This window comes from Ammospiza nelsoni, chromosome 2 (genome assembly GCF_027579445.1).
Source record: "Ammospiza nelsoni isolate bAmmNel1 chromosome 2, bAmmNel1.pri, whole genome shotgun sequence".
NCBI lineage: Eukaryota > Metazoa > Chordata > Aves > Passeriformes > Passerellidae > Ammospiza > Ammospiza nelsoni.
In genome coordinates, this window is record NC_080634.1 from 89,311,852 (window position 1) to 89,382,619 (window position 70,768).

General features: G+C 42.0%; 4 protein-coding genes across 5 annotated transcripts; 2 read left to right on the forward strand and 2 right to left on the reverse strand.

Moving 5' to 3' along the window:
- Positions 1-1,442: 1,442 nt before the first annotated feature.
- Positions 1,443-19,785, reverse strand: CHST10 (carbohydrate sulfotransferase 10). The gene is made up of 6 exons (XM_059493530.1): positions 19,569-19,785; positions 14,694-14,833; positions 11,778-11,875; positions 8,863-9,097; positions 6,522-6,627; positions 1,443-4,671 (listed from the first exon to the last, which is right to left on the reverse strand). Exons 2-6 carry the CDS (start codon positions 14,815-14,817, stop codon positions 4,134-4,136), a joined length of 1,101 nt encoding a protein of 366 aa, XP_059349513.1. The 5' UTR covers positions 14,818-14,833; positions 19,569-19,785; the 3' UTR covers positions 1,443-4,133.
- A 15,821-nt stretch (positions 19,786-35,606) lies between these two features.
- Positions 35,607-42,161, forward strand: NMS (neuromedin S). Of its 2 annotated transcripts, XM_059466765.1 has the most exons (8): positions 35,607-35,694; positions 35,801-35,856; positions 36,213-36,263; positions 37,361-37,420; positions 40,048-40,083; positions 40,474-40,515; positions 41,497-41,527; positions 42,010-42,161. In XM_059466765.1, exons 1-8 carry the CDS (start codon positions 35,625-35,627, stop codon positions 42,024-42,026), a joined length of 363 nt encoding a protein of 120 aa, XP_059322748.1. In that variant the 5' UTR covers positions 35,607-35,624; the 3' UTR covers positions 42,027-42,161. The 2 variants fall into 2 exon arrangements, with proteins under 2 accessions (XP_059322748.1, XP_059322749.1); XM_059466766.1 differs by lacking the exon at positions 40,048-40,083.
- A 7,118-nt stretch (positions 42,162-49,279) lies between these two features.
- On the reverse strand, positions 49,280-51,063 carry LOC132069899 (histone H2A-beta, sperm-like). The gene is made up of 2 exons (XM_059466385.1): positions 50,941-51,063; positions 49,280-49,898 (listed from the first exon to the last, which is right to left on the reverse strand). The coding sequence occupies exon 2, from the start codon at positions 49,839-49,841 to the stop codon at positions 49,425-49,427; it is 417 nt and encodes a 138-aa protein (XP_059322368.1). The 5' UTR covers positions 49,842-49,898; positions 50,941-51,063; the 3' UTR covers positions 49,280-49,424.
- A 1,841-nt stretch (positions 51,064-52,904) lies between these two features.
- Positions 52,905-59,938, forward strand: PDCL3 (phosducin like 3). The gene is made up of 6 exons (XM_059493961.1): positions 52,905-53,204; positions 54,512-54,641; positions 56,220-56,310; positions 56,967-57,110; positions 57,971-58,179; positions 59,536-59,938. Exons 1-6 carry the CDS (start codon positions 52,905-52,907, stop codon positions 59,676-59,678), a joined length of 1,017 nt encoding a protein of 338 aa, XP_059349944.1. The 3' UTR covers positions 59,679-59,938.
- Positions 59,939-70,768: the final 10,830 nt, after the last annotated feature.

The window sequence follows — 70,768 nt, forward strand, 5'->3', positions numbered from 1 at the left end:
CAGTGGGAGCAAAGTCACTCCTCCTCCAGGAGGGAGGCACTCCGTTCACCAGCCCAAGCACTGCAGGCTTTGCTGCTAATAGGATCATTTCCTTCTAAGACCTCCCCACGGCAGCAGCCCAGGAACACGCACAGCTAACTCAGGCTGAAAGGGAATTTTCTACCACCCACAAGCCTCTTTCTACCTTGCATAAATCTTCTCAAGCACCGGCCACAAAGAATCCACACCAGATCTGCAGATGACATGTAACAAGTAATTGGACACAATAAATCTCCAGCAACCAACTCCCATGTCAAGTTTCCTCTGCACCCTCACATTTCCAATAAACACATGTTGACTTCACACCTCCTTCCAGGTCCCTTCATGTTCCTATAACAAAAACTAGGATGGGGGCTTAGCATACATCACTACAAGGCCATTAAGCTGAAAGATCATTCCCACTCTCTCTGTCAATTAAGAGATATCAGATACACTGACAAGACATCCTTTTTCATCTGAGAGAATAAGCCTAAGCAATCCCTATATAATCACTCTTTTTCTCAGCAAACTTTCTGGAGCACAGATAAGATCAAAGGCTGCTTTCCCAGCCAACAAAGTTATTAACACCTCAAGGAAAAAGTGATGTTGCACAAAAGCCAGAGCTGTCTGATGGCCTCCCTAATCTGAGGATGGAGGCACAACAGAGCAGCAGGGAGCCTTACCCCCAGTACAAACAGGGCAGCTTTTGCGCATGAATCAGAAAACAACATGCTTTTTTGGGAAGAATACATATTTTCAAGACATCTTCTTTGACAGAACAGTTCCCAAAATAAGAAAAAAAAGCACATGTATTTTTAACTACAGAAAAACATCTTCATGGCACGCAATCAGACAGCACAGCAGTGACAATGCACTGCGTGCTGAAGTTAAAAGGGGATAGGCATTACCCTATAAAAGTTGTTTCGCAAGCAAGTGAATACTGAATCCATTTTCACAAGACAAACCTTCTTACTCCCAAGATCTCAAAAAACCCAGTTAGCTCAATTTTATTAGGAACATGAAGATAATAGACCCATGCAACACAACTGAATTTAATTTTTGTCTTAGCAGAGATAAGAGGCCAGACTGTAGGGAGCACTAGGGAAGGGAGTCCATTAGAAATCAGGAGCTCCATATGAGCAGATACAGTAAAACTGTTTCCTGTCTGCACTTTTGCTAAAGTCAACATACAGTATGGATTCTCTGATGTACAAAGAGTGTTTTTCCTCCTATTTTCAGCAAAATTACTTCAACTCACTACCCCTTGAGTTTCCTTTGCAAAATGTCGTTAAAATGGCCCAAAGGATTCAAAGCTGCTGAGGAGAGACAACAAAGAGACACAGATGCACAAAGTAAGGGTGTGAATTTGTTTTCTGAAGCTGTAGCAGTAATAAGAAAGGAGAAAGAATAATCTGGGCCAGCAGTTCCAAAAATATGACATAACTATCATCTGCAGTTTGAAAGTGGTATGCAAATAACATCTGAACAGCCAAATGATATTTGTGCGTGCCACTGAGACTACATTTGTAAAAGCCTTGTGCAGAGTACAGTCAAGCTGAAACAAACCACAAGCATTTAATTTATTATAAGTGGCGTGGCAAAAGCCTCCTCCCTAACAGAACACACTCTGTCCTGCCTGCACTGCACCAATTTTAGGAGAGTCCTACTACATCTGTCAAGGACCATCATGGTATACAAGTTTCCTCAAAAGATGTGCCAAAATTGCACCGTTGTTACTTCAGCCATGTAAGGAAAAAAACAAACCCATGCTTCTAGAAAGAAAATATAGTTCAGGAACATATAACTGAATGGAGAAACTTCACATTTGAATTGAAGAAATGATAACCTGCATTCCAGTTCCAGCCTGAAAAGATGGGAACGCAGAGATGGGAGAGGATTATACACCTCTGCCTAGGTCAGTCCATAGTCCTGTTCAGAGCTCAGAACTCAATGCAGAGAAAGCTATCAGAAAAAAAATATTATTACTTAATATTTATGTAGCACTTTTCATCTGGCAATTTTTAAGCAAGCAATACATTAAGTAATTTACCAAGAAAAACATACATTGGCTCTCTGTGGGATCAGCAGCTTATACTTTCAGAGGAAAACAATTCTACTTTATTAAACTTTAAGGCCTGAATTTACTATACATTATTCACTGTTACATTTCAAATTGGCAGCAAGGTAATCCATCAGGTTATTAGCTCCAAAATGCATGTATCAGTGCATTTTGCTAAGTTTCCATATGAAGAAAACTACAGAAAAACTTGGAGCTGTTAACATCTTTTTATCATTGGTTAAGAACTAACAAGTTAGGGCACCGTAATTGTTAAAAAAACCAACAAACCAGCCTGAAAAAATATTCTACCTTCCAACTTTGCCACCCTGGATTATTCTCTTGCTAACAATGCCCAGTGAACGATTATTCTTCTTTATTTCAGGTCATCTGTTGAGATCTTTCTGAAATAATTTTCACCTACAACAGGGCTTCCTGTTTGTGGGTAACAGCACATGTCAGCTTGGCACAGCTTTTCTTTTACACAAGTGCAAGATGCTTCCTTGTGTTAATACAGAAAGCTATCAAAAACATACAGTGGCTGGATTTAAAAAGAGATTCCATAGCACTGGCCATCATTAACATTCCTAGCCAGCAACATTATGCTGATCTGAAAATAAATATTTTGGGACAATGATTTAAAAAATACAGTTCACATGCTCACTGTGACAGAGCAATTCCTGTATTTCAGATATTTGGTCTATCTCTCTTCTGGCAGCACACTGATTTTTATTGCTGGTGAACTCAGACAAAAGACTGCTCTTTATAAGACAAAATACAAGCACGAGCAAATATGATGGCTGCATTCACTCAATTCAGTTCTTTTTTTTAATGCATAAAATGGGTACACAAATTTAGGCAAGATTTAAACTTTTGGCAAATAGCTAAATTTACCACATCAGTAACATAAATGTAAGTAGTTTCTGACTTGGGACACCGTGGCAGTGAATCACTGGAAAAATCAGGGATTCATCTTGTCTCCTTCTCTCCTTTAGCAGAAGGGAGATGAATTTTCAGAAGGGATAAACTTTCTGTTCTCTGAGATACTGAACTGAGCAAGGCTGGATATAAGAAAAAGGTGGAACTTTAATCCAAGTAAGCAGCTCTTTAATATGACATCTTGCTTTTGTAACTTCTTTATTAATCTTGACTGTTAGAAGAAAAGACAAGTTAAATTGTGTGAGAGCATCTTGTGATTATTGTATGTGCTCCCACAAATACAACTGATAGTTAAATTAATTTTCCTTAACAGTTTCCTTAAGAGGTTCATATTTCTTCTATGCTCCACTTGCAGCTGGTGTTCTCACATAACTTACATAGCCAGGAGTTAAATAATCTCTTGAAAATCAAAAGTAGAATTATGAGGCTCAATACACCAGTAGTAAATACAGTAAACACTTGACAAAAATACAGAGACAATTGGGATGTGGAACCAGTTCATTTTTGTACATCCCTAAAAGCTTCTGTCTAATTAGGTTCATTTTTTGACAAACAAGAATGGGATTAGATCAGCAGATCTAATTGTATTATTGTAGCAGCCACATGACAGAACCTAGATGGTTATATTTGTCAAGCATTTAATTAATTTCTAGTCTTGTACTGGCCTCTCATTTACAAAGCTCATGGGAGACTACATGACTTTCTCATGAGCAGGAATCATTATGTTTACCCTCATGTCAGGGTTAACCTCAGTGAAATTGTCACCTTTACAAATACTTAACATTTCAAAAATGGCATTCTGTCTGGGAGGAGAGGAAGATCATAGCCCATTTGTTCTTCCTCCTTTTTCCTGGAGGGTAGAAGGGAGAAGACAAATTCTGTATTTTAGATAACAGAGACATAATTCCTAACAGATTGCAATAATGTACTGAAAACGTGGTCAGGAAACAACAACTGTAAGCCCCTAGTTGTTCATATGACAAATATTTCACTGAAAAATGGAGCAACATCAAAAAGCTAGAAAACAAATGGTCATTCTCAGCTCTGCCAGTGTTGCAGCTGGTATTCACATAGGATTAGATTAATCCATGAGACACTTTTTCAGATCTTATCCCAGGTGTCAGTTAAGCAAGAAATCAGGCTCACGATAACCGAAGAGTTTAAAATCACCTTCAAATCGTGCATAGAGGCGTCTTATGTCTCTCTTGCTAATTCCTGAAAAATACCTCTCTACTTTTGTTCTGTTGTACACTGTTATGCCTGGGGGGATTGTGGGGTACGATACCAAGTGGTCTATGCCAGCTGCTTTCAAGATATACGGAGCATCGTCCTCCAGGGTCTCGTGGTGTCCAATCACACTGTATGTGATTTCACAGGGAGCACAAAGTTCCACATATGTCACCCAGTGAATGATGTGGTCACCAAACTGAAGATCCAGCCATCGGTGATTGGGGTCCCCCAGGTAGCGCACAAAATCCTCAAACTGCAGCCCTTTGGTCTCTGTGCGGTTCTTCCTGTACTTACGGATGATGCCGGGAGCTATTTCATGCCGGTACCAAGGTTCAAACCGAGGATTGTGCACAAACTTGTCCTTAAACGCAGAAATAAGTCTTTCAAATGGATCTCTAACAATAAAAAACTTGAAGTATAAATTCAGTCTAAACAGAGGAAGAAAAAAATTAAATAATTAAGGAAAATGTTTAGCATAGCACTTACAAAATGTACATGAACTCTGACCATAGACACAGCAACATGAATCTTAGAGCACTTGTATCGATATTATAATCAATGGGACTAAATACAATTTCTGTCTTCTTACTAGCAGTTTTTACATACAGGACAAAGAAGAAATGGTTAATCCTAGTTTTCACATTGTATTCAAACTGGAGGAGTTTAGCTTATCTCAATCCATAATAAACAGGAGACAAAAGACACTGAGAGCTCCAAGTTAAAGATATTTGTAATGTCATGTGATCAAGCTCAAAAAAACCAAAATACATAAGGACATGGAGAAAAGGGCATTGGTGCAGCTAAATGCATATAGAAGGCTGCATTTTTCACTGGCAGGCAGTTAGATAAATTGCTGCTTAAGTACCAAGAAGTTAAGAATAGTATTTTATTTTGATGTTTTGTCATGCTTTCAATAATGGCTGAGAGCACCACTGAAACATGAGACCACAGTTTTCAACAGAATTTAACGTACTACTGTGATAGAGTAATATGTGATTTTCTGTAGTCAGATTATTTGTAGGAGGAATAAATTGAAAACAAAGTTTATTTCAACCAATACCTAAATAAAGAGATTGAGAGCCCAGTCCTCACTGAAATAAGGATGGATGGACGGGACATGGATACACTCTTCGGCCTATATACCACTTGCATCATACTTCAGATCCTCCAGACTTACTCCTAGCCAGGCAGGGCTAAATAGAGGTCAGCAAACTGGGTATACAGATCCACACCATCCTGCTTTCCATACCTAAAACTCTGGTAATTTCAGATCCAAACCAAAACCATGTTACACACCTCCAGCACAGCTTCCATGCTGAGCACAACACAGCAACCCAAACAACAATGGACTCAACTTTATATATCCTAACTAGGGCTTACCCCCAGGTGAACAGTTCCTTTCTGCAGGGCTGCTCACAGGGAGGGAAACAGATCTATGTTCTCAAGAATGCAGTGACCATATTTTCCTTTGCACAATATCAACACAATCAAGTGACCCCAATTCTCCAGGCACAGCTGTGATAAATGTCCTTGTGCCACTGCATGCAACAAAACCCCTTGGGCTGAGCTCTACTAACATGTGACACATGTATAAAGGACTGACTCGTCAGAATGGTGCAATGCACACAAACCCATGCAAGAACAGGCTTACAAGTGTCCACTGTCATCCTATGTCCTGTCCTCTCCATGTTGCCACCCCTTACAGGGATTATACATGGCATAGGCTCTCATAGACATGAGAGCAGGCACAGTTAAAAATCTAGCCAAAGTATTTTTTGGCTCTGAAAATAACCAGAAGCACTTAAACAGGAAAACAAAGTGGTTCAGCTGAATGGAAAATATTCTGGGGCTAAGAAGCACTAACAATTTAAATCTAACCAGCTCAGTCACAGTAAGTCAGTCTGCTGCAACAACAATCTTACCTGTAGGCAGTAAGGTTTACCATATGAGACATCAGGATGGGCTGTCCAACTAAACCTGTTCTGAAGATTAGCTATGTAACAACTAGGCAGGCATTGAATTACAGAAACCTTATGTGCCAGGGAGTTGGTTGGCTCACCTAACTGTATCACAAATTACACTGGCGCTCTCCTTCAAAGCCAGTAGGAAGGCAGATACAGCAACATCTGTGAGGATAACAGAATAGTGCCACACTACTAGTGGTGGCACAGAAACCCTGCTGCCCTGAGTTTCAGACACAGCCTTCAGCTGTACCCTTGATTGCTCATAACACCACTAACCTCCAACACCTCCCACACTCACTGGCAGGGCCACTTACCGTTTTTTAATTTCAGAGTCACTGAAAGAGGACAAGCGTGGAAGGCCATTCTTCTCATGATCATGTACAATGTTTTCTGGGATCTCTTCTATGGAAGAAAATGCTCCTGGAAAAATCAAAATGAGAGAGCAAGTGATTCATTCAAGGGGAAAAAACCAGTGAGTATGAGCAAGTATGTATGGCTGACAGTTTTATGTCTTTCTCTTTTCTTTATTTTTACCATTTAAAGTTACTATGTTTAAAACTGTTAAATTATGAGAGATTTTGACTGCAAAGCTGAAAACTGTTAAAATTCTTCAGGGTATGTGACATCAAGGTCCAAGACCAAATGGCCACAAAATTCTCAGAAAAGCATATTATGCAAATTTAATCAGCAATTATGTCTAAGCCTGTAACTCCTCACATGTCAGTGTCCCCATTCTCTTTCCCTCTGCAGGCACATACAAATGGAGGAAGACTTTCAGGATTAACTCAGAAGGAACCAGTTTTTTTGGCTGAGCTTCAACCACCAACAAAAATAAATGCTATGAGCTGCTTTTGGAACTGCTTCAATGCAAAAGTACTTTGCTTTCAGGATCCATAAAGATTTTTTTAACAAGTATGCTGTGTGGAAACAAAAATTCCAATCAGAGAATACTCCACAGATTAAAAGGCACTAAAATTAACAACATAAGTCTCCAGATACTCATTTCTGAAAGCACACGAGCTGACAAGAAAAAAATAACGTCACTTAACTCTGCTGCATTCATTTTAGTATCCTGATCCTGGAAGGTTTTATGACCTTGAGAAACATCTCATGTGGACCCTTGGGCTTTAGGCGTAAGCCTACACACAACAGCATCGTTTCAGAATATCAACCTGCAACAAGCACAGGGTGCTACAAAACAAGCCTGTTAAGTGAAAGCCCCTACAGCCTTCTCATGTCCAGAACTCAAGTGAATAATACACACCACTCAGCTGCTCAGTTTTCCAATTTCTATTTTTTTTTCCTGGAGGGAGCAGGGTGAGGGGTGGGGACTAGAGTTGTATTGTACCAGTTTCAGGTTTTCAATTGTATTTTTTGGTACCATAGGTGAATCACATGTGGACAACAGATGTCAGATGAGACAGCCTCACAGAAACCGATACCTTGCACTCATTCAGAGAACACAGTCAGTACAAGCAGTAGCAGAGTTAGCTCCCCCACAGTGCCACAGCTGCATTTCCCCCTCCTGAACCTCCAAATACCACTTAGGTATTTGGGCATAAATTATTCCTCCTCAAGTATCAGCCCTGCCTTTTGAGAATACCCAAAGAGGAGAAAGTTAGGTCAACCACAGCAGTAGCCTTCATCAGCAGACACCATTGCACTGGTGGCTTAAGGCAAAAGAGACCATGTTTATGTGGAAGCAATTTTCTATCATTATTCAACATGATAGAACTAGGAAACTCAAGGTGAAAAGTTCCCTGCTGTTAAGATGTGAGTTATCCTCCACTCTGCATAGCCAATACATGGCTGCCAATTCTGAGGCATTCTTTGCATGTTATCTCTCAATGCTGCTAAGAGCAGGTACTTCCAATGCCCTCATACAATTCCATATTTAGTACTTTGAGTGTTGCTTTCATAGGTATTAAGAAATATGCATACACATAGGTATGTGTGTACCTCTGCTAGATTTTTAGCTCACATCCACAGATCAAGGATGAAATGAAAATTAAAGTTTTTAATGTTAGTAGTGCTTGCTAGAAAAGCTTTGCTGACGGACACAGCTCACTTGCTATTTCTTCAAACGCACTTGTCGCTTTAGTCCTTCTTTCACCATCTTTTACAACATATCTTTGGTGTCCCAACTATTATGTTAAGCACCTCAGAATCTTTGTAACTCTTAAGATGGTTCACTGACAGAACACACACAAGACTTCAGCAAGACAGACCAAGAGGAGCTGCCAAGTTTTAACCAGCTTTCTTCATGGCTAAAATCTCTAGTTAAAAGTCACTGGCCTTTAGCCAGATATAGTATTATTACTTAGCAATTATAATACCTTGTCACACACTTTCAAATTCTATAATTTAGTGCACCCCTTCAAAGATAAGAAACCTACCTACCACATGCATATGGATACTCTGTCATGACTCAACTTTAGAGTCAAGTAATAACAATACTTATTTTTACAAAAGAACAGATCTCATTTTAAGGGGATGTTTTGAAAGGACAAGAAACAACTGTGATAAATGAAAAGCTGAAATTAAGTATCAGTGTACAGAAATGCAGAAAGAATCCATTTCAGTTGCCCCAGTTAGAACAATTCCATTTCCTCCTCCTCCTCAAAGAAAGCCTCACACCCACAGAAAAGCAGATACCATTTAAAACAATCAAGACTTTTTTCCACTGAGTGTTGCCCACTTTTGGCGTCTGACAAAACAGGATCTTGTGCTTGTCACACACAAATATTCGGTCCAAGACGAATTTGGAAACTGCAGTATGAGAGAGATCTCTCAATGCAGTGTCTCTGCAGACATTCCTGAGAAGCTCAAGTCTTTCCATATGAACCAGAGGTTGGCGGATCAGATTTCCTGAAAATGCTTTTCCAGTTGGCTTTATGAAATGCAGAGGAGAAAGAAAAAACAAAAGTTAAAGACTTTAGTTTTCAGATCAAATTATGAAGTAGAAAAATCCCCAAACTATGCACCCTAATGACTCCCAGATTAAAACATTGCTATGTATTAACTAAAGGAGTAGCCAACAGTTTGCTTCCTGTGCTAATGCTGTACTTTGGTTCAGCTCTTAAGACATTACATGGTAGTATATACAGTAGTAAGAGCTTTTCCACACAACAGAGCCTTATCTGTGTGGATTAAGCATGCCCTGATCAAATACTGGAACTCCCACAGAATTTCAACAACCTGTGATGAAAGCTTCTGAGAGGTTAGGACAGGAATTCCAACATAAATTATGCTTTAAGCTCTGAGAAGATGGGGCTGACCCATGGTGTGATTCCTGGGGATGTCCTGTGCAGGCTAAGAGTTGGACTCTATCATCCTTGTTGGTCCTTTCCAACTCAGAATATTTTGTGACCCATCTGGCTGGGAAAAAAATTAGGATAAAAATTCTGTGTTGTGTTGTTCTCTAGCACCTGTAGGCGTCCAGTGTTTCCATTTATCCAAGTTGAAATAAAATCAGGTAAATAAAAATGTGATCATTGAGCATCAGCGTGACAAACAAAAGAAGTATCAGGATGCCTCTCCCCAAAAATGGATGAGCTGTTTCACATGGCTCATTTTTCTGAGACTAAGAAAGGAACCACAACCACCTTTTCCCTCACAACTAGTGGAGTGTGAGGAAAAAGAATCTTCTCTAGTTAAGGGGTGATAGGAAAGTTTAAATTTCTACTGACAATTTTTCACCTTTCCACCAACTGAATGGCAGTCCCTAATATCAATACAGACTAGGGGATGAACTGATTGAGACCAACCCTGCTACAGACTTGGGGATACTATGAGTGAAAAATTGGACATGTGCTGGCAGTGTGTACTTGCAGCCCAGAAAGCCAACTGCATCCTGGACTGCATTAAAAAAGCACAGTGGCCAGCAGGTCAAAGGAGGTGATTCTCCCCCTGTACTCTGCTCTGCTGCCACCTAGAGTGCTGCACACAGCCCTGGGGCCCCAGCACAGGAAAGCAGGGACCTGTTAAGGGAAGGTCCAGAGGAGGCCATGAAGATGGTCCAAGATGGAGCACCTCTCCTATGAAGACAGGCTGAGACAGCTGTGGCTGTTCAGCCTGGAGAAGAAAAGGCTCCAGGAAAACCTCACTGCAGCCTTTCAATACTCATAAGGGGTTTGTAAAAAAAGTCAGATTTTTTTACCAGGGCCTGCAGTGACAAGACAGGGGTAATGGTTTTCAACTGAAAAAAAACAGGTTTAGACATTAGGAAGGAATTTTTTCCTATGAGTGTGGTCAGGCATTGGAACATGTTACCCAGAGAAGCTGTGGATGGTGCACCCCAGAACTGTTCAAGGCCAGGCTGGACGGAGCTCTGAGCAACCTGGGCTAATCAAAGGTGTCCCTGTCCATGGCAGAGGGCTTGGAACTAGACGATCTTCAACAGTACCTTCCAACTCAAACCATTCTGTGATTCTATGATTTTAGGTACAGTGTCCAAGCCAGAGATGAAAAAGGAATTATTTTACTTTTTGTCCCAACCTTTCTTAAGGGGGGGAAAAAAAATCTGCTTTTTCTGTTTGTTACTCTTCTCCAATACCCCCTGCTCAAAATGTAATCTGAACAGTCTGTCAGATTATTTTATCTGTCCAAACAATTCTTTCTGCATGTAACCAAAATTAAGGTTGTTACTCTACATTTCATGCTGTCAGGAAGTCAAGAGAGAATTGGTTTATATCCAGAAACCTTATTATCCTCTTCCACACTAGCAAAGAAAGCTAATAAAACTCTCTATATATAACTACCTTCCACTGAACAAACTGTTTTTCCCAAGTATTTTGAAGATAACTTAAATTTTGTGCTTTTGAAAAATGAAACCAAAAAGAGTCACGCTTATACAACTAACCTACCTTCCAGGATGCATCATAAAAATACTTTAAACACAAGATGACTTATGTACTAATGCAAAAAAAAAGAAAAAAAATTCTATTTATCGCACTCTGCAACTGGTCTAAAAATTTACATTTGGATAAAGGATTTTCAGAGTTTCATTGTCAATTTGCTGAAAGCACAGAACTATGCATCTAAAAGATCAACTGGTATTGACTACTATTGTGTTCATGTTCTACTCTGGAAAAATGCTGAAATGTGAAACACAAAAGAGCACAAAATATGAAGAAGAAATTGACAGTGATAAAAAGAAGCAGAGAGATTGGGCAGAAATCTAAGAGAATAGAGCAGACACAGGCTTGCCCTCAACAAGCACAAACCTGATCGCTATGGCAAGACAGAACACAAGTAATCCAAACTGGGCCATTACATTAAAAAGGCTAACAAAAACGACTGTCCTGACTTGATAAAGGAGTGCTGTAACAATTTTCTCCGAGAAATGGAAACACATTTAGTTGAATCATTCAGATGAAACAAGACAGCAGATTACCGTAACAAACCAGCTTTGTGAAGTTAAAATGAATTCTGTCGCCTCTATCTAAATAGAACAGCCTGAATAAATAATTCCTGTCTAGCAATTCATCTTAACAACAGGAAGCCCTTCCTTAATCTCTTCTTTTCTTCTACTCCTTAATACACATAACCTTTATCTCAAGAGTATGCACCTGGAATTCTTCAGGCCAATGTTTTTCCTCTGGCACATGTACCTCCTCCACTTTTGTCACAGCTGTCAGAATCAATGGCTCTTGCTTGGCACCATAGCCTGAAGAAGGGAGAGAGATAACAGCATTACAGAAGGTGAGGGGAAAGCAACTATTTCTGCTTTACAACTAAAACACATCAACTTTACTTTCTGTATTAACCTTACAAAACACTAGGATTTGTTTCCACATGGAAAGGTACTAGACAAGACAGACACATACGATGAATATTTTAAAGCATGTACTCTGGGAATTTTGGGCACAACTTCATTTGAGTTTTATCAAAGAAACATACCCATTATATTTTACTTGGGTTTTTTGGTTGTTGTCTTTGCTTTTTTCTAAAAAGTGTGTAGAGATATCAAAGTCTTGACTCCAAATACCTCAACTGATAGATAATTTGGTATAACTATATGGACTTGTGCATTGGAGATTTTTATTTTTCAATGAACTGGACAAAGCACATCCAAACAAAAAACTTAAATCTATCAGGTTCCTCTCTCCCCTTATACTAGTAAAAATGTTTCTTCTTTTGTAGACTATTAAACTTACAAGAAGGAAAGTGTCATTATGGACACCCTTTTATTTTTGTGGTACTCTAAAGTACCACAAAAGTAAGCACCTAAAATCAAAAATAAAGATCCCCTCTTCCTTTTTTACTGGACCAATGGCCTTCTTTAGAGATTCTCCCAACAGCAAACTCAGCTGATACTCTTTTTCCTTTTTTAGTGATTTTAGGACAGCTAATAGTTGGAGACCAAATTAAAGCAAGAAAAGGAAGAACCCTTTTCATCTTTTGCATTTAGTATGGTACAAAAAAAAACAAAAAATAGCACAGGGTTTTAGCTTTAGCCTATACAGTGCAGAAAAATCAAAAATAATTTGAAGCAACTTTCCCTAACTACAAAGCAAAAAGAACATGTTTTCTCCCTTAAAATTTATTTCCATCCATACTGGATTACTTTTCCCTTCATATAGATTCTTCTATGAATAATGTTTCCTCATCTGCATCCACAGGGGCTTACTGTTTCATGGTTGAGAAAATGTGAGCACTGCCTATGCCCTTTTCTTCAGGGAGTACTCTACTCTGCCTACACTGGATTTTAACAAAGTGCACGCATGGAAAAGCAAGTTAAAACTGAAAGCAATGGAAGCATTCAAGCATTCAGAAACTGTAACTGTTGCTGTGCACAGACTTGCTTCATGGTGTTCTGTAAAATACAAGTAATCTGATTCAGTGAAAGAGCAGCTAAACTATTTTTCCACTCTCATTGTGGAAAAGCATGCCTGTATATGCTACTGGAATGATGGACAGAAATTTGCTCCTTAAGAAGTTCCTATTGCTCATGCACCCAAGACATCAGTAAAAGGCTTAAACAAAAGAACATCGATTCATTGAGCATTTGCTGGTGTTATTCCATCTGCTAGAAAGACACATCCAAATAAGAAAAATTTCTGACAAGTTATATTTTATTAAGTCTAGAAGAGCTTCTCCAGGACTTGCCATCCTGTTTGGACTTCCTTCAAAATTCCGTTGGTACAGTCAAATCATTTCCCTTAATCAGTTTTATTGCAAACACTCCAACACACATATACACTTAACTGTAGTCATGCCTTTGCAGGACAAGCTTAAGAGTTTATGTATCATCTGCTCAGAGAACTATTCAAAAGGAGTGGAAGATTCAGCATAGAAAAAAAAAGAAAAAACTTGGCAAGCCAAGATAGTAAAAGCAAATAAATGCAGAGGCTATGCTCTAGCAATTATTATTTTTAACTACATTTTAATTTCCCTGACAAATTCTGATGAAAAGAAACACCTAAACAATACCTGAGCTGGGAAACAAGAGTTGGCATTGAGTGAAATACTGGAAGATGTAACTACTAACATAAGACTAGCTGATTTGCAGATGCACCAGGACAGAACAGCTGGGTCCAAGGAAAGTTAAGTTAGTCTACATTTCTCCTCTGTAAGGCTTGCTGAATAAATCTTCACATAGATGCATATTATTTATAAAGGTACACCTAATGTATTTATCCATTATCCATTATTATAATGTATTTATCCATTATCCAGTTATTGAAAAACACAGCACAAGTGTCAATGCTTCAAAATTACATATTTTTTGCATGTCTTAGGAAGATGCAGAAACAGATCCCTTAAGACTCCAAGTCATATCATCACCTTCACCAAAAGCTCTCTGTAGGGTGGCTTTGTAAGAGCAGCTCCCCACCAGACACAAAAGTAACACACTGTGTGGTGTCATCAAATGGCTTAAATTCCTCATCATCTTAATAACATCTTGCTACTTAAGCTGAGCGAAAGCCTATAAGCTGTTTACAAGTCAAATAGCAGGGGATAAAACTGAATGCAAGAAGCAGGCCAGAGGTGGCTAGGCAAAGTGCACTCAAATGAAATAAAACTTTCCACAAGTTTTACATAATGCCTCAGCCACAAGACAAGCAGTGACAAAAAGACAGAAACTAGTATCATGTGAAATTCTCTTCAGTGCCCTCTGAGCTTCTTCTGACTTTAAACAGGTAATAGTGCTCTGTTGTTTTTGCACTTAAGTTCTACCCCTAGTAGATCATGATACTGCAACTAAATGTAATTGAAAAAGCAGACCTGCCAAGACAGTACTGCCAAACACGATCCCTTCTGTTCTCAACCACCAAAAAAATCTCCTGTGATGTAGATTTGCAGACTTCTAGCAACAAATGGAACTGAATATCAGCACTGTCACTTCCAGACATTTAGTTGTTCTGTTCTCAGTCCTACTGAAGAAGCAATAACATGCCAAGAGCTACTTTCATAGAAAAGAATATTTTTGTGAAGCACTATTCAATTTTCTGTTTCACATCAAACATTAAAGCTAAACTTACCATCTGGGTCTTTAAAAGTCAATGTGATAAACTTGCTAGCAACCATGAACATGAATATCACCCAAAAGCATGCAGCTAGCAGCAGCCACTGGTGGTGCATGTTGTCAGCATGCATGTGAGCCATATAAAGTTGGCACTTCCTGTTTGAAAGAGAAAACATTGACACATTAGTTATTTTTGTTAGTTTAGAAAAAGTACTTTCCATAACCAAAAATAAAAACTTTAATATGTATATGTGTCATAAAACATAGCAGTAGATTCCACGTTTAACTTTTTGTCCGTTCAGCTGTATTTTTAAGCAACATTAAGGCTGAGACAATGTAACCACTGGCTGCTACCAAAGGGAGGCTTCACTCCTTCACCCTTGCTCACATTCCCCCCTTCTGCTTGTGCTGGGAATTGCACTGTGTCTGGCTACTTGGGGAGATAGATCAAAACACCCATTTTTTAAAAGAAGAGTTTATTTTTTGATTCAGCTTAGCAAGACAACCCATTGTAGGAGAGGAGGGGAGACTGAAGAAAGCTGTGCTCTCAGTGGTAGATGTACCATTAACACTATACTTGGTTATCCCAAGCCAGCTTATGACATATAACATGGACTCTTCCCCTGCCCAGCCCACAGAAATTACAGGCTGGAAGCTACCAAGCAGGAACACTAAGCTGAAGCTGACCAAATATTTTTCAGTTTCCTTGCAGCACTGCTACTACATGTAGCTGTATCCCTGCAGGTAAGCCTCAAGGACAGAACCTCCTCGGGAGTGCAGGAAGGGTTACCCAAACAACTGAGACAGCAGTTTTAATGTGCAAAGAAACCACCCACAGGAACTGACTGAATACACACAGTTCTATCCTGATTTTTGAAACTGCTATCCTAATAAATTTTTTTCTATGACTGTAAAATTAAATATAAGGAAACCAATGATAAAAGAGATTTAAGTGCCCAGCCACTAAGAGAAATGGAAAATTTTAGGCTGTATGTTTAGCTGAATTTCCAACTTCTGATGGGCAATACACATGGGGGTGGACACCAGGTATCTGTGAAAGCTCCACTGCAAATAAAAAAATAACCCACATCCAACACCTACAAAAGTATAGCACTATTGTCTCTACTGTTGCTGGAGAGATAATACACCTGAGGGGCTGAACTCAGTTGCTGAAAACAGTGAATGCTTCCTTTGGAGAATGGAACACAACATCCAAGCATTTAACCAAAGAGGATCTAATACAAAAATCTCATACAATGACATCCTCACAACAATCCTATAACTAGCAACAGGTCCAAACTCAGTCCAAAAGTAGCCACAGGCAACTTCAATGAGAGTCACGTCTGCATGGTTTGTGATCACAATTTCTATACTGGCATTTAAGTGAATTGCCAAGGAATACAAGAAATGCCCTCATTCCCAGTTATGATGCAAAAAAATGTTAGTTAACATTTCTAAGGAAGTGTTTATTAAGTTTCTCGGTCATAAACCAGTATTCCAGTTTCTTCATTCCCATAAAATTTCAATACCAGAAGTAAGCCTGGTTTTGATGTTGTTTCAGCATGTCCACCTGCAACATCACTACTACTGCTACAGGTGCCAATGCTTTTCCAACCAGCTTTTGCCTTCCAGCAATGCAAATGTTTCCAGGAAGAATTCTCTTTAAAGCTGACAGCAGTGAACGATCTTCAGGATATGCTGAAAACCTGTGCAGGCAGTCAAGCAGTTCAAAACAGACTTGGGACCCAAGTGATGTATGCAAAAATGGGTAAGAGGATGAAAAGAACTGAATATCTCCAGTTAAAGGGAAAAAAAATAGCTAGGATGGCAGTGTTGAGGCCTATTTTTATCTCCTCATTTTTCAGTTTGGTTTCTGAAAGTTTCTTTCTTTCCCCCCTCTTCTTTCATGAATCCATTTTTAAGTACTTTTAAAAACACCATACCTAGATATCAACTGTATTTTGGACAACGACAGGTGCTGTGACCTCCATCAAGACAATGTTTGTCATCTCCTGTTTTTTGCTGCAATTCCCTGGCAGACAATTGATCATGCAACATCCCAAACATGTTTATTCTTCATGATCTGGAAAGCTGTTGACCAGGAAATACAAATATCGTAGGAATTCCATCAGACTGGCCTCTTTTCAGCTAAGTAGTTCAAAAGTTATTCCCATCCTACCACTGCACTAGTGCAAGCCTGCCCTAAGATTCATGCTGAAAACCACCAGGTCTCAAAGGCCCTCATTTTTCAGTCTGCCATGAAATGCACTGTCTTCCATTTAAGCACTGAGATTTGTTACCTTTACTCTCAGACATTGCATTCATTTCCAGCTCTCACAGAAGACAAAAATTCAGATCTGATATCAAGACACAGAATTGTAGCAATGAAATTTGTTACTTTTTAGGTAGCTCTGCTAAAACCATAAGAACTGTTCAACATCCAAAACGCTGAATGCAGCAGACTGACAGAAGCTTGCAGAGAACACTCTGCAGGAGGAAAATCTCTAACAATCAGCTATGGGCTTTTCAGAGGTATAATGAAAAGTCTGGGCCAAACCTCTCTGCCCAGCTCAGTATATTTGTCCTACATAAAGCAGGGTAGAAAGGCCTCCAACATACATAGCCTCCCTGCTAGTCTGCCCACTTCCATAACAGTGATGGATGCACACCATTCAGTAAAGACTATTGATCTATATTCTCTTATGTAATTCATGTATTGGATTTCTAAGAAATTGTGTTAAATCACATGGGAAATGCAGTTGCTGTGTGCTCTGACCTGAATGCAGTTAGTGGAGAGAGGACCCTGCTGCCAGGTCCTGTGCTGGAGGGGCAGGAGAGCATTTCAGCCAGTCACCTACAAGCAGTACAATTCTCACTTAAGGACAGGCTTAGAGCAGGAAGGGGTCACATCTGCAGCCCCATCCATAAGAAGCACCACTTTTGCCCTTCAAGACGTGGAAGCTGAGAGGAAAACATTAAGCAGTTTTGTACACTCTTCTTTTTTTAATGTGCACATGAAATCTGCAACCATACTTATGAATGTAAGAGTCTTGTCAGAGGATCTGTCATAATGAAATTATGATATTACTACATTGTTACTTCCAGCATCCTAAAGTACATCTGCATCAGCAGCTCATCACTGATCTCCAGAAGAACGATTCACAATTACAGACAGGAGTACCTCAACCATTATGCTCAAATGCAATGATCAGTACTTTTAAAAAAATAATGTGTTTATGCTGTTTCTCTGTCTCTACCTTAATATTTTTATTGTTTTCACATAGGGCAATTGCATTTCCTGTTTTATCTCTAACCTTGCTGCATTTCTGTTGCCTCTCCTGCACTTATTTTCTGGTAAATACATGTAGCTTCTCGTTTTTCTCTTTAAAAGGCTCCTTCAGCTTCCAAAACAGTCTTCTATTTCTGGCTGTCTAAAACACAGTTTTACTTTACAAGCAGACAAAAGCAAGAAATATGTTGAAGGTTTAGTCCATTTTCTCACAATGAAATACACAGATCTCTGGTTAGTTTCTCCCTCACTGCAATTTACACTTTTTAGAAGCAGGAGATCTCAAAACTCCTGTCCCCTCCCATTCCACTGTCCTTCCCTCTCAGGGCTGCCACAAAAGCAAACTGTCACAGATTAGCCAGATGAAGGGTTTTGCATGAGAAAAAAGGGGATCACCAACACACACAGAGCCCAACACACAACACCAACATGAACCAAAGATCAAGACACAGCGTTGCAGGCTTCACCCGAGGCCCACAAGTAACCTGCTCCCTCGAATAAACACTCATTCTTTGCAGAAGACTGCTGTCTTCAAGTGAACGATGGGACAAAGGGTGAACGATGTAAGCAGCATTAAAACTCAGCGCACAGCCTCTGGCTCTGCAGTTTATGCTGCCTGCACAGGGGCTCCTTGGCAGGACAGTCCCTGCCCGCATCCCCGATGGCAGTGACACGCCAGGAGGCTCACGATCCCAAGTGCTTGCCCATCAGCACATGATGACTCACATCACTGGTAATGGAACTGGTAAGCAAGGCCAAACAACAGCTAACTGGGACAACTACTTCATTCATTTTCATCAATGCTTCCTTTGTGTTATTTTACAGGTAAGAAAACCTGGCCAATTTGTTCTACTTAAAAAAAAAAAATCAGACTAACATATATCACAGACGCTCCTTTGGCAGGTTGCGTGGTGCTACTTAATGTTCTAACATACATCGTAACAGGCTGGTTCTTTCCTAGAACTCGCCTCCTCCCGAGGGCACTAGCAGGCCTGCGTGTCGGCTCCTCCAGCTCCCGCTGGGGCCCGGGGGTCCGTGCGCACGCAGTTCACCTGCCAGCGGGATGTGCACCCGGAGCAGGGCAGCAGCAGCGCCGGCAGCGCTGCGTGACCCGCCCGGGCCCGCGGCAGGCCCGGCGTGCGCCCGTCCCGGGGCCCCGGGCTGGGCCGGACCCTGCCTGCCCTCCGTGCCCGGCCTGACAGACAGCAGTTCCGCTCCAGCGGGCAGCCCACGCCCGTTACTGCTGGGAACGGCAGCGTGCAGGCTTCAGGGGCGCTCCATTCATTCCGCGAGAACAGAGCGGTCCCCGCCAAGAACAGGGCAGAGGGCCGTGCTCTGACCGGCAGGGGACGAGCCGAGGCAGTGCCCAGCCCCAGTCCAAGCCCGGCTCCGGGCGCAGGGACCTGGGATGAACCGACATAAACTTTTCTCATTCTGGAGGGAAGCTGGGCGGGCTTCCCCTCACCCGGCAGAGACGGACAACACATGCCCGCAGCGCCCGCTGGCACCCCCGCCTGACCCGGGGTGCCGGAGGTGCCTCTGCCTTGGGCTGGCGGCCGACAGGCCTCCCCCCGCGGCCCTGCGCGGCCCCTCCCCGCTTACCGGCCCTCCAGCGCCGCTGCCCGCAGCCCCGGGCTCCCGCCTCACTCGGCGGCACGGTCGGCCCGCTCGGGCGGCCCCGGCTGCCGGCGCATCCCCCCCGGCCGGCTGCGGGCGGCGGCGGCGCCTCCCCGGCTCCGCTCAGCCCCTGCCGCCGCCGCCCGGCCCTGCCGCCGCCGCCTCCATCTCCTCCGGGGCCGCGGGCAGGCCCCAGCCCCGCCGCCGGGAAGGGGAGGAAGGTGAAGGCCGCCGCGGGGACGGCCCGGTTCGGCTGCGGGAAGACGCAGCGCCGCACCCGCCCGCCCGAAGGCGGGAGGGAGGGAGGGAGGGAGGAACAGAGGGCGGGCTGGGCAGCTCTGCCCTCCCCGCCCCGCCTCTTCCCTCCTTCCCCTCAAGCGGGGCTTTCCAGCCGGACTCGCGAGTATGTGCTTGTGTACGTGTCTTTGGGTTGTTACGTTTGGGTGTTTTAACTGTTAAAATATCTTCCTAGGTCACTAACGCTCGTGTTTGAGAAAAATATATGCATCTGGAAATTACAGAATCATTTATATGGGAAAAGAGCTCTAGGATCTTTGAGTCCAACCGCTCCCGCAGCGCTGCCAAGGGCACCACTAAGCCGTGTCCCCGGGGGTCACATCCGTGTGGTTTTTGAACGCTTCAGGAAGGTGATTCCACAGTTGCCCTTGGCAGCCTGTGCAAATGTTTGACAACCTTTCCATGAAAAAATTTTCCCAAAAACCTGATCTAGATCTCCTTTGGTGCAACTTGAGGCCGTTTCCTTTTGTCCCATCACTTGCTACTTGGGACGTGAAATCTGCCCTCGCCCGGCTACAACCTTCTGTTAGGGAGTTGAAGAGATCAATAGGACCCCTTTCCATGTGATTACTCCTCCCTCATGTTTCTCCAAACACCTCTTACTGTTTCATTTTCTGAAGCCCACCGTCGGGCAGGAAAGCTGTCCTTAGTCAGGCAAGAATTAAACAATTAATCTAAAAGCAGCTGGCAGAGCCGGGCATTCCCCAAGCCCTCACTCTGACGTGGCAGACACAGGCTGGGGGCAGGCTCCAGGAGAAGAAAGCTGCCCTAAAGCCCCAGGAGAAGAAAGCTGCCCTAAAGCCCTGTGAAGAGCAGCTGTGGTGTGATGGTAGGTGTTACCTGAACGCTGCTGCAGCCTAGCCCAGGCTCCTTTCCCCCAGAGGCACTGTGTAGTGCACACAGCTGTGCACAAAGCTGTGCACACAGTGCTCTGCCCACTGGACAAGCAAAACGCTCACCTACACGACCCTGATACCCACAAACCCCATCAAAGCCAGGTGCTGGTGATGTGTCTCTTTTTAATATCTATTTCAAACAGGTCCTCTTGAGGACATATTGCATTCTTACAGTGCACTTGTCCCTGTTTAGACCATGATTTAGACCATGACCTGATGCACGCATTTTCAGACTTGACTGCTGTGGTGCACTTTGCTGAAGCCTGACCAAGGAAATCCAAGGATTCTGTCATTGGTCCAGATACCATGGCCAGCCTATGGAGTAGAACAGACTAATGCAAATGTGTTGGCAGCCATGTGTTCAGTGCTACACTGATGGCTGCTGCTCTCAGTGAAGCAGCAGAAACAGAGATCTCACTCAGAACCAGTGGACAAAAACCAGCAATCAGAAACCCAATTCTCTGCCTGACTCTGTGTGTTTTTATCAGCACCTTGGGACACCATATGCTTGTGCATCCCTTCCTCTCTGCCTGTGAAGTAGAAATGACAATTGTGACAGTTACTTTTTAAGCAAAGCACATTGGCAATCTGTGGCTGTCACCAGTCTGAGTTTTGCACAGGCTAGAAAGCTGCTCCTTTCCCCAGGTTTCAGTGATGACTACAGTTGCAGCTACACATGGATTTATTAATAAGCAGTCTCCAGCTGTGGAACCAATTCCTGCCAGATTATCAGGCTCAACCTAGGAATTTTAACCTTTCAAGTACGTTGTTACTGACATGTATAATAATTAATCCAGCACAAAAGAGACCAATTTTCCAAATTAAGCCCAGTTAGTAAGCTTTGTTGTCAGTAATCGGGCCTGAAAGTGTCTGATGAAGTTGAAGAATGTGTTGCATAGGCAACTGTACTGTTGGATTATACAGTTGCTAGTTCAGGCCAACAGGATTCTTGCTACTAATAATGCTAAGCTGCAGTAGGTTTTAGTGCTTTAAATAGGCAGCAAAATCATTGTGTGAGTCTGGGTTCTTTTTAATACTAGGGAATTTTTACATCACCAGAGCAGAGCAATGTGAAGGATAATTAAGCTGGTGAAAAGTCACCCTGCTCTCTCTGGAATATTCTAGAGTGTCTTTCTCAGATAGATGATGCCAAAGCCAATGGAAGTGATGTACCCATTTTTTCTGTAACGACATGGGCCTAAACCTAAAAAAATCATCTTAATAACATTTTCAATCTTCAATGTTTATTCCACTAAAAAAGGGGGTGTATGCCCTAATAACTCTTGTGTATCTTTATTCCAGGTTTCACACTTCTCCAGGAAGGGTCTTACAGAAGATCCACATTTGCAGCTTGGCCAGTCAGGGAAGACCAGGTGTAGTTCAATCAAGCATTTTAAGAAGTTGTTATCTGTCAGTGGCAGGCTGTCTTGACTGCCCTTAGTATAATTTAATTCTAAATGGCATTTAAGCATACCAAAATTTTTAAATGAGCCCCTGTCTTGGACAAGATAAGTAATCATCCATACTGCAGTTTACATTTGAACACATCCAACCTAATCACACTGACAGAACTTTCATTTTCCTTGACCTTCCAAGTTCATCCTATTCAGCAGAAGCCTAGGCTTGCCCATATTGTTAAACTTTTGCTATTTATTTGTTGTTATTTCAGGATTTAATCCAATGCCAGTTACTGGGATTAGTCTTGGTAGTCCTTTTTGTTTCCATAAGAGCTGATCTTAAGACAAGTCACCTGCTCAGCATCAAACACTCACGAGGATTTAAATAAATCTTATTTAAATCAGCAGGAAGGCATGCTTTTCCTAGAGCATTACTAGTGAAAACAGATAGATGCTTCATGACTGCATTTCTGAGGCATGGCTGATCACCAGAGAAGATCTCTTGTGTACGAGTACCTTGATTTACAGGTCAGACATGGCACCTTTGGTATGTAATACATTTATTAGGGTGTGATGTTTATCACCAGATTCTGTCTCTTTCTGGAACTTAAGGGAGCTTATTTAAATGTGGTTTGGGTTGACACAAGATAGAACATATAGAATACTTTCTATATTATTGAGAGACACTGGAAACAACAAAAGAAACCAACAAAACAAAACAAGAAGGCAGGCCAATGAATCAATGAATTCAGGGAGGTACAGCCTCATACAGATGCAGGACTTACTAATACAGCATAAATATAATATATCTAAAGTAGCATGTCTTTCCTTGCATAGGAAAGATTGAAGTGTGTTGATGGACTGGGGGGGACTTAAGGCTAATATCAGTAAAATCATAATGGCTGTAGTAGGGGTAAAATCAGATCTGTAAGCAGCAAATGAGATGTGTTCATTCGAAGATTAAGTTAACTTTTTATTTTGGGTTAAAAGCAAGTTTTACCTCATGTTGAGTGCCTTGGAATTCTTAAATTTTGCATATCATTACACCATTTGGTTGCCCTTTAAGAAGGAGACAAAAAGTTTAGATTGAGGTAAGTAGGTCATTAGCTGAACCATCTAATTTTTCTTAAACTCTTCAGATATTTAGTCTGAGTTGGTTGTCTGAAAAATGAAAACAGATTTGTGAAGTTTATTAATAGCAAAGAACCAAATGTTCTGCTAGGACTGGACTAGAGTAGCAAAGAACTACATTTAATTATCAAATCAATGTCAATTAAAATTGAACCTAATTATTCAAAATTAATTATATGGGTCATAAAATGAGTGCAGCCAATCAGCAAATTATCATGTCAATGTAGCAAGATAAGTCAATTCTTTAAACAAAAATCAGAAATAACAATTGAATTTGAAGTCCCAGTTGTGGGTGTTTTCCAAAGTAGTGAAATTAAGACAATTGACTGAATCACTTAGTGTTCAAAACAAGTTACTGTATTGCAAAGTGACTGCTGCCCTCTTTTAACCCTCCCCTTTCCCCACAGCCCAAATCAGACAGCTGGATTCAGCTGGCAGAGTCAAACTGGCAAGCAACTGAGCATTATGTTTGCCTGCTGCATTCTCCAAGGGACAAATTATTTCCAGGCTATTTGCAGGTGACAAAGCTGCTGTGACCCTGCAGGTACAATGCTCATGGTTGCATTATTGTGACTTAGGCTCCAGTGTAGGTAAGCTGCAGGTACCCATGCACCTGCTACTGCTAGTCTTGACTTGAGAGGAGCTGCAAGAGTGGCATTGCACAGACAGAGAGCACCAGAGCTGCTCTAGGCTCACATAAAGAAGTAAGGCAGATTTTTAGAGCTTTTTTTTTTCCTGGTCATTGTTTCTTAAAAAAAGATTATTGAGTGGAGGCAGCTGTGCTATTCTGAACTTCTCTCAATCAGTGTTTGAGATTACACTCTGAAATATTGAAAAAACACCTAAGGACAGCATGCTAAGCAGAAGACACAATTCCTGCAGTATCTGATACCAATAATGCTGCTGTAGCAACGGTTGGGAGAGCTGTTATCTTCTGCTTGATTATCCCCAGGTTAGAAAACTGACCAGTTTTGGGGTAAGAAGAAACAGGAAGGAGGAAACCTGAGGGGTGTCTTAGATCATGAGGGTGTGAGACTAAAAAATAAAAGAGAGGTGGAGGCAGGTGCAGAACCTGGGTCCCATTTCCTAGTGAATGTATGTAGGATTAGAATGTTTTACACTAAGTGGAACAGCTTTCACAGGGACATTGAGTGCTTCAAATAATTTATAACTTGCTGTTTAGGGCTGGCTCTTGGGAGGTGGCAGATGTGGTATCTATCAGGAGGAATTTGAACATTTGTTTCCCATATCCTTATAGCTTAATAATTAACTAGCAACTGCACTACTCTTGTGAAGGCAAGAAAAAAGTGTTTGTGCCAGAAATTCAAGGAGATGTAAGTGTAAAAGGGTTATCCTAAAACGACAGCCACTGTGCTACAACCCAAACTCAGGAGAGCAAGTCTGGGAGAGGTGGGAATTCACAGCTCTTGGCACATGCTCCTGCCCAGGGCACTGCAGAGGCAGGCTGTGCTCTGGCACAGGGAGTGACCCCCAGGGAGGGCCCATGTCCTCCTGCACGGTGTGGCCCCTGTGCCAAACCTCAGAGTGTGTTCCTCTGGGGGCATGGTCCTTATCCAAGAATAATTTTGGAGCTATGTGTGACTGTTTCCAGTGGAAACTAAGAGCCCATCATTTTACAGAGTCTGGAGCCTATTCCATAGCTTCCTTGACTCTTTAAAACAAACAAACGAACAAACAAAAAGCAAAAAAAAAAAAAAAAAGAAAAATCCTAAAAACACTCATCCCCAAAAAGAAGACAGAAACACAGGATGAAAATTCTTTGTGTTTTTAGGGGATTTTTTTTTTTTGCTGCCTTTCTGAATATGAGCTGTTTACTATGTTACCATATGTCCTTGAACTTACCCTGCATATTCACGTGCTACAATAGTAAAAAGATAAAAAGAGACAAGGAATTTCCCCAGTCACCATGTAGACAGAAATGGGGATGGGAGAAAGAGGGAGAAGTTGGATTGTTTTGTAGAATATGACCTTTGTATTTGCAAGCCTGAGGTGAGATGAATTCTTCAGTCACTGAAACTTATGTTAAAGGTTCTCGCCCTTGAAATACAAAAACATCAGGCTCACAAGACCTAGCCTTACCTTGATTCTCTGGCTGTAGCAAATTTTATTTCCTTCAATGTAATGTTTCTAAAGATATTAGGGCACAGTCAGTCTTGCACTGCAACAATAAAAACTTATTCTTACCTAGGTGAGAACACATGGGAGATTGTTATTTGAAAATGCCCATTTCCAAAATAAGTGTAGTTTAACCACTTATGGCAACCATCACCAAAAAGAACCCTGAAAATATGAGGGGTAGGGTAAATATGGAAAGTTTTAGTGACATTACTTTCAGCTTCACTACAAAGAAAAGGATTGAGAGTGTAAGATGATTTCAACATTTAATATAAAGCTTTGACATCTCCCAAAGTATAACTGATGGTTACCAACTAGCCTCTCCATTTATTCAGCTCACCCAAAGAGCAGTTGATGTTTTGGAATTGTGTGTCCACCAGTCATCATCAAACCTTCTGTCAGGACCAGCCCTGATAGATCAGCCATGAAAAGCATTGTTTTATCTCTGGAATTTCTTTATCTAAAAAGAGGGAGAATGATTTTACATCTTCTTGCTAGGTATTCAACTTAAATAAAAGAAGGTTAACAGATTAAATTTACCTTCACAGTCTCTGACAAGTATTTTAAGATACTCAGTTACAAATCACACAGTTAAATTAATAAGTCACCTGTTACTATTGCAATTGGTATTTGATAAAGGCAATATTGAAGTTGACAGCTTTATACTTCAACCAAAGAAAACCATAATTTTTAATGCTTTTATCCATCACTGTAGTGTTTAAGAAAGTATCATGATGTGTTTTTTCAAGTCATGTTGCTCTAAATTGCAAAATCTACTCTGAGTTCAAAATTATGAAATTAAATTAAAAAAGAGTAAGCCGAGCCAAGATGTGGTTTTCAAGTGTGAACTAAATATTATCATGAAAAGTACATTGGTTCAGTGGTACAAGACACCATCTTGTAGCACAGATCCTACGGATTCTTTTCTCAGTTCCTTTAAAAATATTGTGAGTAGCCCATATCAGCTGTATTAAGCATTCCTCTCTTACCACATAACATCATAAATTCTTATTAAATACAATCTTTTTTGGCCATTCAGAGCCAAACCCTTCCCTTTCTTAGGCTGTCAGCTCTTGCTGAAGGGCAGATCCTCTGTTCACCTTCAGGCTCTGCTCACAATAATCTTTGAGCATTACAACTATTTCTTTTCTTAGTATAAGGAACACCCCAGCCCTGCATTTGGAAGCATCACACCACTTAGGCAGGCATATTTCCACAGCAACACTATCTTTGTTTTAAGTTGTATCCCCAGAAAAGAAGGAGGCTGCCATCCATCCACCCACTTACCAATTCCCTCTAGACATTGTCTTTTTATATTTTACATCATTTAAGTGGGCTTTCCTGGTTTGAAAAAAACTCTACCAGAGCAGTTAGCATGTACTTTGCTGTGACATCCTTATTTCTTAATTTACACATCTTCACTGAGCACTCACTTCATTAAGGAAACCGTGTCACTGAGCAGTGAGCCATTGATCCAGCCACTGCAAGGAGGGCAGATTATTTTGTCCTTCAGGAATGATAAACAACAGCAACACACTGAGCCTCATTCTCTTGGATAACTCAAGGTGCCACATTGTGCCTTGCACTGCTGTTGTCTAAATGTGCTCCTGTTACAGAAGTTATTGGGTCATATCAGCTTCTGCTGTTCTCTTGATATTGATGGAGTTAGGATTCATTTTGGCTGTTTTCTCCAAACAGAAGGCAGGGAGCTCTGATTGATTTTTCTTTTTTCTTTTTTCTTTTTTCTTTTTTCTTTTTTCTTTTTTCTTTTTTCTTTTTTTTTTCTTTTTTTTCTTTTTTCTTTTTTTTCTTTTTTCTTTTTTTCTTTTCTCTTTTTCTTCTTTCTTTTTTCTTTTTTTCTTTAATTTTTTTTTTATTGTCACACTGTAGTCATTATGAGATTATCCTTAAGCCATTGCACACAGATTTCATCTTATCCAACTCCTTCACATAGGAAAAATATCTTTTCTTCAACAAGATTTTACAGCTGGATAAGTGAAGTACATTACTGATTCCATGGCAAAAACAAAGCTGCTTTCAAAATGTGTTTGATAATGGTAGTTTGATACAGAAGTTACTCTAAGACTGTCTTTCAGAGTTGCAAGGAAGACCAGGAACTGCAGCAGCATCTCTGCTTTATGGCAATAACTCAGCAAATTGCTAGAACCTGCCAGACTACACTATAAAGTGAATGTGGGTTTTTTTTAATGTAAAACCAGCAGAAACTGGATACACAAATATGTCTCTCGTGTAGAACCGAGGACATTTAAAGTATTTTTCAAATGACAGTCTGGATTTTGGAAATATATTTAATATACTCTCTAGAAATTGTTTTTTGTACTTTATTATGCCTCCTGAAACTTTATCATGGTCTTTATTGGCTTCTTTAATGTTGTACTCATTTATCTTACTGTAAATCATCATGGATGAATTGATTTTAACTTTACATCATTCCTTACTATTCCATTAAACACCATCTTCTTTAGACAGTCTATTACCAACTAGGAATATGATAACACTTTCAACAGAAAGAAAAAGAAAATTGGAATTGGATGCAATTAATTCTGCTGTCTCAAGACTATTCATCCAGTGAAATAAATATAACATAATCTCCAGTTTTATGTGATTTCATGATAGTCACATACCTCTGGCCATCATAAATCTCTGAGGTTTACAGTGATAAACCAAACAGGATTTGCCAGTTATTGCACTGCATCTTATTATATTAACAAATTATGAGATGTGGTCCCAATGTGTCATCTCTGCTAAACCTCTCCCCAGTGACATGTACTGAGGAGAAAGGTACCTGATATAACCATTGATGCAGCTGCCTGTTTTGGCTTTTCCTCCTTCTTTAACAATTAAGTCAGGTAAAAACCCTAAGTTCTCTGCTCACTTTTGAGTGACGTGCCTTACAGCAAATTATACTGCAGAAAAATGTCTGTCTTCTTCACTTAAATGCTAGAGAGGCTCCAGCCTCCACATTTTTGTGTAGTAGGGCTAAGAGAGGCAGGGACTGCATTTGACAAAACATGAGGGATAGAGTGGTCCTCTGCCTAGTAAGAAAGTAGTTTTCTATAAGCTCTCCACTCTGCTCTTTGTCATTATTTCCCTCAAATTCTCTCTTAGTTTTTTCCCTTCCTGTTTTGGCTTTGGAGTTATTCCTTTTTTATCTTGGAGCCTTCAGAGTGAGAAGATGATGCAGCAATTGCCATTGAAGACAGACAAGATGCATTCTCAGGATGCATTGCTATAAAGGGGAAAAGCAAACTGGCTGTACTGCATTTCATCCACAATGTTGCTAGCATTGAGGGACGTTCAGGTGCATAATTATCACAGGGAAAAACTGCTCAGAGTTTAAACCAACTCAAGACTGAAGTAGTTTATTGAATTATTAACAGCACATAATTGATCAGCAATTTTTGAAAAATATATTCAAGAGCTATACCAGCAGATAAACCTCAACATTAGACACTCACAAACTGTTACTGAACCAGAAATTTTTGAACACCCTTGTATAACTAATCCCCAAGTGCTCAAATTCTGCACAGGGAGGGACAAGTGCCTACCTCTTTCTCTAGGGTAAGGGGCTCCCCTCCTCCCCAGTTCTCCTTTGAGGGAAGTGTGTGCTCTGGCTATGTGTAATCCCCCACTGCTCCCAACACTCCCTGAACCCTCATGCCACCAAGAAAGCTCTGTTGCAGCACAGGTGCAGAATCTGCACTACATCCACTGGGTCACCCTCCTGTGTCCCCCAACGCACATGGGCACTGCAGTGCTGGTGCTGAGCAGGGCCCCTGTCACTGTCAAACCCTTCTCTGTTACCATCACCAGGGACCTACCCTCTGTTGCGAATTTGGGTCCATCTTTTGTAGTTCTCTTCAAGTTCAGTTTGTTTCTAAAGATTTCAATTTCCTGGTTACTGTTAAATCCTGGTGATGGTCTTCCTCTATAAGCAGCACCAGTTTGGGCAAACATCTTCTCAGCCAGTTTCTGGTGTCCCACTCATGTGCTTTGTTGACACTCAACTTCCTGTCTTACTATTTTGTTGAGGGTGGTCCACAAAAGCATTCCCCCACACAATATTTTGCTGTCAAGAAGTACTAATTAAGAAGATAAAGTAAATACAGATAGAGGATAAGAATTCCAAATCTCTGTATTCCTGCCACCACACTATAATTTTCCCTCATTTGTCCTGTCTTGTCTAGCTGGTGCATCATATTATGGCAGGTCTTTTGCTATACATTTATGTTTAATGGTGTGTCTAGATCTTGGACTGCAACTTTGGCCCCTGCTGGGCTGGAAAGGGCTGAGCAACACACAGATCCCAGAACAGAGGTCAAGCAAGCAGAATGGCTCATTCATGGGGTCCTCCCCCAAGCAGGAGGGGAATTTCTTAATTCAAGGTTAAGCCCACATGGAGCAACTAAACTCAAGAAGATAATATGTAAATAGGGTGTTAATGGATACAAATTAATTCTGCATCTATAACAAATGCCACAGTGCTTCTGCAAACAGACCTTTGGGAAAGGATAACAATTAAAAAAAAAACTCTCACTCAAATAAATTTGAGAAGGAGATTAAAGGCTTTTAAAAGACATTCAACTGTAAAATGGTTCCTTCAAAGGAAAACCTGCCTTTTGTTTGCCTGTGGTTCTTCCGGACAGCTGCTTACAGGCAGACAAGGCAGATCTTTTGCTGTAGAGAAAAGATGCATGTGTTCTGTGCACGAAGAGCTCTAGGACTCAGGTGTGGAGAGAAACAGCTTCTGAGCAATTCTCACTAGAGGCTATGGAGAAGGCATCACTACTGACAGACTGGCTTGGACCCTAATCCAAGTAGTAGAATTAGTATTAATGGCTCTTAGTTTATTGTTGGTTTAGAGTCTGGTCTGATTGCTAGACCCAGGAGTGGCCATTTCCATGAAACTTACAATTCCAATATTTTCAGGCCAAAAAAATGCTCTAACAGCTGAAAAGTTTTGTATTTTGCTACAGTAAAGCTTTTGTGGAGTGATATAATTTTAATGAGATTAAAAAAAAAAAAAAAGGCTATTGATTGTCAAGACATAACTTCTTTGGCCAAAGGACAGCATAAAAGTTAGCTTAAGTCTTACAGCTGAAGTCAGGAGCCAGAAGGCATGCAACAGCTCATAGAAATGACATTTAATTTGTCAAAGAAGCAATCACTTCATTTTGAATACCAGCAATACTCTGTAAAGATATAGTTTACTTGAAACAGAATGCTGTCATATTAAGTAAGTCAAATTACTTAAGAAGAAAAATACAGATACCTTCAGCAATAACTGTATGTGACAGTGTTTGAGTACTTACTCATTTTGAATAGCACTCAACTCAGATGTCTGACAGGATTAAGTGCTGGTAAGTATGGCTAAGGGAAGCAGAGTTTTGGGTTAAACTCTTTGCTCCTCACTCAATGATAAGTGACACATAAGTTGGAGTGTCCAAGGCCTGAGCTCCAGTTATTGAAGCACTCAGCTTCCCAGGTGAGCTGGTTTTTGTTTATCGTGTTAAAGTCAGGCAGATGATAGATCATATCACCAGCACAGGGTTGGTGGCTCATATGATACTGAAATGGATTAACATAGTGTGGTGATTTCTTCTCTCTGGCTGGTGGGTTTAGAGTAATGATCTTCGAGGAGACATGGTGAGGTAGTAAAAATTATCTGGGATTGACTCTCCCTGTAGTCAGTTCTTGGTGAGAAAAACATTTATTTCCATTACTTTCTTCTTATACAGCAATGAAGGTGTAGGATTTGGGTATTTGCCAGAAATCTGAGATGTGTGGTATGCATGTTAATCTAAATCCTTTATTAATCAGTGTAAGGTATCTGTAGACTGTGGTGATCCCTCTATAAACACAAAATTATGATTTACACACATCTATACCCAAAGAAAATTAAACCTACAGATTAAATAATTCAGAGTTAGGAGGCATGGATGAATGAGTGTCTGCATTATAATTCAGCTATTAAAATCAAATTTGTTCAGCTGGTGGTATGAAGTATGTGTCAGCCATTCCAGCATTTGACTCAGAGACCACCTGGAAATTTATGGCAGGCCTAAGATGCCAGGAATGATTCATTCTGGACAAATCCTTGGTGAAAGCTAAACTGCAGATATTGATTGAGTTATCTCTCCAGTTGCCTAAGCAGAAGAACATACTGCTTCCCTGTCCAGCTGGGTCAACACCAAATAAAATTAAGTCAAGTCAGAGCTCCAGGTTAAAGATCTTTTCAAATGTCTCAAAATCTAGAAATTACACCGATCCTTTATCCCACTATTGCCAAATACAGCCCATTGCTACACCACTGTTTCCATACAGCACAACATGGTAAGTGCAAATTGCTCCATTTCAGAGGAATTTACAATTCTCTGTCAGAGTGTAGAAGACATAAAATCACATTTCTCCAAAAATTAGCCAATAAACTATACAAAAGAATGCAAATATTCACATTCCTGGTCTAGTTTCCTAACTTCACCATTAGCATCTGTCTTCCATTTTGATGTTCTGAACTCTTTGAACTCCTGCACAGTGGGACATGCTTTTAACTGATCCCCTTGAAATATTTACTTGCTGGCCTACTCAACTTTTTGAATGTGGCTTTATAGCTGTAAAGTATAGCAACCAACCAACAACAAAAGCATAAGATTGTACCTACTTGATCATATTGTACTTAGTTGACATTCTGACAACCAAATCAGCACCCTTAGCAGATGTCAGTTTTACAAAAGTGTGATATGTGCTGGTAAAGCAAAGTTTGGGCACACAGGTCTGAGTGCCAAGTAGAGCCTTGCCCATGTAAAAACAAGAATGAGACAAGCTCCCACAGTTTGGACCACTTCTCTGTGCTGAAAAGGTAAACGAGTATTAACCAAAACCACATCAAACACAGCCTTGTATTCAACATAAGTAGGCACTGTCATGTGTAATAGAAGATGAGTAATGGCAGCTGTCTGCTGGCTCTGTGGCAGCTTTGCCTAATAAACACCCTCCCTTTTCTGCAGCTTTCCTCATCTTTCCAAACAGGTCGTGGGTGAGGTATTGAAAGCCCTGAGAGCAGGATAAGGCTTTGTACAAAGTACTGCTGAGCTGTGGAGGGGGAGAGGCATGAGCCAGCAGAAGCAGCTTGGATGAGCTGGGATGCACTCAAGAGCTGCTCAGTCGTGACATTGTGCACTCTGTCCTTGCTGTCTGCAATAGCTACTGATTTCATTGCAGAAATCATTTACGAAAAGGAAACCAGCCCTTCACCCTTTTTTGCTCATTGATGCCAAATTTTCTTCTTATTCATTTATCAATCATAGCATGTTTTATTCTAGAATTATGTAATCATATTGCTGTTGCTAAATATAGGCCAAGACTCCTTACTCACAATAAAAAATGTTCTTGTTTCTCATCAACCCCCTCCTAAAGCTTCATTTCAACTCCCTTGTGAATCACTGAGGACACCGAAAGCCACCCTATTTTTCTCTCTTTGTGCAGAGAGCCCAAGACATTAAAAGAGGAATTTTATTTATGCAGTGAAAGTATGGCTCATTAATATGGCTTGGTGTTGATATATCAATTGGCTTACACTTTTGAAATGAAACATCCAGCAGCAAAGAGAGTTCTGATTTAAGGAAGCTGAATGTGTTCACAATATAACACCCTCATATATTTGAAATTTTAGTTTTCAACACTTTCCCCATTCTTCTCTCATACTGCATAGCTGTGATAAAATACAATTTTCAGTTAGGAGATAAGTTGTGATTTTTTTTTTTTTTAGTGGAGTTTGAATGAGTTAATTTTTTCTCATCTTCAAGTATTAAGCCTCACTTGATGCAAATGAATAGCTCCATGGGCTTCACTGTAGGCAAAATTTGCTGAAAGAAGGCACAGAGTACACTTAGGCTACTCCCTGGTAAATGGTGAAATAAAGCAGCAGATGGTTTATTGTGCACGAGAAGGAGGAAGGAAAGGTCCAGGTAGCATCCAGTATTTTATGTAAGAAGATCTAGAAGTAGATTTTACCCACCCACCATGATCACATGCTATTACCAAAAAAATCCCACTCCTAAACACAAATGTGTTTAAAAAAGTGGAAAGAGGCTACCATATAACTGGCAGGAAGCAGAAGACTGTGCTTTTATCACCAAATAGGGAAAGCCACAGAAGTACATCCCATTACAATGAACTATCACTAGCAATATGGTCATAATTTAATATTATTCTCTTGTAAAAAGATAGCAAATTATTAGGATTTAAAAGGATTGGTATCTCATATGTAAATATTAAAAAAATAATAGCAAATAGTGAATCTATAATGGTGCTCTAAGATCCTGTGTTTCTGCAGCATGGGAGTGATTTGGATGCAAGATCTGTGATAAGCAGGGCAAGAGAAACTGCTGGTTCACAATAATTTTCAGTTTGGTTAAAGTGTTGAAAGACAGGAAGAACATAGTTAAGATGAAAATGTGCAATCTTTCAGAGTATCTTTACCTTCTCTCATTTTACTGTCTACCTTTGATGAGCCCAGCTCACACTTAGTGGGGCTCTGCTCTCACATTTCTGTGATTACATTGGCTTAAATAAATTACACCAAACACAAACCTGCTTCCCACTTCCACCAAAAATAAAACACCATCCTCCTTTTATGAGCAAATTTAACAAATTCAGAGAATGCTTTCACTCCAGGATTTCATGGGCTTGGGTAGAACACAGGGTCTCTGCAAAAAGGAGCTATAGGCTTCCTGGAACACTGCATCTTCTTGTTAATGAAATCTTGGGCAGATTTGCTGTGAGAAACCATCATCACAAAACTTGCTGCAATCTGCTTTAGCTCCCACAGAGGATAAAAATTATACAGTCAGAGGGACTAATCTCTTTCAATTCTATCCTGTCTCGAATCTCCCATTCCACTTAAGACAGTGAGAATCTGACAAGTGTGTGTGCTCCAGCAAAGTCTGACCTCTCCTGACATCTCCCCACTCAGATTATTGCCCCCAAAAGGCTGTGATGAGGCAAAGACAGCCATCCTTCCCAGGGGAAGGAAAAAAGGGTGAACTAATGGGGTCACTCAGCTGCTCCTGTGCCTCTTTAGGTGTTCAGGACACACAGCTGTGTAGCTGACAAAATCTGTCAGTCTGGCTCCCCTTTCCTTTGTGAGAAAGCAGCTGTGTCTCCTCCCTGACTGTTCTGAGATGCTCCCACCAGGACCAGTCCTGCCATCATCCTTTTAGTGTGCAGCACAGCCATTGAGGGACATTATGAGATGAGGTGGGGTGCTGTGACAATAATGCCTTCTGCAGCTTTTTGTGTCTCATATCCCACACTGGAGCCATTGCCTCCCAAGCAGGTCTAATCCATAGAATCATAGAATAGTTAGGGTTGGAAGGGATCATGTAGTTCCAACCCTGCTGTGTAAGAAGTCAGACGACTGAATATATATTTGCTTCAGCTGGCCCAAAGTCTATTGAATAAAAGAGTTTGGGAGGACTCTGCCTTTCTAAGTCTGTGATCTGAATAGAAAATATTGCTCTTAGAACTTGCACAGGGAAAACCAGGAAGAGTTTTCCATAATCAAACCCAATGATTAAATCAGGAAGAAAGGAGAATAACTTTCTGTTGATAACAGATCTGTATCTTTTTTACAGCCATACCCACTATGAAATGAATTAAAAGGTGGATGGCTTTCTTTATTTCATGTGAAGGTAAATGTAGTAAAATGGAACTTGTTCAATATGAAAGTTCACAACCCTTCTAATTAGAAGGCAAACTTTATTTCCCAAGCTGCCATGAAGAGTAATAATTTCCAAACACTCAGCAAGCCCTACTACAAAACTGTATTTTCTGCTGCTCTGTCACTTGACCGGGCACAGCATCTTCTTCTTATCCTTCACTCTTTCTTCTCGGTCACCTCTTCCAGAGAAGCAGTTTTGACGCAGGGTTTTAGGGAGAGCGGGGTCCCTAATGCTGGGGTGGTTTCTCCTCACGGCGGGCCGAGCTGCGGGGCGGCGGGGGCGGCAGTGCCGGTCCGGCACCGGGAGCGACACCGGCAGCGACAGTGGGAGCGGTGCCTGGGACCGCCCCGGCGCCCATTGGCTCGGCGGCTCCATAAGGGGCTCGGCGAGGCCCCATAAAGGCGCCGGTCCGCTCGCCCATCCCTCCATCCCCGCCCGGCCATGCCCCCGCCGCCCGCCCTGCCCTGGCTCCTGGCCGCCTGCTGCCTCTGCGCCCTGCCGCGGGGCTCAGGTACGTCCCGGGAACGCGGGAGAACCGGGACAGGATCGGCTCCTCTCGAGGAGCCACGTCCTGGCTGCGCTCCGCGCATCCCAACGCGGCCGTGTCCCTCCCGCAGGCTTCCCGCAGCCTTTCTCTCGCCACCGGGACGCTGTGGAGCTGCCCCCGAACCAGGTACGTCCGGCACTGGCGTCCGACAGCGATGCGACCGGCTGAGGTAGGGAAGAGACGGGGAAGGTGGGAAACGAGGCTCTGTGGCAGGGAAATGAGGTAGGGAATCGGCAACGGACTGGCAGTACCTTGTTGAATACCTTGTTGAACACCCTGGGGGTTGGTAAAGAGAGGAGGGAGGCTGGCACCCTGGTGGAACAGGTGTGGGCAGGGGTGTGGAGTGCAGCACGGTGCAGAATAGGACACCTGGGTCAGCCAAAGACGGCCAGGCTAATAACAAACCAGCCCCGACTTTCTGAGCAAAAAGGTCAAAAGGTATGATGGACACACTGTTAATGCCTGTTCTTTACTTTTTAAAGCAACTGGCGCTGTGTTTCAGTCAGTGGATGGAAATGTCCGATCAACCCCAGGTAACTTGACTCCTGTGACGTGTTTGATCTGCTGAGACTCTCTTCCAGACATACTAATTGTCCTGTATAACCTGGAGCATCGATGTCTGCAGGTGGCAGAACCTCCACCAGAGAGCCAGTAGCTCTGGAGAGCAGGGCGAGTTTGTTGGTGTGTGTGCTCTCCTCCTTGTGAAGCTGATGCAGACCTAAAGAAAAGCACTTCCCCCCCCCCCCCCCCCCCCCCATTCTTGCCATGCCAATATTATGCCAATAGTAGCTAACACTGAAGCAAGAAGTGCCAGACAGTTCCTGCAGGATTTAAAGGTCCTGTTTGGTCCTGGCTTGGTGCTTTGTGGGTGGATGGGTTTTTTCTGTCAGAGGAGAGCAGAGCTAGGGGAAGTTTTCACAGATAATTTCTGCTGCCCAAGGCTTACAAACACTTCAAAGTGGAAGATCAGCTGCATTGCATTTAATGAGCCCAAGGGTCATTTTCAAAGCAGGGAGAAAAATATTTGCAGGATCAGGAAGTACTTGGAAATGTTGAATATTTTGTTCTGATTTTTTTTCTTTCTGAAATGTTACAGTTTTGTGAGCCAAAACTTGTAGAAAATAGTTTCCAGAGCCTGTTTCTCAGGTGTCTTACACCTCACTTCCTTTGAACCTGTAGTTCTCATCTAATGTGATTGCATGCATAAGCAAATCCCTGTCCAGTGACAATGAGTATAGGACAGTGTATTTCAGTATATGATTAAAGACTATAGTACTGATTGATCAAAAGGTTGTAGTTAAAAATCAGCATAGATTAAACATGCTAAAAACCAAAGCTACCCCTAGAACTATTAGCATAGAAAATGCATTTTAAATATAAGAGGCTGATTTTGATCGCTTTATAGCACCAGACTGTATTGACAACAGTTGTATTGTGTGTATTCTCAAATAAAAGAGCAATTTTTCATCTCATAATAGCATCAGTAAGTTTTCCCCTGCTCTGAGTGGTTTTGGTGAACTGTGCTCAATCTAAATTGATCTGGGATCAGAATCAAGCCTGTTTTTAATCAAACCATGTACACCATGTTCTCCCAGTAAATGTATTAAAGTATTGCTGGGTTTTTTTTCAGATCTCGAGCACTGTTTTGGATCTCTGTTATTCCATATTCAACAGCATGCATAAAAATGAGGTAAGATGTAATTGCTTGCTTTGTTTCAAAGCACCCCCTTCTTAAACTTAGAAAGCAACCACTCCACAGCCAACTTTCTGACATTTCTCCCCAAACAATAATGTATAATCTAATACTGCAATGGTTTAAGAGATGTAGGAGGGTATAGAAAAGATTTTCTTTTTGTTAGTAGTTTACATGTAATTCTTAGTTACTTTAAATTATTTATATGAAACTGCTGTTTTTTCACCAATTCAGAGCTGAAGAACCAAAACATTCACTTACAGTCAGTATTTTAACCTGACCCTCAGTTTTGAATAACACAGGGTTAAATACACTAAAAATACACATAACATTGGATCAATAGCAAACCTTAGATTATGCTGAACACGGAGGGGTACGAGATGCTTTACTGATTTTAATGATCTATTTGTATTTGGGGGTTTTTGTGTTTCTGATTCAGAGTAAGGAGATGAAGTTGAGGAGTTATTGAGTATAGCTCTTTTTTGTTGGTGCAGTCATATAAGGACCCACCTCAGTATCAGTTCTGATTTATATCAGTTTTTTATTAGCACCATTTCATTAAGAATCTTTTCCATAAAATTCACTCAGCCCTCGGGTATATGCTAAAAAGAGCAATTTACTTGTGGAGGCTGACTCCTCTGCTGTTGCAAAACAGGAGTAGATCCTTCAAAACAACAATAGAAAGTATTTTGAAATGCATTTTAATATCTGTTCTTGCCAGTGTCTTTAGCTTATTATAATTCCAAGCATGCTTTCGTGAAGCAGTCACAAAACTCTACAATACTGAAGTTGATTGTATAAAAAAATGGTAGTATTTCAGTCATAAGTCTAATAAATGTTTCTGAGTTCACTATTGACTCTTTTGCTTCCCCAGCTTAGCCAATGAGGGAATGTCCAGAATCATCTGGTAACTTTGAACAGAGTCTTATTCCTAGTTACTATTTTAATTACTAACTTTGCAAAAAACTGTGTGTTCTCAAGATTGGAAGCTGAATCTCATACAATATCCTTTCAAAAAATATGAGTTACACACCTGCAATATGATTTCTAGGTGTGGTCTGAGTAAAACAGCAGATAAAATAAATATGTGAAATATGGATAAAGAATTATGTGAAGTATTATCCAGCTGATCAAATCTCATATTACATGAAGTCCTACTTTCTTAGCCCACAAGGAATCTTCAGAAGACACTACAAACATGTATGTATGTAGTGAACCCAATGAAACAGCCATGAAATCCTACTAATGTCAGATGAATTTAACTTTCTACATTATTCTATATTTCTGTGAATAAAAAAAAAAGTTATTCAGTCAGAGTTACAGATCCTATAGAGAAGGTTGATGGTGTCTTAAGAGAAGGAATGAGGCCTCAGCACTGTGAAAGGCAAAGTCCATGGCAATTTGGGTATGAATGGGCCTTGAACCCTGCCTGGGGAACTTAAAATGTTTTGTGAGAACTAAGAATATTTAACATCAATGTCTCATCACTTTCCTGTGTATTTGAGATTTCCAGCCCAAAGATATTTAAAAGCTCAGTTTTTACCATATTTCTTCCACATAGTAATCTCTCACCTGTTATAAATTGGGATAGCTGAAACTGCAGGCTGAGTCATGAGCCAGTCTCTATCTTTGCTTGGTGTGTAATAATCAAATCAGAACAAAGGTAGCACTCGTATTGTCACTCTGTAGTAGCCTCCTTTGCATCCTTTAAAGCACCTTGATTGAGCAAGCATTTTTTATTTCCCTAGTATTTCATAGCTCTGTAAGTTGATGTCAGTTGCTCTATAAATTGTTGTCTTGCAGCTTGAACCAAAGAAATCCTCTTCTCATACCCTGAACCATGATTCCCTGTTTCTTGCTTGTGTATTTTGTCTTTTAAAACTCTCTCTGCAGTTTCCCACCCACGTGCTTTCCTGCATTCTCACCCATCTTCACATTCTTGCCCATGACATGTGTTTGTTTCTTAAGCCCACCCCAGGTAACAAAAACCCCCTCACTGATGGGTGACTGATGGCACACAGCCATCCCATTCCTGGCTGGCTGGCAGCATGCAGCCTGGCTGCTGTCTCATGGGCAGGAGGGTGCCAAACCAGGCTGCAGGTTCAGGGCTGCATCATATGGTGAACTTAGTCTGCTCACATAAAGTCGAGGGGAAAGCTTCTATTCCTTGAAGTAAGACTGAGTAGAAAAATGAGCAATTTTCTGAAGAATAAAGAGTGCAGGGGAGGGCTTAAACCCAGCAATCTTTCCTGGGTTAAAACCAAGGGCAGTCTGAAAGGTGAAGAGCAGCCCCATTTTAACAAGATAAGAGCTATCAGTACAACTCAAGCCTGAGGAGTGGAGCTCCAGGCTGAGCTCTGCCTCACCCCCCCAGAGCACGGCTGCACTTTGCTGTACAGCAGGGGAAGCCTGTTGAATGATGGAAATGAACTGAGTAACTTCCAGGCAAGGCTTCACATCAGTCTTTTAAAAGATCCATTTGCTGCTGTTCTTACATCTCTCTGTGATAAGTGTAAGGCTCTCTATTCTCACACGGAGTGTTCCAAGCTCATCAGTAACAGAGGGCCACTGTAACAAACCAAAACGTGCCAGCACCTTGATTAACCTACAGTGTCCACTTGCAGGAATCACAGATTGCTTCTGCAAACCTTGCAAAGAAGGTATGTAAATATGAAGACAAGCAGTGGACAAGTATGTCCCTTTCCTTGTTTCTTGTAAAGTCAGCCTGGGTTTTTCCAGTGGTTGGGAAGTGATCTGTGCTGACCCTGCTCATACCCTATGTTTAAAGCTTTCTTTTATATTTCTTCTAAACCCTGTGAATGTTTAATTATGTTAATCTAGTTTATTTACATTAGACACCATGTCCTTCAGGCAATAATTTTTAATCAGCATTCCAGATGAATGGGCATTGGGGACTATCAACACCTTGTTTGCATGCTGCTGGAAAAAGCTCCAAATTACCAATATTCTGATAGAATAGTAAAATTTGGCAAAATATCTATGGAATTGAGTTTAAAGTGTTTTGTTATTGTTTGTCTTTGATTTTATAGGATAGTCATGGAACTCTGGGACGGCCTTTCTTCCTTTTCAGGGTATCTGAATCTCTTTGTTTTAAAGATTGTAAATCTCAGACATTGTTATATGTTCATAGATGAGCAGCTGTTTCACAAGTTCTAGCTGCAGTTGTTTTGAATAGAGGCCAAATATCCCTATGCTTAAAAGCTTAGGGAGCCATTTACTCAAAAAGCTCTGGTTTGACTAAAAGATGACAAGATAATGAGATCTGGGGTACTGGTAGATTAAACACTTCTTTTTGTTTGAAGATATGCCTCTACAAATGTTTTATCTTGAGCCAAATCATCCATGTGGCTTGTATCTGTGAGACTGTCAAGGTGCACTGATGCTAAATAAATTAGATCAAACTGAGCTGAGTGCCCACCTGGTCTGAAAGATCTGCCCAGGAAGGAAAGTCACACTGCATAATGGGGAAAAGCCAAAGCATAATTATCATAATTTCTCTCTCATTTTTCACCCATTGGCTTCCTGAGCGATGACATGGTCTGATGCCCAGTGTGCTGGTTTGGATACACTCTGATTAATACCAAACTAATTTTTAGGAATATCTTCAACACATTTTAAAAAAATTAAAAATATTATAAACTAGGTCACATCAGGTAACCAAAGTACCAATTCAGCTGTCATTTATGCTTAATTTCAAGTTATTTGTTGTTTCTAGTATGTTCATCTAGGTTCTTTCAGTGCTGGTATTTACATGCTCTTTCTTAGGCATGTGCCTTTACTACACCTATGAATTTAACCCCCAAATCCTGAATGAGAATAATTAAAGCCAGAATGTTTAGCTTTTTGGGCAGAGGCTGAATGAAAATTTCTCTTATTCAAAAGCATAACTCATCCTGCATGGATCCCCCTGGTATTTGACATGTTGTTTTAAAGAAAAATCTCACTGTAGTTTTATATAGTACCCTGTCTACATGATGGGGAGGTATTTTGGTGTGCTTCTAAGTCTGTAATCCATTGCTTCTTTACAATCATCTAATTATTATGTTTTACAGCCTCGAAATGGAAGAACTATTGAAGGCAGCGGTAAGTAGGCAACCAAATTGTGAAGAATTTCTTCTGCCATTTCATCAATGATGACCCTTATGAGAAAAGAAGGTACTGAGAAGCATTACAAACCTAGTACAAATCTAAATACACATATTTCATATGGCTAGTAAGAGCTATCTTGACAGAAATGTAGGGCTTTTTCATGCTCAGAGACTTAGAGGGCACACCCTTGAGAGAGGGGTGGTTTCTTTGTCATGTTTCCATACTCTATAATAAGGTCAGCATGATTAAAACATGGTACAAAGAGAACTGTGCGAGAAGAAAGGATTCATGTTTGAGTACAAATAACAGATCTGGGTGCTTTTCTAGACCTTCAAATATCAAAATCTTCTTGTTTTAGAATCCGAAGCTATTTAATTCCTAACTTTGAAAAGAACCAGATGTACAGAACTGAGTAGTAAGTCATATTCAGATCAACATATCAACAAAAAATCTGATACTGTGTTAATTTCTTTCAGAATATCGTGGAATGTGAAGTTCATGGATTCATTTACCAGCTCAATGACTTGGTTTACATAAAGGAAAGAGACTTCCCATTGCACTGGTTGTCTATTTTGTGACTCAGTTGTCTGGAATTTGCTGTTCCATGTAATAAATTTGCAATCAGTAATTCTTTTTGTTGTCCTTTTTTTATTAAAGCCCATACTAAGCTTCCTTGGGCTACAGTCTAGCACTGCCTGCTGCCAGCTGTAATCAAAGAAAATCCATCATCTCAATATTGACAATTTTCAAATGCAACAGTTAGTTTTATAACATCTTCTTTAATAGGGTCATAAATGATAAGCTTGTCCTTTCGACGAGATAATACATTTCTCCATTATTTCAGAATAGGCATCCTGAACAACACTGTATTAAAATCCTCATGGACATTTTAATGATTTATTTTGAGTAACTAAGTGCTCAAGTGTGATAATTGATGAATCCAATGCACTTTGAAAGAAGAGGAACAAGTACTGCAGCTACATACAGATGTTATTTGATCAGATGATGTATTTTTTTCAGCCTTGCCTTACTGGCTATCATAAAGCCCAAATGAGGCACTTTTGAGAAGTATTCTGAACATCTGCCCTTTTTTCCTGAAATCATGCATTTGAAAATGTAGTGCAGCTGATTGTGCTTGCACTGTAAGGAATGTTTTGGTACATGGAGACATTTATGGGCACAAAACTTTAAGTATTAAGCAGTTACTTCCTTAGGAAGAAAAGACTAAAATTGAGGGGCTGGGGATACAAATGAGGCTGCAACTCCTGAACATAGCATTGATTTCCTCAAGCCCTTTGTTATCCCTCCTTCTCTTTGGCTATTATGGTATAGTACTGTTCCAGTAATGCTGGCACAGCTGCATGTGAACCAGATTTGGAGACACCTTTATCTTTGAAAACAAACCCCAAGATACCTGTGTTTTGTCATTTTGTGGGGTTTCATCTGGATAAGTTCCTAGTTTGGGCTGTGTTAACAGAAGTTTGGCTGGCAGTTAAAGGGAAGAGATGGGTTTTTTGGGAATTGTTGACTGCATCTAAGGCAGAATATTCAGTTTGGAGGCTCAGAATATAGGAAGGCCATGGAAAAAGTGGAGGGAGGGCATCCAAGGTGTTGAGAACTGTATCACTTGCCCCTGAGGAGATGCAAGGGCAACTGGGCTGGTTCAGCCTGGAGGAGGGATGCCTTCAGGGGAACCCAATAGACCCTCCAGTGCATAGGAGGGTATCAAGGAGATAGCTGTTGTTCAGTGTATTGTCAAATCCTGTAGGAAATTATTAGCACTTGGAAAAACTACCAAAGGGATGCTGGCTCCTCTGGCTTCTCAGATATCTGGAACTAGTTAGGATGCTCTTCTGGAAGGAACAACTAAGCCAAATACAAGTGGTAGGGATGCACTCCAGCAATGCAAATAAATAAGAGATAATGATTACAAAAGCACTGCAATGGCACTTCTGGCTTGTTTCATCTGAGGCCAAAGCTGAAAAGCATCAGATTTTGCTCAGTTCTATATAAGTATTTGTACTGACTGGGATAGAGTTAATTGTCTTCACAGAAGATTTTATGGCGCTCTGTTTTAGATCTGTGACCAAAACAATGTTGATAACACAGGTATATTTTAGCTATTGCTGAGCAGGGTTTGCACAATCTCATTCCTGTTTCCCACCCCACCAGTGAGGCAGCTGGGGGTGCACAAGGGGTTGGGGGGTGACAGAGCTGGGATAGCTGACACAACTGCCAAAAGGATTTCTCCCACTCTATGCTGTCATGCTCTGTCATAAAAGCTGGGGAGGAGAAAGGGACAGACACCTTCAGAGTGATGGTGTTGGTCTTCCCAAGTCACAGTTATGGACGAAGCCTGGATTTTCTGGAGATAGCTGGACACCTGCCTGCTGATGTAAAGCTCTGAATGAATTCCTTGTTCTGTTTTGCTTTACCTATTAAACCGTCTTTATCTCAGCCCACAGCTTTGCTCACTTTTACCCATTCAATCTCTCCCCATCCAGCTGGGGAAAGGCAACAAGGTGGCTGAGGTGAAACTGAAGCAGTACTGTACCACAGGCAACCCATGCTGTGCTCCTGCAGTCAGCAAAGGCTTCCTTCACCCACAATAGGTTTCAAAAATAACATCTGTTTGAGCCTTGAAACTTAAATTAGGTTCATAAATAGGTGGTAATTCGCAGGTGAGAACCTAGGTTCCTCAGTCATATACCTGTAGTAACTGTGACTCCTCTGTAAGAAGCACAGAAGAGCTCTTGTTCACTGCTCAGTGGAAATCTTTGCTCCCTGGAGCAATTCAAATGTCACCTGCAAAACAGGAGAAATTAATAATATAGAAATGCAAAGGTCATCTCCGGCCTGAAACTCTTTCTGAATATCCCACTGCAAAACTCACAGCAGAAATTCAGGAGTGCAGACACAGGTGACAACAATTAGAAGCACAGACATATTTCTGCAAGAAAAAGAGGTGAAAGCTCAGTTCTCACTGTCAGGCAGAGAAGAGACAAATCTAGATATTCAAAGTACTGAGTGTGTTTAGAAGAGTAAATTGGGGAATCCATCCATCCTCTTGTCATAAAAGGCAGCAAGGAGGGACACTCAATTACACTCAGAAGCAACATGTTTCAGCTGCAAAGGGGAATTTTTTTGTAGCACTTAGCTCCTGAAACCAGTTGCCACAGCTTAGAGCATGTGGTTAAGACCAGCTCGGTGGACTCTTGGAAAGGCAGGAATATTCAGGAGTGCACATCTTTGTGCCACCTAACTTGACTCAAAAATCACTTCAGGCTGGCCAAGGACCTTAAAAGCCTGGCCTGCAGGAGCTGGGCTCAGCCAGGCAGTGCTCAGCAGAGCACACAGCAAGGCAATGCACCTGGAAATACACTCGGCTGTGGGGGAGCAAGTACTGCCCGGCCTCACGACGTGCTGCTCACCAAAGACAGAGCACAAAGCACAAGAGGAAAACCTTCTCAGTGGTTTAGTTCCCTCTCTCTGCTCCCTTCGTGATCCTGTGCCTTGGATAACTTCACTCCCTGCACAGCTCCCACAGGGAAGAGCTCACTTAGTAAATCTAGAGGTGACTGCAAGCTGTGAGGGATGGCAGTGCTGCAGGACAGAGTCAGCATTCAGAATGACCCTAGCAAAGATACCTATGGAAAAAGATGCGTACAGCTCACTGAGGATGAAAGGAAGGGATTGCACATAGTGAAGAATAATCAGTTGCAGCTTTGCAGCAAAGGGGATGGGTAACTGTAGACAGTCAAATATAATGTTGAAGACAACACAAAATACAATGTGAAATTAATAAGAAACTGTAGAGATTGTTACATGGCAGGGGTTGCATTGCTGAATGTAGGTAAGGGTTCATGTACAGAGTAATACATGAGAAGAAAGAGGGGAACAACCAGCAAAGAGGAAAGGCAGAGGTCAAGGAAAGTTCAAACTCTGAATGAAGTGGGGTTGATTTGCAAGAAGGAAAGTGTGAGGTGAGGAATGATAAAATGCCTAATTTTAAACTCACCATTCCTTTCAGCATTCATCAATGCCTGTGTTTACTTATTTGCTGGGATTTTAGAGTCGTTCAGTGATTCCAGGATGTCTACTGGTTGCTTATGGGGCTAACACTCTTAAAACTTACTTACCTGCTCCAGATAACTCCCATATCGCAATTGCCATTCCTCTACCTTATTAAACAGGGTAGAAACATATCTCTGACTGAGCTGGACTGCATAAACTGTCTTTATTGCTCTGATAGATTTCTGCACTGAACAACTAGAAGAAGCTACTAAGTCTCCTTCAGTCATTTTTGGATTGACTTTTTCCAGTGTACAAAACAAAAAATGTGACTGATCTTATAGCAGGTTATGATTCACCACCTAAAGTTTTGACATTTCTCTGGTGCAAAGAACCTTGTACACCAAACACCATCTCCCTATTAGCCTTCAATCTGCTGAAAGATCAGTAGAGAAAGTCTGAATGAGAACATAAGGCACACTTGAAAGAATTCTGGATATATTTACTACAAAGCTTCTGCACCCAGGGATTACTACACAGCCATTCAGATAGTACCTGCTGGATCATGGCACTGAAAGATGCCTACACATAAATACAGACTTCTGGAGTACAGCTGTCTAAACATCCACCAGAAAAATACCTAAACAGGGACTAGAACTTCCAGCAGATAATGCTAAAATGTAGAACATGCATGAACTGACCTCAGAGCACTCAGAGGCAATCATGTGTGATCCATCCAAAAAGAAGCAAATGTCACGAGCCTCATTCAGCACAGCAGCAAGGTCATATTTCCTCTCATGACCCTGGTGTGAACTGATGTGCCACAGCCACCTACCCTGCTGGGCAGCAGGGCCTCTCCAGGAGGAACACCAGAGACTCTGCTACATGAAAACCACAAAAAATAGCCTTTGATTATCAGTAGTCTTATATGACATCATTTCCTTCATTTTCACAGCTCTGTATAGTCTGCATAGTTCCACAGACTATGGACAATCGCAGATTATAACACAAATTCACTACTCCTTCAAAAGAGCAGCATTTGACTTCCAAGAGGACAACGGGGTTTAGGAATTGCAATATTGGGACCAGTCAGCAGAGGACAAGGCCAGCATCAAATCTGGGATGTTCGAAGCAGAGGCACTCTGGGCCCTACCCCTCTCCACAGTGCACTGGGCTTGACCAGCTTGGGTAGTGAATGGGTTCAGACCTTGTGCATCCCTTGTGCTCACCAAGACAAGACTCTCTGAGGCCATATCTCGGGATGTTTCCTCTCCTTACAGAGAAAGTGAAGGTGACAGAAGATATCAAGCTTATAAACACACAAATCTCAGTGCAGAGTGAACGACAAGCACCCTGCACAACCAAAACATCCGTCAACAGCATTCAGTCTTCTAGACAGGTAAAAGCAGAAGAGCTTTTCCAGGCATCATTTCACCCCCATGCTTCCACCTGCTCACCACTTCATTGAATTGTGGAGCACCATGTACACACATTGTCTAATGGGTGTTATTGAAGACATCTATTTTCCTTGACACCCTGGAGCCATGGCATAACTGAGTTAGGAAGTAACACCACATCAAGATAAATGTGTTTTGCAGCATCAGCAACAAGAGAAATGCCAGAGGAGCTGTGTTTTGAATGGGTTTTTTTGCTTTGATTTGTAAGCATGTCACAGACCAGCCTCAGCTACAGGTGACTGAGCTAAGTTTAACCTATAGAATGAGACATGAGAACTAGTCATGTGCAAAAGTACAATACAATTAATGTCTTGTTTCATCAAAGTAAATGAGCACTTTGGTGATCAAGAGAACAAGCAAAATTATTGCTATTGTATTTGAGGTTTGAAGAGGCTCTCCTATACTGTATTACATGAAAGAAAATTTTTATCACAATTTCATTAGAATGACCTAGGGGTATGATTTCCATATTTACCAAGCACTTTATTGAACAGGGGCCTACTTGTGGATATGAAGCTAAGCATCTTCACTACTAAGATAACACCTTTCTATCTTCCCCCTTTGTGAAAAAAAGGGCATGGCTACTTAGCCTCAAGATTTTGCTATGATACTCTGTGCATTTCTGTTCAAAATCATCCAGAGTGCCTATCAATCAATCTGGATACAATCCCAACTTTCCAAGGAAGCCAAGTGTTTATTGTGTATGTGTCTGAACTTGTTCCCAATGCCTATGTTTAGAACAAATAAAGACATAGATGACCATAACAAAAAGTAATATTTGTTGAGAGTTTACCTTATAATCAAATAAGATACTTTATAATTGAAGAAAACAAGTTTTCTGATTACATTAATGCATTATTATCTATCAGTGTAATTAGTACTACTCCAGAAAATGTCAAAGTACTCCTCAGCATATGTTTTGCAAAACCAGGTGCCAAAACTGAGTTCTGCAATTTTTCCTTCTCAGAGTGGCAACACCTGTAAGAAAAAACCCCACAACAAACCAACTTCTCATTGTTCTAGCCCCAGGTTTCTGAGGATCTATAATTGCACCGTTGATAGGTTGTAAGGCAGCTGTGAAGAGCCATAACTGTGTTTGTTTCCTCTTCAGCAGCAGAACATTTGATCTGTTGGTGGCCCCTGCCAGGGCTGGTTCAAAGCTTAATGAGATGCATTAACTTTTAACAAGTGTTGTGGAAGAAAGAATATGTCTAAAAATTATCAGTAGTGCCGTTGTGTAAGTAACAGGACAGCAGGTGTAAACACAGAGCCAGAACAGCCAGAAAGTATCCTGACATTCTTCTTGCTTGACAAGCTTTATAGTGTAAACAAAAGAGTATCATCCAGTTCCTCCTGCCAAAAAGGGAATTACTCTTTGCTTTATTCTATTGTGAAATGCTACCTCACACAAAATTTACATTCACTTCCTGCTGACACTTATGCTGCTCTTTCCTTCATGCAACTCTTAGTCTATTTTTACAGCATTTTCATCTCCATTCTCACATCTCAGTTTTTCACCACTTCAGAACTATTTCTCTCAACAACTTCTGCTTGACCCTTTTCTCTGTCTGCTGCCCCAGCAGAGAGCATCCTGATACAGAGGAAAAAGGCAGTGAGTATGCTGTGAGGAAGAATATGTTATAAAGCAGATACCACAGTAAGTTTGCTTTAAGAGGAACTGTTGCTTGTTAATTACAGCCAAAGTAAATTAAATGTCCCTGAGTATAGAAGGATAATTTTATTTTTTAAAGATGCAAAAATGACTATTTAAAAAAAATTATCAATCCATAGAGGAAAACTGACAGACTTGGAGGGAAGAAGAGGGAGTAGACCCCTTCTCAAGTTCTTGAGAACTTTGTACAATGGAAAAAAACACTGAATTTGTCATCTGTGCTAAGAGAGAAGAAGACACGGCTCCACCACTTTCTGCATGCTTTGCCCTGATAGAGACTTACTGTAATGATGGAGCAGATGCTCACTACAGTTTTATCAGCAATAAGACTTTAAAGACACAGGGTTACTAACCTCTAAAGCAGACTTATCCTCTGAGACACTGAACTAATTGCACAATGAATCTGTGCTAGATGGAAGAAAAGTTCACAGGAACAGCAGCATGTGTCTTGACTCCTCTCCCTGCTTCACAACACTTACCTGCAACATGTTTTCAAAAGTAAGCATGTACTGGACTTTCTAGAAAGTTACCCAGGTGCTATGCTAGGCTATTTTTTAAAATTTCATCTTCTTTTTTATCATGGATGGAAGAACAGGAGACCAGTGATGCATTCTAAAAACTTTATTGCATACTTTAAAAATGCCTTAAAATTAGCAGGCAAAATACTTGACAAAGAAGTAAACACATACAAATTAGTGCTATTGAGTCCCAGCATCCATAAGTGCACAGACCAGACCAGGAAAAGCAAGTTTCACTGGCTGCCACCATATTTTTGAGAAGCAACATTTGCATTAGTTTTCTTCGGAAGGAGCTGAGCAAGGATATTTGGCATAACCCCGCCTTGAGGAATGGTCACACAGGCAAAGAGCTTGTTCAGCTCATCATCATTTCTCACAGCCAGCAGAATGTGCCTGGGCAGGATTCTTGTCTTCTTGTTTTCACGTGCAGCGTTCCCTGCCAGCTCCAGGACCTCTGCAGCCAGGTACTCCATCACTGCAGCCAGGTAGATGGCAGCACCAGAGCCAATCCTGTTGGCGTAGTTCCCGCTCCGCAGGAACCTGTAGACACGGCCCACAGGGAACTGCAGACCTGCCCTGGCTGATCTGCTCTTCTTAAATGCACTTCTAGGGCTGCCAGCTACTGCTCGCTTCTTTCCACGTCCAGACATTCCGGCAGCGAGGAGACACAGAGGGCTGGAAGTCTTCAAAGCACTTGGGTGCTACAGCTAATGGACAGCAAGAGGAGGCAACAGCAAGGTCAGCTCTGCTCTTCCACATCTAGGAGAAAGCTCATTCTCTGCTTGAGGACAGAGCTCACCACACACCACAGTTCATCAAGAGCAGAGCTAAAACTTTAACAGTTACTGCGCTTTTCCAGCCTGCCTTTTAGGAGAAGGATCTCATTGCAAAACCTATCAAGGGTTATTGAAGTTAGATATGAAGGGCTCAAAAGGAGAGAGGCTTTCCCCTGCTACTTGGAGTGTATTTAGGATTGAGGCAAGGTGGGTCTTCTTCAGCAAGATTTTTTTAAAACTGTTACCTCAAAGCTAACTTGAGGCCTGTCTCTTCTTTCAAGAGCAATCTGCATTATAACTTCTACTATCAAGTTACAACATCCCTCCATTTCAAATCCAAAAATGGAAAAATTCTTGCAGCCTACAGCTTGTTATACCCAAAATACTCCAGGAGATTTTCATACACAGCTTTAAATAATTCCCTAAGCTGTATTCTCTGGCTTCTATGAGAATACTACTGGAGGTCTTCTGTACCAGGAAAAGGATAAATTGATTTGGACAGCACAATGCAGACTGAAAAATAGAAATTACTATCTCATGATGAAGGAAATTCAGCCCAGCTAGAACACTCTTACAACTGGGGTAGCAAAACTACTTATTTAAATAACATTTCTAGTCTCTCAGTAAACAGGACAGTTAACTTCCAGCACAGCTGTTGACAACATACAAAAACACCCATCACTACATTAATATTTAGGGTTTTTAGTGAAAGATGTAACTATTAAAAAAAAATCAGGATAAGCTTTGAAAAGAAGGTGGAAAAGATACTAAAACTTAAACCCCAGCTGCTAATAAAATCTGAGCAAACTAAGCCCTTATAACTCCTTATCCCTATTACCAGACAATACTTTTTCCAAATTATTCACAGTACAGTCATACTGTATAATAGAGGCAGCTAACTTACAAAATAACACAAAGCACATAACCTCAAATCTTCTACAATACATTATATATCAAAAGTACATCACATTACCTTCAAAAATTCTTATTTTTCCCCTAGTCTGTGCCTTGCTGGAACCTGCACCCAAGCACAAACACGTCAGTTGACATACAGTTGACCCTGGGCCCAGAACCTTTTTATTAGCAACTTTTTCTCCTCACCAGCAGGTCATCTGGGTAATTAATGAGTCATTTACACATGTGCTTCATCTTCCCTCACCTAATTTCTGATTTGGGGCAAAATGAAGAAATACATTACAGCTGCTCAGAAGCAAGTTGGCTGGGGACAGGGGGAAGAAGGCAGGCTGTCTGCAGGGGCTGAGCCATAGCTCCATTTCAGCCTCACTACGGCACTGCCAGCTCTCACCCACTCTGGCTGGAGTATTTCTGTCTGCACGCTATGTGTAAAAGCAATCCTCTTCTTCCTGCTGAAGCTTGATAGAAATGCATAGGAAAAATGGGCTTTGTAAATATATTTTTAGTTGGGTGGGAGGGAGAAACTGTGTTTTGCTTTTGATGTGTTCTGTGTAGAGTCATGCTTGGTTCACAATGTGTCTGAGTCCCACTAAGTGATGTGATGGGGCTGCTCCTAAGATTTAGGCTTCTGCCCCCTCTTCTGGTAACTCTGTCCCAGATGGGGCTCATGGTTTACTGTGGCTTTGGTGCTGAGAGTGCTTGACTAGTTCCTCTTTGTTCACCTGGGCAAAAATCTCACCTCAGGCAAAGGAATATTTTTGAGCAGCCTTTAAAGAAATGAGTGCTCGCTTCTTGCTCATGCTCTTTCTGTGTTCGTTTTCTGGCACTCAAGGTAGCTTCCAACCAGCAACACACAAGAGCCGTGGGTGTGAACAGTATTGCAGCCACAGAAGATGATTGTTTAAACCAGAGGTACTCCCAGAAGCACAGGCTCTGGCAAAATACTCAGACAACAAAACTGTCCTGAACAGTTCAGCCTCTGGTTCTGCCTGCCAGACATCAGTTGTGGGTCAGAGCCTCACAGCATGTGCATTTGTGGCACTCACCCATTTTTCCTACAAGGAAGAGCACTCAGTCTAAGCTGAGTGAGGCTGAGTTTCCTGCCACCTCAGTGCATTGAACAACCAGTGTGGGGCACCCTCTGCATGTCCAAAAGCTCACCATGAGGACTGGCATCCTCTCGAAGCACGGGTGTCATTTCTCCTAATTCAGAGACAGAAAAGGTGGCTGTGCCTTCCTTCAGTGACCTGGATTTAGGACAGGGAACGTGGCAAGCCCACTCCACAATAACTGGCTGCTAATGGGATGCCCAAAACATTACAATACGTGGAAGTGGGGCTTCTAAATTTTCATTTCAGCCCCTTGCTAGAGCTGAGATTCTTTAGGGCTCTTTTATGGGGACTGAGATCTGGGTAAGCATGCTATCCATTGGGCTGGAGCATAAAAGGAGGGGAAGGGAGGCAGGAGCAGGTCTCTTCCCTCTGCTATGTGTCTTTGAAAAGCAAGCTGAAAAGATCTGCTCAGTTCTTTGAAAAGGCAGGCCTAGGTGTCTGTTTGTTTGGAATGGGATGTGATCCCAAACGGATTTGGGTCACCACATCTGACACACTTCTCAGTGTTTTCTGAGTTATACTTTAACACAGACTCAAAACTGAAATAAAAGTAACTATGAAGAGACAAATTTCTGGTAATTTCAGTTGGCTATCATCCAATCATAGGAATACTGCAAGTACACCTGATTATGCCTAGTAAGAACAGATAATATAGACTTAATTGCTTATTTTATTTTTTAACAGATCAGGGAAAGGAAATAAGAAGATAAACCAGTAGGGAAACAAAGGAGGGTATGAAATGCAAACAGATAAAAAAGGCCCAGTGAAATGGAAACAGAAGTTATGGGGAATCACAGAAAAAGACTGGAAGGGACCACAGTGAGTCACCTATCCAGCCCCCCTGCTCAATGGCTATTCCACGTCAGGTTGGAAGGGGCTTGTGTGGAAATATGTTAAATTATGTCAAATTATGAGCAACCCGGTTTACTGGAAGGTGTGCCTGCCTATGTCAGGGGGATGGATTTTCGCTCTTCAGAGTGCCTTCCACCCGCTCTGTGACCCCTCCTCACGGCCCATACCGGCCCGAGCCCTCCCTCGGCCGGGACCATCCTTATTAGGCGCTGCGGGAAGCGGCGGCTGCGGCGGTGCTGGGCCCGCCCGCCGGGAGCGCCGCCTCCTCCGGCCGCGCCGCGCACGCCGGGACCGGCCCTGCCCGGCCTTGCCCAGCGCCGCTGCCCGGGCCCGGCCCGGCCCCGCCGGCACCATGCAGGTGAGCAGCTGCCCCCGGTCCCCGCTCCGGCCTGTGCGGGCGGTGCTGCGGGGCCAGCCCGCCAGGGCCAGGGCCGGGGCCGCACCCTGGGCTGGGCCCGCCGGCAGCCACGGGCCGCCCTCCCCGGCCGAGGGCCTGGGGCGGCCCGGGTTCGTGCCGCTCTCTCGGGGCTGAGGTGGCTGTCACAGGGCGGTGCTGTTCGGCAGCTCCATGGCTGCGTTTGTGGCAGTTTGTTGCTTTCTTTGCAGCTACGGTACTTATTTCACTACCGTAGTGAGGGGGTCGGCGTTTCAGGCACTGCATCAGTGCGATAGTAAATGATAGTAAATGCGGGGTTGAGGGAAAGGTGACCACGGTCAGGACGGGGGAAAAAAAGTCTGGCGTTATGTTTGTTGAGCTACGTTGTTCTTTATTTTCTTTTTTTTCTCCCCTTCTGCCCCCTACCCCTCCCTTCCTGTCCCGGATAGTCCATAAGTACTGGGGCTGAGTCAGAGAAGAGAAATAGTTGTATGGCTGTGAACAGACCTGGTGTAAGGTGTGCTGATACAAGCTATAGCAAAGCACTAGGTGTGTTCAGTTTCTAAACTGGACCTAGGCCAAGACAACAAGGAAGCACAAGTAACCTATAGGTGCTTATCACTGAGATTTCTTCTATTTTAAAAACTAAAATTGCTAAATAGGAAAATTTCATACTCAGCTACTCTGCTTTTCACCAATACGCAGGGGGGTATTGGCCTTGTTTTGCAGGATTGTTGCAACTATTTTACAGTAAAATCTCAGGAATAGTCTAGCTGTAGATTTAGATGTGAATCCTTAGCAATGGGCTTGGCTGACAGAAATGGCTTGCTTATCTCTAACCACTTACATAGTCACTCTGACTTGAATCTGACAAGGAGATGTACTGAGTCCGCAAGGTTGGTGTCTGTGTCATGCATGTCACTAGTGCTTCCTGATGCAGTGGCCCTTGATTTGGTGGCCTGTCCTGCTGAGGGTCTATAAGGAAGCCCTCAGGTTAGCACACTGCTCTGTCACCCAGTTAATACCCTCTCCTTTGGTCTCGCTTTGTGAGAGATGCAGCAGTGGTTGCAATGCTTCAAACTTTGGTACCCAGCCAAGACCTCCTGTATGTGCTGTGAGTGGGATGGAATAAAACAAAGTCAGTCCTCAGGGTACTGCAGGTCTGGGGCTGGAAAGAAGCCCGGTGTCAGGAGGATCCATCCAGTTACCAGTTTAGCAACTGTGTTAAGTTCTGGAAGTGATAAAATTCACCTTGAAGAAATAATCATCCATTTGTTGTTCTGCTCTAGGATCCAAATAAAGACACGGAGTGGAATGACATTCTGCGCAAGAAAGGGATCCTTCCTCCAAAGGAAAATGTGGAGGAACAGGAACGGGCAAAGGAAGAGGAGCAGTTTGCCATCCTTCAGAAATCTCTGGGTGAGTGACTAGCCAACTCAGGCAGCAGCAGAACAGGCCTTGGAATGGCTCCTGGGGGAAGCTTTCTCAAAGAAATGACCAGCAGCAATGTTTGTATGCCACACAGCCAAAGTGATTTCAGCTTCTTATAATTAAGTGACTTTATTTATATTTCTACTGTTGTTAGGAATAAGCATACTTCAGCCAAGGTGTAATTAGTAGGATGGAATGATAGGTAAATACTGTGGGACCATTTTGACCACCACAGCTGTAAACAGGTCTGACCTTACAGAAAATTTCCATGTGGAAACATTATGAGGACATGGGGCACCATTCAGGAATACTCTGCATTATTTGACTTTAGTCTTCAAATTATTTATTTTAGTCTTTAAACAGGCACAGGTGTTTGTGCTTAATAAATGTTTGTAACACTTATTGTCTGTTTATTATGTGATGCTGTTGGAGAACTCTTAGTAGGAGTTAAATATTGATATATAGATTTGAATATTGATCTTGAAAGTTAGATGTTGAGAGTTTGGGATAAGGGTCCTCATTCTCCTTTTTAAACACAGGCCTCTAAACAAAACCATTTCCAAGGACTTCATTACTTCAGATTACCTTAAATTTAATTCTTCTTTTTCAAAGCTTAGTGCCCCACAGGACTGCAATGTATCATTTTCCAGGTCTCTAGGGATACCAAAGCTTCATCTGTGCAGTGTGATCAGCTGTTAATGGCATCAAACAAATACATTCCTGAGCACATGGATTCTTCCAGCACAGGAACATTTACTTTTTATGGAAGTAAATATTTGAAAACTGAAACAGGAGCAGTGCAAAGGGAATCTGCCAGGTGCATGTCTGTGCTGCAGCTGCTAAGCTTGAAAGCTCATGCAGGTAGTTGGGTGCTAGTCTAGGCAGCCTTCAGCTCAGAGGCCTTTTCCATCATATTCTTGCCATGTGTATGTCTAAAGCACATAACACTTCCTAACAATCCAGTAGGAATAATAATGACAAGCTGAGAAAGCTGGGGCTGCTTAGCCTGGAGAGGAGAAGGCTTGGGGGAGAACTTTAGCATATTCTTTTTAGAATCATAGAATAGAACCATAGAATATGCTGTGTTGGAAGGGACCCACAAGGATCATTGAAGTCCCAACTCCTAAAGGCAGTTCCAACTTTGAGACCATGTAGTGGTAGATAGGACAAGGGGGGATGGTTTTAAGGTGAAGGACAGTAGGCTTAGATTAGATATTAAGAAGAAATTCTTTGCTGTGAGGGTTGTGAAAAACTGGAACAGGTTGCCCAGAGAAGTTGTGGATGTCCCATTGCTGGAAGTGTTCAAGGCCAGGTTTCATGGGCCTTTGAGCAACCTGGTTTAGTAGGAGGTGTCCCTCTTGGCAGGGAGGGTTGGAGCTGGGTGATTTTTAAGGTCCCTTTCAACCAAGCCATTCTATTGTTCTAAGATAATATTTTTTAAAAATTCACTGCATACTTCCTATTAATCTGTCTTTAGAGTAAATAAATTCTGTTGGACTGATGAAAGATAATGAGTGTTAATCCTGGAATGAGGTTTTTGCTGATTAAATGTTTCTTCTATTCTAGTAAAAACTTATGAGGACATGACTCTGGAAGAGTTAGAAGAGAATGAAGATGAATTTAATGAGGAAGATGAGAGAGCTATTGAAATGTACAGGTCAGAACAGCTTGCAGAATTTGGCTTTAATGATAATTGGAGGGTCTTTCTTTTATATGCTTTTAGATATTGTTGAAGAGAAAGGATGTTTTTAGGATGATGGAAGAAGGGGGTTGTGTTTCTGGTCTCTTGTGGAGCTTCTAAGTGTCTTTAAAAGGATAACAGCTTTTGAATTCAGTATCCTTTATCTACAGCCTAGCTTTGCAGAGATAATGTGCACCTGCTGAGTGTATGGCCAGAGATCCTGAGAGCTTTGAAAATCACCTCCAGTATTTCCTAATTCTTGTGTCAATGAGATTAGGGTGCTGCAGATTTGCATAATTATTGTTGGTTTCCCTCTATCTTGTAATGTCTCTCATGGCTTTTGCCATTTAGTTTGGTAGTGTATTATCTGGAGAAGAAAAGTCTAGTGAGGCCAGAAATGAGAAAAAAAAAAGGCATTTAATGAAACACAGATTTACTTCTTGCACGTGGCTTTAGCCCATGATGCAAATACAAGGGCATGTACTGTGTCATTTTGCTTTTATTGCTCTGGGGTTAGAAGAAGTTTGTAATTTGTCTCTGATGTCTGGGCCTCAACCAGCTCCTTTTAGTTACATTCTGTCAAAAGAAATGCATCTATTCACAAGATGTCTTTTTCATTCCTGGCTATCCAGGCAGCAAAGGTTAGCAGAAATGAAGGCAGCTCAAATGAAGAATAAATTCGGGGAAGTCTTGGAGATTTCGGGAAAAGATTATGTTCAAGAAGTTACAAAAGCTGGAAAAGGTATATGGGTAGTCTTACACCTCTACAAACAAGGGTAAGATTTCTTTTTTTAAACCATTAAACTTTGCACTGTCAATAGCTGAAAGTGCAAGGTAAATGTATAGTTATTGTGGAACTAAGGACTGATTTTGGAGTTCTAAGAAATAAAAACAAATTAGTAATTTTAATAAAAACAAATTAGTAATTTTAATACTGTTGAGACAAGACTGCTGAACTTCATTCTAGAATGATGTTACCATGAGGTGGCTTTTTTATACATCTCTACAACACAGCAAGATGTGTACCATACAGCTTCCATTGAGGTAGCTGCTGCCACTGAAATATCCAAGCTTTGGAAATTATTCTGGATCAAATGCAAGGGGCTGTGAATAGGAAGGATCAATGTGTATTTAGCTTGGTTTCTAGTGGCATACAAATGAAGTGAGCAAGGTTTGCAGTCCTGTCAGCATGATAGAAAACCTTGTCAAAAAGGTCTGTTAACGTTGCTAGATTTTTTTTTTTTAATGTTATGAATACTTGCTGTTGTTTTTTGGTCTCTAATTGCCTCATAGGTGTTGATCATTTGCATACCTTCTTCCAGAAGCAGCTTTGCTTTTATTTTGCCCCTGCTCATGCACCTTCTAAGTATCTTAAATTCATTAACCAGTTTCCCTGAATACAAAGAGGGTAGAGGGGAAGGTTGCATTATTAATATATTAAGACAAAAAACCCACCACACACCAAAATCTCCAGTGGTGCTGATCTCCTTTGAGTGCTGAAACACAGAAGTTGCTTTTGCTACTTTTGTCTTTGCAGAAAGTCATCAATGTGATATTTCTGACCTTTCTTCTGGAGCTGTTTACTTTTTAAGTTGTCTCTTTTCTCCTTTTGTGTGTCTGTTGCTGTTCTTCTCAGAATTCCACTCTGTGCCTTAATAAATCAACATATGAGTGGGCTTGCAAAGAAGTTCAGAGATGTGAAATTCATCAAAGCTATCTCTACCACCTGCATTCCCAACTACCCCGATAAGAACCTGCCCACAATATTTGTGTACCTGGAGGGAGACATCAAAGCTCAGTTCATTGGGCCCTTGGTGTTTGGTGGCATGAACCTGACAAGGGATGGTGAGTGTCTGCATCTCTGCTCTTCCTAAGGAAAAGCAAAACTGCATTGCTGGGAATGAGAGAAATGAGGTATAGGAAGAGAAGGGAGGTACTGAAAATGATATTACATTTTTTTTCCCCCCTATGGCTCAACCACATGCTGTCTTGTAAAAGCAGTGATAGGCCAACATGTAGATATTTGTCTTGTGTGTGCAAGTATTTGTGCCCTGTGTTGGGTGAAACAAATTTTGCTGGATATATTAATGGGTAAACAGTACCCATGCATGTTCTTAGAGTGTCTTGGACATGAACAACTGCCCTTGCCAGCAGAGATATGATAATCTGTGCACTTGCCTATTGGGCTGTAGGGCTCCTTGTTACATTTTCAAGATGATGGCATATGTTTGTCTGCTGTCCCTGACTGAGTCAGCTTAATTCAGTAATCACAGAAAGTGTGTACTGTGATTACTGAATTAAGTCACAATTAAATACTGTGTACTGACATTTCTGCACTTTTCTTTTATGTCTTCCTTCTCCCCTAAGCACATCTGCCTTCCACTAAAGATTTAAGAAAGTGTGAGGTTGGGTTCATTATTCTGTAATATCTGAAAGAAATTAGATTTGATGATAGGATTATCAGCAGCAGTAGGAGAATGGTTTCAACTGAATGTGTTGTATTGATTTTCTACCACTTCTGGGAAGCAATCCAGTCCAATTTGGGCCTACTGCTGGTGGTGAAGTCTCTCTTTACTGTCTTAGGGAACTAATATTTAGTGTGTGATGTAGAGGCAAAGGGGTGAATTCTATTTACAAGGTATGTCTCTGGAAAATACCTATAATTCAGATGTGTAAATGATTTTTTTCCACAATTTTTTGCCCTTTATTAAATTTATTCCCTGCCTCTTCTGATTGTGATGAGCTCAGTATATGATGGGAGCAGCTGTAAAGTATGAGCAGTATTCCTTCACTGGCAATAGATGTGCAAACATGTCTTCTGCCCGTATGTGGTTAGAAGGAGGTTGAATTCACTTTCACTGGGAGAGTTGCCTCTAAAGCTGCTGCTTTGTATCCATCACCTCTTTTGCACTCCTGGTTGCAAGGTGAGCAGGGTGTCACTGGGGATGTCAGTGTCACAGAGCAGTGACCTTTGTGCCCTGGGCTGAGACCTGTGCCAGCACTAGGGACTGGGAAAGGAGGGATTGGATGGAGCTGGTGTGGTAAACAGGCCTGGAGCTTGGATCTGGCTGTGAAGAGGAGGAGGGCCCTGATGTGGTGGTGATGGTGGTAGGATGATGAGGGAAGTTACCTGAGGAGCCAAGGGTGGGCTTTCTCCAGTTTGCTCCCCTGCATTCATGACTCTTGTTTTGCACTGCACAGAATTGGAGTGGAAGATTTCTGAGTCGGGTGCCATCAAGACAGACCTCGAAGAGAACCCCAGGAAGCAGATCCAGGACCAGCTCATGTCCTCAATCAGGGCTTGTGTCCCAGCCAGAGGGGAGAGTGACTCAGAGGATGACTAACTCCTGCCTCTGCAGCCAGATTGATGCAGTGCACTGGCAGCCAGTGCTCCCACCTCAGGCACTGGAGACACTCCTCAAGGCCTTGCTGAGCCCCAGAAGGGTGGCCTTTCAAGACGGTCATTCTGGAAACCTCTAGAAACTAAAAACGTTTCTGTTTTTTTAAAAATTGCAGCTTCACTTAAGATGCTGAAAGACATTTTGTATAGTGAAGTCTGAGTAAATCTTACTCAAAGGTTTTAAAATACAGATATGAGTACAAATTGGTCTCTTGTTATTATTTTCATAGTAAATTGCTGCTTCTTAAAAAATTTGAAATATGAAGTGGTTGTAAGTGCACTGTTTTTAACAAGCTAAAGTTGTACAAATCAAATCTAAATGGCTGTCTCAAGTAATTGCTTATGGCACTTAAATGGACCATCTCTTAGCCCACTGTGCTCTGACAGCCTGGACTTCACAGAGAGCTGAGGGGTGGTACCCATGATGCAGGGGCTTCTGAAGGTGGTGTGTGGTCCTCTGCAGAGATGTGCTGGCACCAGAGGGACAGCATGAGGCTGTAAACTGGGATTCCAGGCATCTTGAGAGAGGCCTTGAGGATGGCCAGCCTCTCCTGGGACCTGCTGAGTCCAAAACTTCACTTCTGAGTTAGCAGCACTATTTTGCCTGTCACAAGGGCTGAACTTCCTGCACCATCTTGCGGGTTAATTGCAGAATAAAATTCAAGATGGTGGTGCTCAAGTGTGAAACTGCTGATTTCTTCAACCAGATCAGAAGTCAGGTGTTCCTACAGTAGTGCCACTGCCAAATGGGAGGGAGGATGATGTTTGAGGAACTGACATCTTGCTACATTAAAGACTTCCATTTTCCAGCTACAGTAATAATAACTGAAGCCTTAGAACACCATAAACTTAACTACTACCTTGATTATAGATCTGCTGATATTTGGAGCTGCTTGATTACTTTGGGTTGGATTTAATGTCCACCTGCACTTTCAGTTGGTCTACACTCAGGCTAACAGTCTCCAAGAGCTCTTGCTACTGAAGCTGCCCCAATGACATTTTGCTGTATTGCTGATGGATTCTGTGGATGCATGGTACACAATGCTATACTCAAAAAGCAGTGTTACTTAAAAAAAAATTTATTAGTTTGTAGTGACTTTCAAGCCTGATTCTGGCACACTGAGACAAATCAATGTGAAATCCAAACAGCAACTAACTGTTCTTTCAGGTGAGGTTGTAAGATCCTGGTGGAGAGCTTCCTCTTAGCGATGTGAATGGTGATTTGAGTTTCACTTGTCTCTTTTCTTTTAGTGTTTTTTGGCAGAGTAGCTAAAATATTGATCTTGTGCGAGTGAGCCAAATGCAGCACGATAGAAGCTGATAGATCCTGAATATTATTACATAGCAGCACTCTTCTCATGATACATGGCTATCTCAAATGCAGACTTTATGCTTCACTGTGCTCACCTACAACTTTCCAGTCTAGGAAAAGGATGACTCTTCTTCTCTGTGGAATCCTACACTGCATATTTTGCTTATCTTTTGCTTGTTCACTCTGAATTGTGCTTTTGAGTGACCTCTGATCACATGGACTGCATTCCTTTTGGAGGAAACTAGAGAAGCTAAGGGTGAATAAAAAGAAGAGGTGGGACTTCAGACTGTTTCCTTCACAGTCCCCCAGCAGGGACTTAAAATCACAGCTGTTTTCCCCTTTTTTGTGTGGTCTAATGGGGTTCGTGAGCTCTTGGACCACTGAGAGGACTGAGGTTCTGAAGAGGACCAGGGCTGGGTATGGGTTGTCCCAGGCTGCTTAGCTGTGGGCAGCCAGATATCCTGTGCCTGGGAATGATGTGTGGCACCCCCAGGTAGCAGTTTGTCTTTCCTCAAAAAGAAGTGGACCTGGTCTGCCTGGGAGGTTTGTGCAGGAGACTGCCTTGGGGAGGGGGGGAGTGCCTGCTCCCTGCTGTCAGGGCTACAGCAGGGGCTGCCTTGCAGTTTCATTGGCAGCTGCATTTTGGAGCAGCAATTCAGGAGAAATGGAGACATTTTGACCTCCATCTTTTATCCTCTACTGCTTAATCTGCTGAAATGTTGGGGGATGCCACTGGAGGATGCCATGCTGAAAGGGGCAGATGTGAGAATCATCACAAACCAGAAGGGGCTGAATATCCTGCCCAGCTGATGAGACTCACATGGAGCATCATTTCAAATGGTATCTATGTTTCTCACTCTTTGGCTAGGTGTGAAAACAGCTTTTTGTAACATTATTATTTTTCCTGCCAATCATATTGCCATGCTCAAGGCCTTTTGTAGAAATTAGGTCTCTGCAGGAAGCAGATAATGAGGTCTGTTTAAACTTTTGGCAGAGCAGGAGCTGTGGAAACACAGTTAAGGGAATGAGTTTTAGCTTTAAAGGAAGCTGGCTGCTAAATAGCAAACCAAAACAGCCAGTTAATACACATTGCAGAAAGGGGCAAGGGGCAATATAATGGGAAAAAATAACTGGAGAGGGTGAGCTCTCATTTGCCAAGGCTTGGGGCACTGCTGCTAAATGCACCATCAATATTTTTGCAGCCTGCCAACAGTTAGTGTCAGATCAATGTTCACTTTTCATCGGTGTGAGAAGGGTCTTTCTGTCAGCTATCGTGGGAGAAATCAGAGGCAGTGATCCTGTAAACAGTGCTGGGGCTTGTGTGGGTGTTACTGTCCTGCAGCCTCCTGTGAGAGCATCCCTGCCTTGTGTGGGTGACTGTCCTGCACACTGCAGTTCTTACTGCACCCCTGCAGCCTCCTGTGAGAGCATCCCTGCCTTGTGTGGGTGTTACTGTCCTGCACACTGCTGTGAGAGCATCCCTGACTCATCCCACACTGCAGCCATGCCAGAGGGTGGTGGGAGGGGGGGAGTAACCTTGGGCTGTAGATGGAGGCAGATGATTTGCCATTAGTGGACAGTCGCTCTGGAGTTTTTTGTGTGAAATGTAAGTGCACCACTAGTAAAAAAAGAATTCTCTTTATGGTGCAAGTCTGAAGTCTGCTGCTTAGCCAGGCCATGTAATCAGTTGCATTAGGTTCCTGATCTGGGTAAGTTGCCATTCTGATTCCCCCCCACCAAATCTTTTATTCACAATATGGACTCACCAAACCTGCAGGGCAGTGTTTTACATCAATTGCACTTGCAGAGGGAGAGCCAGGTGTTGTCAAGCTGGGCAAAGCCAGGTAAGCTGCTAGTTCTCCAGGTACTGAATCCAGTCAGGTCCCACAGTCAGGGACCTGTACATAGGTAGAGGCATAGAGGCATCTGCAGGACTGTGGCTGCAGAAGGTGAAATGGAGGAGAGTCCTTTGAATGGCTGTGCTGTCCTGTACCTGTTTTGGCCAGATCCTACTTCCCCAGGGTTCAGCTCAGCCTCTCCTGCCTCCTCCTTGTGGCTGTCCTATCACCTGCTTCCCCAAATATGCTAAGGGTGGATATTTGATTGGCCTTGTTGCTGGGAGCAATTTGATTTAGGTGAGATGGCTCACTATGAGAAAGCTGAGTGTGTGCATCCAGCACAGGATGGGCACACAATGCCAAGCCACAACTCAGCCTGACAAGTGAGCACTAGTATTTGTCTTTGTAGTGTTCATGAAGAAAGTCATTCTGATCTACACTGATTATCATGAAAGTTAAGATGTACTTTTTGTTCCTGTTTTAAAAACTCAAGTTCAGAATAATTTGTCTTTATGCTCTGGAAATCTGGGGAAGTTAATCTACTCCACAGGCAATGAGAAATGAAACTTCTAACAGAAATGTCAGTGACTTGGAGTAGCTCTTCTTTTGTGAGGGGGTAAAATCCCTCACCTTTATATGAACATTTTGCTGCATATTTGTTGGGATTGGATCATGTCTAAAGAAACTTTACTCTCCCTGAGATCAAAGGAGAATGCTTCCCTGTCATTGCTAAAACTAACATATTCCCTGTCAATTGTTTGGAAGGCTGTTGAACTCATTTCTCATTACCCATTATAAATCACTCCTCATTTCAATCTCATTTAGTTAATTCAGTCATCAAAGGGTTGTAGGAGGCATAAAGTATTTTATTGATGTATTTAGCTCTTCACAGAATTAAAAAGAAGTATTGAACTTCTTAGGTCTCTTTACTTGCAGATGGCTCTTGTGATGCAGGAAAAAGCTTCATTCCCTCCTGTGGAAGGCAGAACCATTAAAAATTAAAAAGAAGCAGCAAGAGACTCTCAGCAAGAGATTCTCTCCAGGCATCTGTGGGAGACTGATGAACAATATAACTTCTTTTCATATACCATGTTAAAAAATTCATCTCTTGACAACATGCCAAATTTTTCAGGACTTCATCATATGAATTTGAAGAAGCTGAGGTCTGATAAAAATGTCAGGAAAATATCAAGTAATTCTGAAATTGTTTTATTTAACACTTCGAATGTTAAATAAGGAAGGAGCTGTGATCTAAGGAAGAGCAGTCCATATAAAAGTTAATAATGGACAATGAGATGTATGTAATTATGCATACTTGTAAGCCTCTGCTGCAGTATGTCTCCTACAAAAAGTCATTCCAGTGTTCCATCAAACACAAAGCTGATTCTTGTAAAGGCAAAAGTTACAGCATTTGCTAGTGAGAGCAAGTATTGGATTTTCAGACAGCCATTGCCTACCCCCTCAGAAACTGACTCATGCTATAGCATGTGCCATCCTGATCCCCCTTCCCTTTAATGTCTGTGGGAATACTTTCATTTACAAGGAGGGCAACAAAGACAGATGCTGAACTCCTTCTTGCATGACTGCAGCTTGTCCTTCTGTGAGTTAGTACAGACCATTTGGGGCTGTTGGGAAACCTCATTAATTATCTGTCCATATGCAGAGGATTTCTGTTAAGCTGGAAGTAGGGATACCCTGGATCCTCCAAGTTGGCTCTCACTCCCTGTGGTTTAGATGTTGGCCTCAGGTGATTGCAAGAGAAATTGTGAGGGCTGCCGCCATGGCAGAGAAGCCCAGTAAGAGACACTTGCAAAGATCTGCTGCAACATTAAGGCATCAACTACAGTCTTTAACAAGAAGGTGCTGGTGATAAAAGGGTTCAATGTTTTGTGGGATGTAGCAAAACCAGGAGAACATGCAGGATGTGGAATTGGGTCTCCTGTCTGGTAGACATCCCCAAACTTCTCCAGCTGGGGTGCATTCACTCTGATTATGTCTAGATAGAAAATTTAATAGTCCTGAGGAATGAGATGTGAACTACATCTTGTGGGGTGAACCAAGCCCAGAACAAAGGTCTCATCCTGGAAGAGCTTGAGGAAGTTTTTTTTTTCTTGTCTTCCTTCTCCCTCTGAGACTAAAGTGAAGGCAAGAGCCCTTGAGAAAGTGGGAGAGAGGAAGGGCAAGAGGCCCAGGCAGGATGAAAGGAGCTCAGATGGGGAGCTTAGAACAGCAGTCTGACCATTGCTAGAGAAGAAGGGTAAAGGTGAAGAAAATAAAGAAAAATTTTAGAGCTTGTATTATGGTGAGGATTCAGGAATATTTAGTGTTGAGGTAGACTGAGAGAAGCACTGTTCTCAAAAGATGGACTTTGTGTATGTAGCTGGAGACTGTGCAGGATAGCAGAGTGGATGGCAGCATTAAATCACAGAGGAAATTTCATGCAGACCTATGAAAACTTCTTCCCTTACTTCAGTGCATAAGAATAAAAAAGGGTAAAGAGGCATGCTGTGATCCACGGAGAAATGTTGGGAGCAAGTGAGCACCATTAAGAGCAGAAATCAGGCAGGTTTTCAATAAGTAGAATCAATTGGCAAAAAAATAATCCTGTGCAATTCAGGCTAGGAAAAGATATTGCTGTATTATTTGCTTGCTAAAAAGCTGTCTTTAGCATAAGCTCAGCAAAAGCTCTGAATCTTTCAGGTGAGAGGCACTGTTTATATACAGTTTTATAAGACACAGTAAGCACTCACTGCATCATAGCATCTGGCACATGTTACAGATCCAGCCCAGTGGGTAATACAGGCCTTCTCTCTACTTTATGATATCAAATGGCATTTTCAGTTTAAAAACACTACTACAGTGTCATTTTCAAAGTTGGCTCTTGCCCTATGCATTTGTGTTGTATTATAAAAGAGATATCAATTTCATTTAAATACAGTTGAGGAACAATCTCATCACTGGCTTATCAGTAGCAGTCCCACGTTGAATGCAGCTAGAAAAGGGAGAAGGATAAAAAAATTCTCTTTGTCCTTTTACTGACAAGTAGCTGACACTTCAGGCATCTCCTGGTGACAAAAGGGTGACCAAGGGTTTTGGTGGCCCCTCTGCAAAACACACACACCCCATCCTCCTCCTCTCCTGGTGGTAGGATAACCAGGGAGCACCTGGACATCCTCCCAGCTAAAATACCAGCATGCATCACTCTGGGCTTCAATCAGAGGAAAATTTTTATAATCAAAGCCACACCAGCTGAAACTGTCACTCAAATCTGTGTAGAGCATGTGGGATTTCCTTACAGAGTTATCCAAGAAACCGGGCCTTGGGTTGTGTGTCATGCAGCTTGTTCTGAAATGCAGATAGTGCCCTGGAGATCCAGGTGCTCAGCTGGGTACAGGCAGGAGGAAAGTGAGAGTTTTTTGCAGTTTTGACTTTCCTCCATAGAGGTCCCCTCAAAAGGCCCCAGCAGTTTTCCCTGGTACAAAGGACCCCTTGGAATGGGCACCTCCATGCTGTGACAGAGCAGTGGCATTGTCCCCATCCAGTGTTGGTGCATTTCACTCCATGATCCCATCAAAAGGGGAGTGTGTGCAGACCAGAGGGAGGGAGGATGGGACCCTGGCTGAGGGCAGGCAGCTGGTGGGGTACTCGGGGTCAGGATCCACCAGGATCCAGGGAGTGCTTGGAGTCACTGGCTCACCCTCCAGCTTTGCTGGCAGGGAGACAAAAACTTACCTGGAGCAGACCTTCCTGCATGAAGGAGATGATTAAGAGTGTGGATGGCAACATAGTGTGGAAATCCTGAGAATGATGGATGCCTGATCTGTCACATGTCTCTGCAGAAGGTATCCCAGGCTGCTGTGATATACATTGCCCTGTGTTTTAAGGAGGACATACTTATGGATGAGGCATGGTAATGGGATTAGCTTCTCCTGATATAGCTGTGGCAGCTCTTCCTTACATAAAAACCTAGCTTCTCTGGGTCTCATATTCCTCACCAGGAGAATTCATGTTCCTGTTTATTGATCATACACTGGTATTTCAAGTTTTTCTGTTATTTATATCTGCAGTGAGCTATGAAGCACTGCATGAGGGCAATTGCTAAACCAGAGTAGTTGTTGGTTTGTCTATTTGTCCATCTGTACCAGGTTTTCCTGCACAGGAGTTGTCTACTGTTGCTATACTTACAGTGAGTCTGCATGGCTTCCAGCACATGTAGATAGTCTGTGAATAAATTCTGCTATTCCACTTGTTAAAAAGCAAAAACTTCTGTAGGACTTTGTCAGTCCTGCTTTTCCGTTTTATTGACTTCATTGTGATACAGCTGGCTTTCTCCATTAGATATACTCATTGAAGGTCCTGGGCAGACAAAAACGAAAAATGTGCTAGCCCAGAAAGCAGTTCAGATCTTGTCATTGCTTGAGGACTGGAACAGCTGATGCTGTTTTGGGATACTTCTCCATTCAAGGGCTTGAACTCTGCTGGAGTTTTCATGAGAGGCAGGAAGAGTGAGCAAGTCCTGCAGTGTCATCTCACAACCATGCCGGGCACTAAGTAAATGCAATCGTGCACAAGATGGCAGTGTTCTCCACGAAAAGGATCTTCTCTTCCTTCCTGAAGTGCCTGAGTGCTTTGGGACATGATCTGGCTTCAGTAAAATACCTGTGGCAGCACTTGACGTGTTGAGTTCTACTCTGTGAATACAGAGAGTGAGATATGCATGCCATTTGTGTGTTGAAATGTGTCTCACTGCAGGTACGTGTAAACTTGTCCCACAGATTTCCAATAGCTCCAGTGAATGCCCCTGCCTCAGCTTGTTTTTTCTGCATTCTGGCCTTAAAGTGCACTTAAACCTAGTGTGTAGATAATTAACTTTGTAAGACTGTTCTTTGGGAAGAACAAATCTGCACCATGTTGGCCACAATAGCTGACTGTGAACTCTTCTGATTCACCCATCACCATAGATGCACATCTTGTCCACAAAAGCATCACATCTAATCAGTCTCCAGAAAGAACCTGGATCCAAACCTGGAACCAGAAGACTGAGGTGGGAGCTTAACCTGTGTGTAACAAGGCAGGTGCATCCCAATGTATGAGACATGTGAAGGTCTTCAGAGGACTGCAAGTTCCTTGTTACTGTTCCTGTCTGAGGTGAGATCATTTCCTCGCCTTTCTCTAGTATCATCTACCCTCCTCTGATGAAACACCTGCAAAAATAGATTACTTTCACTGAGTGAGCTACATGGATTATGCATTAGGACTCACATGATTTACAGAGTAGAGAGCACCATGGACCAGGAGTGGACACCACTAGACTAAGAAAACCATCTTGAGTTAAGAAACTGAGGGCTAGTGGTGTTAAGAAAAACCCAGAAACTTAAAAAAACCCTAAAATTTGTATTGAAAAATGGTTTATTGTAAACAATATTCATAAATAGCAATCCAAATTGATCAGGAAACTATATGAGAGTCCCTTCAGGGATCTTTGATTTTCTGATCAGACTCAGAAGAATCCCTGGCTTGGCATGGCAGGTATTAACTGGGGTGGGTGGCTGCCACCCTGATGGAGAGATGCTGTAGCAGGAGGAGGCAGGAGAACAGAGCACCTTCCCAGTCCCTACTGACTTTGGGCCCCCCAGCAGGCCCTGCTGAGGAGCAGCAGCACTCCTGAGCCACCTGCAAGGATCACTCTCAGTCCCCAATAGCTGAGCCACCTGCGAGGATCACTCTCAGTTCCTGATAGCTGGGTCACCTGCAAGGATCACTCTCAGTCCCCATAGCTGGGGTCACCTGTGAGGATCACTCTCAGTCCCCATAGCTGGGGTCACCTGTGAGGATCACTCTCAGTCCCCATAGCTGGGTCACCTGTGAGGATCACTCTCAGTCCCCATAGCTGGGGTCACCTGTGAGGATCACTCTCAGTCCCCATAGCTGGGTCACCTGTGAGGATGCTGCAGCACAGCAGCCACTGTCGCCTATCCCACTGCAGCTCTGCTCCCTGGGAGATCCAAGGAGGCACTGGAGAGGAGTAGAGCACCAGAATCTCCTCCAGCAAAAACCAGTTTCTAGAGCTGGTGAGGGCACATCAAGGTGCAGCCCTGTGCATTGCTCAGTAATTGAGGGTTAGGCACTCTCCATCTCCACGAACAGTGGTGAGTAATGGTTTGAGGAGCTTTTCTATGTCTGTCCCTCATGAGCAGACCAGGAGTGATTTTAGACCTAATGTGATACATCTTATAATGTTTTTGTCCCAACTCTCTGCTATAGGTGGTGATTCAGCATTTCTTCATGGGTTCACTTTCCTCTGATCTTTCTGAAGACGTGTTTTCATAACAGTATTGCTTTGAAACTTTGTTTACAGATTAAGTCAAACCCATTTTTTATGGCTAAAGATCATTAAGTATGTTGATGAGGGGAGAAATAAAACCTGGATGGTTTAGAAATGAGAGCGGGACTCTAGCTGGGCACACTAAGAAATGGCCAAAGAGAACCCAGCTAGAACTGCTGGAGCACACAGCATCCCATTAGTAATGAGAGTGACAGGGGAGACATCATATCTTGCAGTCCAGGGAGGATGTATGGTCTCTCAAGTCTTAGGATCTAATGCTGTGCTTTGCAGAGCCGTACTGTTGTTCTGTGAGATTTCAGAATTCTGTCTTGGTTGTTTGTTTATCGCTTGGATTGTCACTCAGAACAGAGTAAAAAAACCCCAAACATTTTACCAAGGTGTAACTGAAGTTCCTTGAAATGGACTGCCCACTTCTCCTCCAGCACCCTGCCCAAGTGGGATTCTGTGGTTTAGGTTTCTAAGCTGCAGTAGGCCCAATCCACAATTTATGCTATTCATGTGGAGCTGAAGGCTCTCCAAGGGCACATGCATGGCATGGATGTCCACAGTGGGTCGGGAAATTTCTGGGGTTGGGTGTGTGCAGTGCCCATACAAGCCTATGGCCTGTGCCCATGGACAGAGCACCCCCTACATCTCTATTCCTGTATGTGGTTGACATTCTGTTATTAGAACCTCCATAGAGCTTTTCAAACTTTAAATAACCCAGCCTCATAATCACTCTGGGAGGTAATTAAGCTGCCTGGTTATCAACAGTAGAACTGAAATGTGGAGTTGGGATCTAAATTTTGGATGAGATATCCTTTTTTTTTTGCAGGTCAGGTTACAAAACATTAATACAAGTAGTGTGGAGCAGTATTTCTGCTTCTATCATGTCTCAACATCAATACTTGAGTTAGATGTTTAGTAAGCTCCAATATCCCAGCCCTGTTCTCAGAACATCTTCCCAGAAGGCAGAATCCCAATGTATCTTGTTAGAAAAATGAACAGAGCAGGATGTTTTATAAGATCTAAACTGTACCAAGATCACAGTAATTTAGAGAACATCACAGGCGTGTTTCCATGTCTCAATGCACTGTTAGTGTGCCTCTTTGTATCAGGTTTTAGCATAGTGTGTGATGGACTGAAGGTTTTTTTCCTTTTTATTTTTCTTTTTTTTTTTTTTTTTGCCATGGCAACCTCACTATGGTGATTTCAGGGTTAGGGAGCTTTATATTTATCTTGACCAGCATGAAGAAGCTGAGCCTCATTAACTGAGGAAGGTGGATGGGTAGCATATGGAACACACCTCACACGAGACGGCGCTTCCCTTCCCGGGGCAACTGGGTCATTTGTATTATCTACATGAGCTGCGGTTTTCCTTTTGGAAATACTGAGTTGCTAACTGTTCTCTGTCCCAAGGGAAGAAAATCCAGACAGATGGCTTCAGAGAAACCTTGCATCTTTAAGGGAAGATATCCTCCTGGAACAATAATTAATGCTGGTGGGACTTTTTTTTTTTTTTTTTTTTTTTTTTGAGAAACTTGGAAAGAATTCAGTAT

What these genes read in the sequence shown, in the direction of transcription:
- CHST10 (XM_059493530.1), bottom strand. Translation starts at nt 14,817, where the DNA reads ATGGCTCACATGCATGCTGACAACATGCACCACCAGTGGCTGCTGCTA. An exon ending in GACTTTTAAAGACCCAGATG is followed by an intron (nt 11,876 to 14,693) that starts GTAAGTTTAGCT and finishes TCCCTTCTTCAG; the next exon opens with GCTATGGTGCCAAGCAAGAG. An exon ending in ATTGGCCTGAAGAATTCCAG is followed by an intron (nt 9,098 to 11,777) that starts GTGCATACTCTT and finishes CATTTCATAAAG; the next exon opens with CCAACTGGAAAAGCATTTTC.
- NMS (XM_059466765.1), top strand. Translation starts at nt 35,625, where the DNA reads ATGCCCCCGCCGCCCGCCCTGCCCTGGCTCCTGGCCGCCTGCTGCCTC. An exon ending in AAATGTCCGATCAACCCCAG is followed by an intron (nt 36,264 to 37,360) that starts GTAACTTGACTC and finishes GTTTTTTTTCAG; the next exon opens with ATCTCGAGCACTGTTTTGGA. An exon ending in GGCCTTTCTTCCTTTTCAGG is followed by an intron (nt 40,516 to 41,496) that starts GTATCTGAATCT and finishes TATGTTTTACAG; the next exon opens with CCTCGAAATGGAAGAACTAT.
- LOC132069899 (XM_059466385.1), bottom strand. Translation starts at nt 49,841, where the DNA reads ATGTCTGGACGTGGAAAGAAGCGAGCAGTAGCTGGCAGCCCTAGAAGT.
- PDCL3 (XM_059493961.1), top strand. Translation starts at nt 52,905, where the DNA reads ATGAGCAACCCGGTTTACTGGAAGGTGTGCCTGCCTATGTCAGGGGGA. An exon ending in AGAGCTATTGAAATGTACAG is followed by an intron (nt 56,311 to 56,966) that starts GTCAGAACAGCT and finishes CTGGCTATCCAG; the next exon opens with GCAGCAAAGGTTAGCAGAAA. An exon ending in CATGAACCTGACAAGGGATG is followed by an intron (nt 58,180 to 59,535) that starts GTGAGTGTCTGC and finishes TGCACTGCACAG; the next exon opens with AATTGGAGTGGAAGATTTCT.